The sequence below is a fragment of the Gouania willdenowi genome, chromosome 7 (assembly GCF_900634775.1).
Source record: "Gouania willdenowi chromosome 7, fGouWil2.1, whole genome shotgun sequence".
NCBI classification, from domain to species: domain Eukaryota; kingdom Metazoa; phylum Chordata; class Actinopteri; order Blenniiformes; family Gobiesocidae; genus Gouania; species Gouania willdenowi.
Genome location: NC_041050.1, coordinates 3,725,376 through 3,786,323, shown reverse-complemented (window position 1 = coordinate 3,786,323; position 60,948 = coordinate 3,725,376). Strand labels below are relative to the sequence as shown.

The following is a 60,948-nucleotide window of genomic DNA, read 5'->3' as shown; positions in this document are numbered from 1 at the left end:
ATGAGTTGGACCCATTCATCTCGTCAGACCAGGGATCTTCCAGTAGTGATTGGCATGGATCACCAGGAGCATGTGGTAGGGTCAAAGCCAGGGCTCAGCACCCCAGGACTTCCTCCCAGGACTTGGTTATTCGTCAGAGCAACGGAAGAAAATGACTTTGGTCAAACATTAGAACAACGCAAAAAGGATCAGTTAAATATCAGAATGGGGAAAAAAAGACGGGTTAAACAGCTAAACAATTGGGGAAAAAGGACTTTGGTTAAACAATGGAAGAATGCAAAAAGAACCAGGGTTAAATATCAGAATAATGGGGAAAAAAGACTGGTTAAACAGATAAACAATTGGGGGAAAAAGGACTTTGGTTAAACAATGGAAGAATGCAAAAAGAACCAGGGTTAAATATCAGAATAATGGGGAAAAAAGACTTGGGTTAAACAGATAAACAATTGGGGGAAAAAGGACCTTGGTTAAGTTTTGGAACAATGCAAAAAGAACCAAGGTTAAATATCAGAATAATGGGGAAAAAAGACTTGGGTTAAACAGATAAACAATTGGGGAAAAAGGACTTCGGTTACACAATGGAACAATGCTCCTATCAGGAGCACATGGTAGGGTCCAAGCCAGGGCTCAGGACCCCAAAACTTCTTCCTAAAGTTATTCTCTCGGCGATGCCACCTGGGTTAATACCACGTAGGAAGGTCTTAACCTGCTAGCAAATACCAGCAAATAGAATGCACTCAGTGGGGAAAGTCAAGAGCATAATCTAAAAAAACCTGCAAACAATGCAACAAAGGGGGAGAAAAGGATGTGGGTTATATATTAGAACAATGGAACAAAAATATTTGGGTTAAACAACTGAACAATTGGGGGGAAAAGGATTTTGGTTAAACATTGGAACAATGCAAAAAGGTTTTGGGTTAAAAACCTTAATATTGGGGGAAAAAAAGACTTGGTTTAAACAGCTGAAAAAAAAGGGAAAATGACTGGTCAAACATTGTGACATTGACATGGGTTAATTATCAGAACAAAGAAGAAAATACTGATTACACATCAGAACAATTGGGGGGGAAAAGGACATTTGTTATACATCAGCTCAATGCAAAAAAAAAAAAAAATCAGAGGAAGAGTCAATAACAAAACCAACAGGTCCAGGACCTGTTTCAGGTTTAGCAAAGGAGTCTTAGTCAAGTCAGAGTTTATGTAAGCTCAAGTTCAGCTGAAAAAAAACCCTGTGGGAGTGTCAGGGTTTAAAGTGGTGCACCTGTAAAGAAATGGAGGTAACGCCAAGACAAAGGGTTAGGGGTCATCTGCTCGAGCAGAAAGAAAAAACGCATGAGGGACACGCAAGATCGAAGGGGAATAACCGACAAGCTCTCAAGACGCGGAGAGAGCCTTTTCAAGACGCGCAGAAAGACATCGCAACCCAACAAACATACAACAGAACACACATTTCTATAAAGTATAAAGGAGCAAAACTAGGATTACAACATAGAAAAAAGTTTTAAAAAAAATAAATTAATCAGTCATCTCCCTAAAGTTGATCCTTAGAATGGAAACTGTAGAACCAAAAGAGGTATTTTGTTCATCATGCTCCTTCCATTAGAAGACAAAGCTATTGGTAGCTGGACAACATTGGTAATTTTGAACCTAAAGACTTTTTTTCTGGCCCTTGGCATCTTGAAAGGAGTTTCTTGCCGTCATGTTGCCAAATATGACCAAGTCTTCAGGAGGACTTTCTGATCTGATGGGTGATATTTGATCCCTGCGTCCATTTGATGTTTGTTTCCAGTTCACACTGTTAATGGTCACTCCAAGGTTATTGGTTTTTAATTCTCCTCAGACAGTGAATTTTGTGTTTTTCCCTCTTCCAATGTTATTCAGGAGCTTCCATCCATCTTAATTCCACATTATGCCTTGTAGGATGGACTTTCTTTTGAATTCCATTGGCTTGTGGAAGAGGTCATGAATCACTCTGAATCATCCAATCCATTCGTGTTACTTTGGTGATGTTTCTAAGGTAGCTTACTGTAACAAAACCTGACTCAATTCAGCAGTGTCCACTTAGTCAAAGTTCCCACACTTAAAGCATATTGCCACTTGAAACCTATTGAACTGATTTAACAGCTCCAATCATCCATCTTTGGCAGGGCTGTACAAGTTCTTGTGGTATACCTTTATCTCATCCATACCCAGATTTACAAAGAGTATTGCGTATTTGTTTGGCTTTCAGGATGAAAGTTTAATGGGCAATAAATAGAGATCACTGTAGATAATGTACCTACAGTTACCACCAGGACTTAAATATTCAGTTGCAAATTTAGGGCTACGTTTTGATCAGTAAGCGGATTGAGCAGCTGCTTAGGGACCCACGGCCACCAGTCCCCCCCCACGATGGCTGTCCATCACACAGTGAACTGTTACCTACTTGTCAACACCCCCCATTCTTCAAGAAACACCGTCAACGTCACTATCAGCATCAACCATGACGTTGAAGGCAGATTTCCTATGATGACATAAAAGACTTTGCTTCTCAATAACAAGAAAAACAGTCTTTAGCATGAAGAAAGAAAATAAGTGGTTGGAGATAATCTGTAATGTTCTTCTTTTAAGTTTACTTTATAAATATTATTTATATGTATTTTGTTGAAATTATTATTTTTTTTTTCTATTTATATATTCATTATTATTTAACATTACTTGTTTATTATTAAATTACAGAAAAATTTATTTTTGCAGTTATTACCTTGTTCATTGTGTTTTTGCTAAATAGAATAGTTCAGAGTTGGAAGTTTAGTTGAAAGAATCCCTTATGCAAACAAATTATTATTGGCTCATTGAAAATGATCATTTATAAATAAAATTTAAATCAGGCGTCAGCATTTTGATGTATTTATCATCCATTAGAGTGTCTTCACATTTATTTTATTTTACATTCAAGGTTAAAGTGGTTCATGTCCATAGAGGGAAAATGTAATTCATTTGGATTATAATAGAACATGGTATCTGCTTTTGTGTTCGTTAACTGTCCATGATTGACAGTGTGGGGCCCCCAAAAGGTATCCTGCTTAGGGCTCCAAGATGTCTAGGGCTGGCCTGGGTTTTGATTGTATGAGTTACAATGGGTCCAAGTTTGGAGTTTGGCTTACTTTTAGTTTTATTGTTTTTATTCTACTTTGGAGTCCTGGCTACAGTTGCCACGAGGACTTACATTTGCAGTTGCAAATTGCTTTAGGTACCACCATGATACAGGAGGTCCTTGTGAAAGATAAACAGTCTTACAGGTGAACCTACATTTCAACAAATGAGAATGCACCGCTTTAAGAAAATACATTCATTTAAAGCTATGCTATTGTTTTTATATAATCTCTATTGTGGCAAGTTTTGACTCTGAGTTAGATTGGGGCCAAGCTTGGAATTTTGTTACCTACCGAATTATTTTTCCAACTTATTTTTGTTATAGGTCCTTTGTGGTCTTGGATCTTTTGCGTTCGATTTTTCCAACCTTGGCACAAGAGTTGTGCGTTTGTGCATGTGTATATTTCAACCTTGGCACAATCGACTTGTGCATGTGTATTATTCAATCTTGGCACAATCGACTTGTGTGTCAACCTTAGCACAATCGACTTGTGCATATGTGTATATTTCAACCGTGGCACAATCAACTTGTGCATTTATGTATGTCAACCGTGGCACAATCGACTTGTGCATATTTCAATAGTAGCACAATCGACTTGTGCGTTTGTGTATGTCAATCCTGGCACAATCGACTTGTGCATATTTCAATAGTAGCACAATCGACTTGTGCGTTTGTGTATGTCAATCCTGGCACAATCGACTTGTGCCTTTGTGTATGTCAACCATGGCACAATCGAATTGTGCCTTTGTGTATGTCAACCATGGCACAATGGACTTCTGCATATTTCAATCGTAGCACAATCGACTTGTGAATTTGTGTATGTCAATCATGGCACAATCAACTTGTGCATGTGTATATTTCAATTGTGGCACAATCAACTAATGCATTTGTGTATGCCAACCGTGGCACAATCGACTTGTGCATATTTCAATCGTAGCACAATTGACTTGTGCGTTTGTGTATGTCAACCGCGGCACAATCGACTTGTGCATTTGTGTATGTCAATCTTGGCAGTATCGACTTGTGCATTTGTGTATGTCAATCCTGGCACAATCGACTTGTGCCTTTGTGTATGTCAACCGTGGCACAATCAACTTGTGCATGTGTATATTTCAATTGTGGCACAATCAACTTGTGCGTTTGTGTATGTCAATCCTGGCACAATCGACTTGTGCATTTGTGTATGTCAATCTTGGCAGTATCGACTTGTGCATTTGTGTATGTCAATCCTGGCACAATCGACTTGTGCCTTTGTGTATGTCAATCCTGGCACAATCAACTTGTGCATGTGTATATTTCAATAGTGGCACAATCAACTTGTGCATTTGTGTATCTCAATCCTGGCACAATCAACTTGTGCATTTGTGTATGTCAATCTTGGCAGAATCGACTTGTGCATTTGTGTGAGTGTTTGTTATAGGACCTTAACCACATACCTGGCTGTGGTACTTCAACACTTCTTCAACTTGAGCCTGAAGGTGATGAGGGTGATGAGGTCTCAGTGCTTCGGAGAGCGTCAAGCCTGCTACCACCGCCAAAGACGACCAGCTGCTCGTAGCTTGAGACGTGTGTGTTTATAGGATAATCTTCGCACGTGAGGTGTGCGTGTTTATATGATAATCTTAGCACACTAAACTTACGTGTGTACGTATAGAATCTTGATTCATGTATGTGCTTATAATGATCTTGGCACACAAGACGTGTGCGTATAATAATCTTGGCACACGAGACTTACGTGTGTGCGTACAATAATAAGTTTGGCACACGAGACTTTCGTGTGTGGGTACAATAATAAGTTTGGCACACAAGACTTACATGTGTGCGTGTATAGTATAATAATAATCATGGCACACATGACTTACATGTGTGCGTGTATAGTATAATAATAATCTTGGCACACAAGCCTTACATGTGTGCGTGTACAATAACAATAATCTTGGCACACAAGCCTTACATGTGTGCGTGTACAATAACAATAATCTTGGCACACAAGCCTTACATGTGTGCGTGTACAATAATAATAATCTTGGCACACAAGACTTACATGTGTGTATAGTATAATAATCTTGGCACACAAGACTTACATGAGTGTACAATAATAATAATCTTGGCACACAAGATTTGCATGTGTGTATAGTATAATAATAATCTTGGCACACAAGATTTGCATGCGTGTATAGTATAATAATCTTGGCACACAAGACTTACATGTGTGTATAGTATAATAATCTTGGCACACAAGACTTACATGTGTGTACAATAATAATAATCTTGGCACACAAGATTTGCATGTGTGTATAATAATAATAATCTTGGCACACAAGACTTACATGTGTGTACAATAATAATAATCTTGGCACACAAGATTTGCATGTGTGTACAATAATAATAATCTTGGCACACAAGATTTGCATGCGTGTACAATAATAATAATCTTGGCACACAAGATTTGCATGCGTGTATAATAATAATCTTGGCACACAAGATTTGCATGCGTGTATAATAATAATTTTGGCACACAAGACTTACATGTGTGTGTGTGTACAATAATAATAATCTTGGCACACAAGACTTACATGTGTGTGTGTACAATAATAATAATCTTGGCACACAAGACTTACATGTGTGTGTGTGTACAATAATAATAATCTTGGCACACAAGATTTGCATGTGTGTATAATAATAATAATCTTGGCACACAAGATTTGCATGTGTGTATAGTATAATAATCTTGGCACACAAGACTTACATGTGTGTACAATAATAATAATCTTGGCACACAAGACTTACATGTGTGTACAATAATAATAATCTTGGCACACAAGACTTACATGTGTGTACAATAATAATAATCTTGGCACACAAGATTTGCATGTGTGTATAATAATAATAATCTTGGCACACAAGATTTGCATGTGTGTATAGTATAATAATCTTGGCACACAAGACTTACATGTGTGTACAATAATAATAATCTTGGCACACAAGACTTACATGTGTGTACAATAATAATAATCTTGGCACACAAGATTTGCATGTGTGTATAATAATAATCTTGGCACACAAGATTTACATGTGTGTGTGTGTACAATAATAATAATCTTGGCACACAAGACTTACATGCGTGTGTGTGTACAATAATAATAATCTTGGCACACAAGATTTGCATGTGTGTACAATAATAATAATCTTGGCACACAAGATTTGCATGTGTGTATAGTATAATAATCTTGGCACACAAGACTTACATGTGTGTACAATAATAATAATCTTGGCACACAAGACTTACATGTGTGTACAATAATAATAATCTTGGCACACAAGATTTGCATGTGTGTATAATAATAATCTTGGCACACAAGACTTGCATGTGTGCGTGTACAATAATAATAATCTTGGCACACAAGACTTACGTGTGCGTGTACAATAATAATAATCTTGGCACACAAGACTTACGTGTGCGTGTACAATAATAATAATCTTGGCACACAAGACTTACGTGTGTGCGTGTACAATAATAATAATCTTGGCACACAAGACTTACGTGTGTGCGTGTACAATAATAATAATCTTGGCACACAAGACTTACGTGTGTGCGTGTACAATAATAATAATCTTGGCACACAAGACTTACGTGTGTGCGTGTACAATAATAATAATCTTGGCACACAAGACTTACGTGTGTGCGTGTACAATAATAATAATCTTGGCACACAAGACTTACATGTGTGCGTGTACAATAATCATAATCTTGGCACACAAGACTTACATGTGTGCGTGTACAATAATCATAATCTTGGCACACAAGACTTACATGTGTGCGTGTACAATAATCATAATCTTGGCACACAAGACTTACATGTGTGCGTGTACAATAATCATAATCTTGGCACACAAGACTTACATGTGTGCGTGTACAATAATAATAATCTTGGCACACAAGACTTACATGTGTGCGTGTACAATAATAATAATCTTGGCACACAAGACTTACATGTGTGTATAGTATAATAATCTTGGCACACAAGACTTACATGTGTGTATAATAATAATCTTGGCACACAAGACTTACATGTGTGTACAATAATAATAATCTTGGCACACAAGACTTACATGTGTGTAAAATAATAATAATCTTGGCACACAAGACTTACATGTGTGTACAATAATAATAATCTTGGCACACAAGACTTACATGTGTGTATAATAATAATCTTGGCACACAAGACTTACATGTGTGTACAATAATAATAATCTTGGCACACAAGACTTACATGTGTGTACAATAATAATAATAATCTTGGCACACAAGACTTACATGTGTGTATAATAATAATCTTGGCACACAAGACTTGCATGTGTGTATAATAATAATCTTGGCACACAAGAGTTGCATGTGTGTATAATAATCTTGGCACACAAGACTTACATGTGTGTACAAAAATAATAATCTTGGCACACAAGACTTGCATGTGTGTATAATAATCTTGGCACACAAGACTTGCATGTGTGTATAATAATCTTGGCACACAAGAGTTGCATGTGTGTACAAAAATAATAATCTTGGCACACAAGACTTACATGTGCATAATAATCTGGCACACAAGACTTACATGTGCATAATAATCTGGCACACAAGACTTACATGTGCATAATAATCTGGCACACAAGATTTACGTGTATGCGTGTAATCTTTGCACACGAGATTTAAATGTGTGTTTGTAATACTAATCTTAGCACACAAGATTTATGCGTGTGTATGATAATCTTAGCACTCAAGAGTTGCGTGTGCATATATAATTTTAGCACACAAGACTTGCTTAAGCATATGAGATTTGTGTATATATTATGTATAAATATATAATAATCTTAACAAATGGACTTATGTGTGTGTATTATAACCTTAGCAAATACAAATTATGCTTGTGTATAATAATCTTAGCAAATTAGATTTATGTGTGCATATTAACCTTAAGGATAAAATAGTTATATATCTTTAAAATGTACAGGTATAAATGTAATTAGTTCTCTGGTTTTAACCCATCCTTGAGGATCAGTTAATGTTAAGGGACTTGCTCAAGGTCCAACAGTGATGGTTCAGTACCCATCAAGGTAAATTCCTATTAATTAGCCAATAATCCACCACTGCTCCAATTAGCACTAATATATATATATATAATAACTAATACAACAACGTGCACCTACCAGAAAGGTCCAGTCTGGGTTTGGGTGGAGCCACATCCAGAAATTCAAAGTACGACCGACCCAGTTCTTTAATAGAAATGTTTCTTTTTCTTCTTCATCAGTAGAAATGTTTCTTTTTCTTCAGTAGGAATGTTGTTTCTCTTTCTTCATCAGTAGGAGAGCTGTTTCTTCTAAATTCTTGCAGTACTCCAGGACCGAAATTGTTTCTCATGTTTCGCGCAATATCGGGCGTTTAAGTTATTCAACTTTTGTATTTGTATTAAATTTACCTATCCACATTTACTGATGAACAGTAGTATTGATAGTGGGTCAGTTGTATTATTTAACTGCCCTCCATGTTATTTAGACTTACCTTGCTGGAGGCATCACTGCTACATCAATGCAAATGTGTTTTTTTTTTTTTTTGTTTTTTTAACTTTCCTGCTGCATCATAGAAAATAAATTACAATAAAAAGAGGTATTTATTTTATTTACAATAAAAGAGGTCTGTTTTATTCACAATAAAAAAAATGAATTTTTTTTATTTACAATAGAAAAGGTATTTGTTTTATTTACAATAAAAACATTTTTTATTTGTTTTATTTACATTGACTGAAATGTAAAGAATTACCGTAGAATTTGAACGTTTTACGGGTCTTGAAGTGCGCGCTAATGTTTAGAAACCATCCTCATGGATGTTTTTAAATGTATTAATTAATTTATTTTGTGTGGCGTAATCACTTCACCATATCATTTATTTAGTTTAATCAACACGAGTTTAGCGGGAATCCAAAAATTGTGCAGGTGGGTAAATTGGTAGGTTGTTATTGGTAAAATTCGTCAGCATAATGAAACTATGACTATGCAAAAATACAAGGGGGGATGGGAAAAAATGTGTGTGCTGTGGTATGTGGAACTATGGCAACTTTGTAGCTCATAAAACTATGACAAAGCAATTAAACTATGACAAAGCAGCTATATAGCCAATTAAACTATGACAAGGCAGTTATATAGCCCATTAAACCATGACAAGGCAGTTATATAGCCCATTAAACCATGACAAGACAGTTATATAGCCCATTAAACCATGACAAGGCAGTTATATAGCCCATTAAACCATGACAAGGCAGTTATATAGCCCATTAAACTATGACAAGGCAGCCATATAGCCAATTAAACCATGACAAGGCAGTTATATAGCCCATTAAACCATGACAAGGCAGTTATATAGCCCATTAAACTATGACAAGGCAGCCATATAGCCAATTAAACTATGACAAAGCTGCTATATAGCCGATTAAACTATGACTCAGCAACAATACTAAACGCGTGACACCGCAGAAACACTCGGTCGGGCTGTGGTGTCTGAACCACAAACAGCTTATGGTTGGGTCACGTAGAAGAGTCATAGTTTAAACACAAAGCATGACTCTACAAAAATTTTGAGAAAGGCTGTGGTAGTGAAACCATCACTAGGCAAAACTAAGGCAGACTGTGGCGATTACACCATGAGTCAGCACAGCAACACAAATTAAAGCATTAATTGGCAATTAATGCTCAGGCAGGCTGTAGTGCTCAAACCATGACTCAACACACAACATTGTATGGCTAAACTATGGTGTGTGTGAATTAGACTTTAAACATGTAGATGTAGCTAAACCAGGAGTGTCAAACATCTGAACACATACATATGTAGCTAGGTTTTCTTTACATATTGTAAAGGAAAAGTTCAATTAACTTGTCTGCACTGAAAAAAAACATTTGGAGTTCTATTTTTTAAAGATTATTTTGTGTGTCCAAGATGCACAGTGTGTGTAAATCAGTTTGACACCCCCGGTCATATCATAAAGATCCACTTAGTGTAGTCCGATGTGGAGACGATTCGACGCGATGAGAAGTCCGACGTGAAGACGATTCGACGCGATGAGAAGTCCGATGTGTCGAGGAGTCGATGAGGTGAGAAATCCGCCGAGTAACGGCTGTTGGAGCTGAAAGAGAAACTGAAACAGAGAGACTGAAGCAGCCACAGCTTAAATAAAGTGGCCTCATCAAGGTAATGAGCTTCACCTGTGGCAGGAGAGCAGGCTGAAAGGGGAGGGGCTATGAATGCGGTAGTATCCAGATAAACTGGTGACTGACCATCCACTGTGACAGGGGTTCTCAACCTTGGGGTCAGGACCCCATTTGGGAGTGGGTTGCCAGATGCCTTCAAGAAACTAAGAATATTTTTTGAACAATTTGAGGACATTTTTTGCTTATTGTTCTGCAACTACACCAAACTTACCATATTTTCATCACTTTTTTTTGCCATATTTTTGCTCCTTTTACATTACCCCCATTTATTTCAATGTCTTTTCTGCACATTTTCTGCACTTATAAAAACTTTCCACTTTGTGTCACATACGTTGACCCACTATTGTCACTTTTAACCCGTTTTCATGCTTATTTTTTTGCCAATTTAACCACATTCACGATTTGTCATGCCTATTATTTGCCAGATTCAATTAACTGTTCCTATCTTTTTAAATTTCATTACCCCAACTTCTGCCCATTTTTAAGCCAATATTGACACTTTTAACCCTTTTTCTGCCCATTTTTGACCACTATCAACCGATATCTGTGGTAATAACTCCAGTAAGTTCATTTTGTCTTACTTTCTTTTAAATAAATATTAAGGTTTTGTTTATTCAGACAAGGTTTTTCAAGCATCAGAAAATGCATTCCTTATGAGATAACTTGTAGGCATATCATTACTGAGGAAGACTAGCAGTTGACAGTCAAAACATGTCAGGAGATAAAAAAAACCTAAAAAAAAACCTTGTCTGAATAAACAAAATCTAAACTACATAAAGTTTTTAAAATCCCATTTCACCACCTTTTCCACTATTTTTTACATGCACTCGAGTAGTTATTAGAGCAAAATTCAAAATGCTGTAAAAACAAAGTTTTTGAGATAAAACTCTAAAAATTTTCCAAATATCTACCATGCCTCCAAAACTTTGTAATTCATTAAAAAAGTAATTAGCAAGAATTTGCAACAGGCTTAAATTTACAAAATTTAAAGTTGTTGAAGCTACATTTTGGAGAAAGTTGCAAATCTGTTTCACATATGGTTGATTTGTTTTGAATTTTCAAAACGTAAACTTGTAATTATTGTACTTGAAAAAATAAAAAAACTAGGAACAAAATGTGAGTCCTCATTAGTTGATAGAAATATTTATTGTTCACTAGTATTTTTTAACTTTTTTTTTGTCACATTCATTCATAACTTCAAAAAATTGTGACTGCAGCAGCTTTGATGCTCAAATCCCTCCACCTTTATACAAATTACCTGCAGGAATAACCTGGAGTAAACCAAAATGTGTGCAAGCTCACACCTTCAAAGATAAAAACTATGGAGTTTCAGAAATTAATAAATCAGTCACTGTTTTATAGCCGACATATTTTGAACATTTAGCCAATTTTTCTTTTATTTGAGACAGAAATTCATGTAAAACCGCATGTTTTATATCATTGTTAAAAATCTGTACACAAACATGAAAAATAAATCTAAATGTAAATGTTAAATCTAAATCATTAAGATTTTCCATTTAGATTCACATTTAACGTGTAGACATTTTTAACAATGATATAATACATGCCGTTTTACTTTATTTTTTGTCTCTAATGAAAGAAAAATGAGCTAAATGTTCAAAATATGTCGGCTACAAAATAGTGACTCTTACATTCGGCACCCCACAAAAAACCTGACAAATAAATACATTATGCAAACAAAGGCATGTGTGTGTGTGTTGCTGCTTGAGTGTGAGTTTCCTTCTAAGATCTGACACGCGTTGCCTTTTCTCATATATTAATCTCTTCTCATCCAACATTTTTGGTGAAAAACAAATTGCTCATACACATTTGTGGGACAACTTAAAAAGTTTAACTTAACGCTATTCAACCATCAGTTTCCTGCTAACAGGCACAAAGGAAGTCCCACATTTCTACTGGTTTTCTAATGTAATGATTGCGTAAGTAACAGTGTTGATGATAGAATAACATCTTTTAGCATCATTAGCAGGTTTGCAGCTGTTTTGCCCATATTTACACATTGTACGGACGAGCTAAAATTCCTCATATACACACACTTCACGATAAAAACAAAACTTCAAGAGTCGAACACAGTGCTTCAAATGGAAGGGGATTTTTTTTTTAAAGTCATGTTTATCTGATGGCACACAGAAGGCAGCTCCTGCTAGCTTGGATGGTAATAGTGATAGCGATGCTACGCAGCAGGTAAAAAGGACCAATCACGGCTCAGATCAGAACTCCTCGTGTACGTTCCGGGCGTAATCCATCAGCTTGCTGCCGGTGAAGTATTCGCTGTACTTCAGGATCTCCTCCAGCTCCAGATTGTGGTTCTGGTTCTCGTCGGCGACGGCGATCATCTGTCGGGCTTCGTTCAGAGCGTTGTGCTCGTTCATGGGGTCCATGTATTCCTACGTAGAGAAACAGAAAGACAGTCATCAACACCCCCTGCCAGATTGGTTCTCATTATAACACAACATTTTCCTAAATGTCCTAAATCTACCATAGATGTATACATAAGAAAATATTATCACATCAGAATATAAAATTACTAACTTAAACATTTTCTAAGAAGAGCTGTCCCCTTTGAAGATACCTTGAACAGAGTAAAAAACGGCACAAGGGCAATAACTCCAGAACAAAAAATTGTGCACTTCTCATTTTCAAACTCCATCAAGGTATCGATAGCCTGAAGCCACACACCAAATGTGGTTATCATATCTTAAACAGTTTCTGAGAAAAGCTGTCCCCTTTAACTCAGACGGACAGAGCTCAGACCTACAGTATATCTCCTCTTCCACGACGGACGCACGGAGCTCAAACCTATAAAGATCTTGACTAAACTTATGTAAGTGTAGTACAGGCTGGCCGATTCAGGATTATTGGGGCCAACGCTGATATTCGGGGGCTTAAAAATCAGAAAAATCAGCCGATAGCGATTAATAAGACGATAACCAATAAATGGGCTGATATATTAAATGAAAAAACACTTTTTATAAAGATACGTACTGCAGATTAAGACAAATTCTTATAATATTCAAAATAATATTGAAGACAAAGAAGCAGAACACGACTACGTTTAAATGAAGTTGTCAACATAAGGACTGTAAACACACGGATCAATAAGAACAACAATGAACAGGTGCACCGTCTACACACAAAATAAATACATTAGCTGGAACCTTTATCAGAGTAATTGAATGAAGACATTAACTTGTGACTTTATCAGCAGTCCAGCAGCGTGTGGGTGGGGGGAACTAGTGCTGTGTATTAAAAGAACAGGAAAATGTTTGCGCTAAAACATCAGTTACTTTTAACAGATCTTGATTAATCTCTGACATGACAAATCAGCACCTAACATGTAGAGCCTCCAATTTTCCGTTTCATCATCGCTCCCTGTTTAGAAGACTTTACTGACTAATAAACTTCCTGAAATCGTACCAAACATGCTAAATAGGATTAATAGTGTTGATGTTTTCCCGTTTGTCAAACTTTCTAGCAATTCAATTAACCGTTTTCCGGTAAAAACAGCAGTAACTGACATTTTCCCAAAACATGCACGTGAGGCCTCTTTGTTTCATGTTGGAGCCTAAATTTTAAATAAATCGAGAAAAAAAAACCCAGATCAGATATTTTTCCATTTCAGAACATTAATTCAGTTTTTCCGTCCGTCTTCTACAATCACAGAAATTCAGAAGGCCTAAAAATAATGCTTAAAGCTGCAGAAGCTCATTTACAGATGAGTCACTCAGTTGACAGAGTGGTAAAACTAAAGCCCAACTACTCACTTCCAGCTCCTCCATGGTGACAATTCCATCACGGTTTCCATCAATCACCTCCTCAAACTCCTTCTTCCTCTCTCGGACCCAGTCGTCGTCAATGTCCTGAGCCTGCTGGTTCTCCACGGTGCCCACGGGCAGAGAGATGAACTCGGACAGGGTCAGCTTCTTATCTCCATCCTGGTCTGCACCACCACACAAAGGAAACAAAGAATTACAAACACTTACATCCAATAATGATTTTTAAAAAGTTTAAACCAGTGATCGCAGCTCGTACCGAGGTCACGCACTATTTCCTTCACCATGTATCGCAGCATTCCTTTGCTGTGCTCAGGATGAAGGAAGGACAGGAACTCCTCTTCAGTCAACAGCTGGTCGGCTGGAGGGTTGTCGGCTTGAAACCAGCGATCCTTCAGGCTTTCTAAAACCTCCTGAGCTGTGGAGAGAAGAAGAAAAATGCTCTAAGGTTAAACTATCTAATCTTATTAAAGGAATCCTCCATTGTTTTTATAAATGTTCCCGATTTTTGTGTAATTTAGAGGAATTGTTTGTGAGAAAATGCAAGATTTATCAAAAAATTGAGAGTTCTTTCCACAATTTGCAATTAAAATGACCGCATTCATGTAATGTAAACAAAGGAAAAATGAAAGCCCCTAAAAATTATGTGGAGTTGCTAAATTTGAGATGTCTACAACTGGATTATTTGGTATTTACACAATAATTTATGTTTTCTCTGTCATTTCTACTTTCTCGTGAGGGCCGAATTGGATGTTCTTGACGACTGGATTTGGCCCCCGGGCCTTGAGTTTGATGAATGTGCTCTAAATAATCAGGAAAAGTTAAAAGATACCGATGTAAACCTCTTTTGTTTACAGAAAGAGTATAAAAACAGTTGTGACCTGAAAAAAATCTGTGACCACAAGTTCTAACTCTGTGAATTTGTAGTAGACATTCAAGCAGAGAAGAAGAGCTCTCCTAAGGGGCTCACTTGAGGCCAAACTGGTCCATATTTGGCCCCTGACCAACAATGAGTTTGACACCCCTGATATAGAGCAACCAAAAGCACTACATGTTGTCATTTTGACTGAAAAAGATGATAAATGATCTAAAAAACAGGCTGAATGTTTAATTCCAATAAAAAAACAGTAGGATGTTTACAGGCAGTGGGGCCGTGTGACATCATCAATCATGTGATTGCAAGATGGAGGAACACAGGCTCTAAAACTGTAAAGTAGTCCTATTTTTAAAAGGCAATTAAATAAATATGGTGCAAAATATTGTGTTTTATTTGGCATAAATCTAATAAGTACATTTCAAAGGTTTTAGAACACATTTGTAAAAACAGTGGAGGTTCCCTTTAAGACTGATCAAGGACATGTTTACAGTTCAAATATCAACGTGTTTACTTACTTTCTTCGTCCAGTTTCAGATCCTCATTGTTCTTTATCTTCTCTCTGACCTCTATCTCATTCAAACCTTTGCTGGCGAGAAATTTTACTCTGTATTCGTCCCACGTCACATGACCTGGAAACAAAGCCGGTGTACAGACGCTCCTTTTATGTCTGTTTATCTCTGGAGGACAGACCGTGTGTGTGTGTGTGTGTGTCCCTCACCGTCACCATCTGGATCCACGGCTCTGAAGCTGTTCTTGTTCTCCTTCATGGCCTCCTCAAAGTGCTCCTCCGTCTTCTCCATGATCCAACGCTGCATCTCTTTGGCGCTCACGCTCTTGTCTTGGTTGAAGTCGACTCTGTGACGGGAATGAGTGACGTAAGTTCAGCTTGGAATGCTCCAGATAAAAGATTCCCAGTGTGAACAATGAATGTGTCACTGTGTACTTGAAGAATATATTTATCATTTTATTGACCCCAGCATTGGAGAAGGAAAGGGGTGTAAGGATTCACTCAACCAACGATTCAAATACCAAATAAAAAAATTCTAATCAAAAACTGTGATGCAACGATGCACTTACCTACTTTCAATTTGAATACATAGAGATCATATTTTGGAAAAAAAATACAGATTCTTATTTTTATTTACTGCTTTAGTGTGCTTGTGTGTACTTTCTTTCATTTCGATTAATTATTTCTGTTGTATGTGTTTATAATGCACTATATATTGGTTAATATTTTTTTTCTTGTATGCTGCTGGTTCCGAGAAACAAATTTCGTTTTTATGGTAACACAAAAATAACAAATCCTTGAACCGTGACTTAAATTGTTAAGATTTTTTTTACTAATATATTTTCTTATTATAATCTTCTTATGAACTGTTTGAACTAAAAACAAATTAACTGCACATTTTTTCATTCATCTCCATGTAAAATTAAACCAAAATAATATATTTTAAAAACATAAAATAAAAATGTAGAAAAAGTTTGCTTATGTTCCTGGCTTGAAATTTACATATTTTTCTTAAAGTGTGTGTGTGCACGCGGGTCGTGTGGGACATTGCACGGTAGGGTTGGGGTGAATTACATTTTTCAGTTAAAATTACATTTTCAATTCTTTATGTTCAATAACAATTAATTACGATTACAGTGACCAGCATTTTTTTTCCAATTACAACTAAATTACAATGATTTTTTCATCCTCGAGAGTCAATTACAATTACGTTCTCAATTACTACAGTTCAATTACAACACTAAAAACTAATATCTATCATATCATTCATTTCCTATCTATTGGTTACTGTGTTAGGTTTCCTAATCAATGAAAATAAAGGTTTTACTATTTTTGGTGTGGACATCTGAGCCTTTTTTGTATTAGTATAGCCCTAGATTTAAATATATATATATATATATATATTTTTAAATGTTAAAATCCAAATTTAATTCAATCCCTCTCATTTGCAATGATTTTTAGCCAATCTAGTATATATCCTTCCATCCCTAGAGACCGCTGTGAAAATTGAATGTTGCGATCACAGAACACAAACTAAAGTCTTACTTTGTAAATATCTCGATCAGCTTCTTCCTGTTCCGTCTGGGCTCCGAGTCCTCGTCGAACTCCTCCATCTCCTTCCCCAGGAACACCTCCTTATGGAAACCTTTGTTGAGGTGGCCGTCGATCTCCATCTTCACCCCATTCAGGTGGTCCGGAGGCAGGATCTCGTTCTCGTCCTTGCCCGTTTGAGGCTTGTCTTTGAAGGCGGACATGTTGGCGGGACGAGCGTGGGCCACGTGGAGAAGCAGCCACATGGTCAGCAGGTTTCTCCACAAAGCCATGACTGAACAAAAGGAGAAGGACTGTGTCAAAGTTATACGTTTCAGATGAATTCTTGAGAGGAACTTTCTTTAACGTGATGAACACTTTGAAGGTTTTTTGTTTTGTTTTCACAACAGTTTTAAAATAACAAAGATTATTTGGTCATGGGCATTATTAAAACTCTTTATTTAGGACAGTGTGTACAGTGGAAGAATGTGTCCAAGATTAAATGCACAACCCTGAGAAAGATGCAACGATACTAGACAATGGCAACTGGTGGCAACTTTATGCAGCCTCCAAAACAAATAGACAAAATTACAAGAAACAAACATAAAAGGACAAAAAAAAACAACAAATCATTACTAAAACACACAAAATGTACTCCTGAAATAACCAAAACCTTTTTAAAAATGAAAACAAAAACTCACTAAATGAACATACATATCATAAAATAACTAGAAAACAACAAAAATACACAAAAGGACAAAAAAAAAAAAAAAAAAAAAACAGAAAAACACATAAAATGACAAAATAACACAAAAGGACAACAAAAACCTCCTAAAAAAACAAAAGCTCAACAAAAAGGACAACTCGCAGAATGACAAAAAAAAAATACAATTTTTTTTATAAATACATAAATAACAAAAATACATAAAACCACAACAAAAATTAACAAATGATTTCAAATAGACACAATTGCAAACAATGAAAATACAAAAAAAAAAAAAAAGACATTAAGAACACAAAATGACTCCAAAGACAAAAAATGTCAACAATAACAAAATCACACAAAATGACTCCCACACACACGGTTTTTTGTCAGTGTTTGTTTCTACTGTAATATTTAACAGATCATTTGTTAAAGGTTCTTGGTGGGAAAATTGGGTCAGATCTGACCCGTCAATATTAACACATTTTCATTTAATAAGTAATATTTGTTCCTGGAGGCTCTGCTAATCAATTGATTAACATTCCAATATTAAAATGCTAGATTCAGTCATCTGTGTGAATATTTGTTCTTTAAGATTAATAATGAATGATCGTTCTAATGTGGCCCGTTTAATAAAAGATGAGGTCAATTAACTGTATCATTAGTTTAATGAAGAACTAAACGTGATGATAAACAATTCAGTCACTTTCCTTTTAACTCAACACTTCATCTAAAATCAGATATGTCTTAAATGTCTCGTTTTGTGTCTTTATCTTCCTTGCATTAGCCCACAATTGTTTAATTGGAGACATTTTTAACAGAAGTATGTATTAATGCTAAGTGCTAGCTAGCTAGCTATCTATCACAACTAGCTAAATCACACATTACTGCTATTATCAGGTGATTAAAGACTGTAAATAGCATTAATTAAATAAAATGTTAATGTATAGATCATTAGACTTCCTAAAGGCTTGTAAAACATGAGATAAAACGTGTAGTTGTGTCGTTACGTAGGCTACAAAGCTACCTGTGGAGTTAGCAGCTAGCTTAGCTCAATGAGAGCCGTTACTTCCTGTTTCCGACTGACCTGCGCTGGTTTCCACTCTGTCCGCAATTTGGTCCTGGTCCACTAAGGGTCCCTGTCCGCGTTTCTCTTCCACGAAAACTTCACCACAGCCAGAGGACGCGGACCAGTCCTGAAGGACACTCTGGAACCGCTCAAGTTCAGTGTAAAGCCCACAGCTTGAGAACCACTTCACCTAAATGGACACAAACTATCAGCTGGGCTCGATCCGATCCGCTTAATAGAAACATTAACGCTCGACTATGCAGCTTCCTGTATCAAATTTCAAAGTAAAACCCCTAAGTGAAAATTGTTTTGAAACACTAACTATAAATATACTATATGACGCTTTATTTTTATTCAATTCATTCAGAGAATAGTTTAATAAGTTTTAGTTCAAAATATTTTTGATTTTTAAAAAAATACATTATTGGTTATTAAAAGCTATACAATGTGGCCTTGGCTGTTTTTACCTGTAATTCTTTTATTTTATTTTATTATTATTATTGAATTTGATCATTTTAGTGAGTATTCGTTTTTTTGTTTGTTTATTAATTATTGATTTAATTTTATGATAATGTCTGTGGACATGAAAAATATTAAGTTTGGTTTAAAAATGAAGAATAAAAAAACATTTTTTTTTGCATGACTCAGTTGTATATTGGCAAAATTTATATATTTAAAAATAGGGCCACTTTTTCTTAAAGTATTTTTTATGGGTCAAAAAGATTAAGATTGATATTGTGCAATCAAAACCTGCCGATAAGACTTCCCAAATTATTGGAAATTTATTTTGGATTTTAGTTTCATTTTCTAATTAGTTCTTGTCAATGTTGTATATTGTGTTTTAAAGCAACAAAAAACAAAAATCTCCTCCTTAAATGTATTTTTTTTTTTTTTAGTTTGAAAGCTCCTATTAATTATTTCCGGTCATTTAGAAAGTGTTTTTTTTTTTTTCAGCACACTCGTTTATCAGCTTCCTGTTACATCAAACAAAACGACGTGTTGCAGGAAAAGCTGTGTCACACATTGGACGCCATGTTGGAAAGGTGAGAATACATACGTAATAACCTCTAATGCCTCTAGATGGCGCTGTAGTAAAATATAATTTTAAACTTGCAGAATAGCTGGAGGAAAGAGTTAAATGCAACACGTTATCAGCTCAATACGATTATAGAGCTTGACCCAAAATATAAAGAATTCCAAATCAAAATTCTAAACATTTATCCATGAAATTATTTTATTAATAAAATATCTAAACTGGATGTGAACAATTCTTACTCATGCAAAACAAATTTAGAATCAACAAAACATTTATTTTATGAGTGTGAAATAGTCAAATCTATATTGAAATCTCTATGATTTGCTGTTTTCAGATCATGTAAATATTGATAGCAGGTCATTTCAAAATATTCAATTTGGCACCTTCTTTAAAAAAAATAAAATTTATATATATATATATATATATATATATATAAAATTTAGTTATAATTACAAAATATTATTTACACAAATGCAGATTTGCTAAATGCCCTCTCATGATCTGCTTTAAAATTAGAGATTTTATTGTTTCAAAGAATATTAGATACAATTGAAAATGTCCATGCCAGAAAATTATTTAATTTGAAACATAAATAAATTTATTAAAAAATAAATAAATAAATAAAAATTCTCATCTCCTGTCGTTTTGGTTGTTTTATTGTATTTGGTTGTGTATTCAGTTCATGTTTGCAAATGCTGTCTGTTGATGTATAACTGAGGAAGTTGTTGCATGTTATCTTGTTTGTTAATAATAATTAAAAAAAAAAAAAAAAAAGTATTATTGAGCTATGTAGGGCAGTTGTGCAGTTTGTGTCAACTGCTTTTTAAATTAGCTTCAGGTTTTCATTCAGAAGCAACAAATAGAAAAAAAATACAAACACATTTTTTACTAATTTTATTTACAATATCCTTTTTTTAATTTTTGTTTTAACAAATGAAAACTACATTAACAGATTGAATCACAACACAATAGATAGAAAAAGTAAACAGAAATAATAATAATAATAATAATAATAATAATAATAATAATAATAATAATAATAATAATAATAATAATAATAATAATTCAGTGATCATTTAATATACGTTTCCCCAAAAATTTGGAAAAAATGGAAAAATATGGCTTTGTATTCCAATATCTACACTTAAAAAAAAAAAAAAAAAAAAAAAAAAAAAAAAAATGGAGTTATGCAAGAACATCTTTTCTTTTATTCTTTATTTTCAAGCCAAAACTAATTTGAGAAAACTCACAAAATGGAAAACCAGAATTCTGACCAAAACTCCAATCCTGTATTGGAAATCCAAAGCATTTTTTGAGAATGAACAAAGTCAGTGGATACATATTATTATCTGAAGGAGAGAAAAAGCAACAAGTTTGGTGTTCAATAACTGTATTGCTCAGCAGCAATTTTAGGTGAGATTAAAAAATAATTAATCACACTTTTTTTATTCTTTTGACTGCACTAATTTGAGGATAATAGGAGGGTGAAAGAGTGATGTTGGGTCCCAATGACGGACCAGTTTAGAACCAGTGCAGCAGACAGAGAGAGAGAATGGGAGAGAGGGAGACAGGATGAGGGTTGGAGGTGGGAGGGCTGATGGGAGATGATAAAAGTCCACAGTCTGACAGCAGAGTGAAGGCAGAGCAACAGAGCGGGCGAAAGAACAAGAAGAAGAAGAAGAAGAAGAAAGCAACTTCACATCTCCACACATGTACGCATCTCAAGTGTTTGCAGCACCTTAGGGTTTTTACACCTGGGAAACATCACCTCTGGATCTCACCAACCTCCTCTCTACTTTTGTTGGGTATTTTTGTTGCATCACTGCTGTTGCCATTGTCGTGCCAGCGTTCTAAAGCTTGGATCCACAACCAGGAGAAAACAGAGACTACCCCCCCCACAAGGCACAGGCTCAGGCCCCTCCTCTCCTCTCCTCTACTCTCTGCCACCACCCGACAAACCCCCCCCCCCCACACACCCCAACCCAGCCCCTCCACAATCACACCCCCCAACAGAGCAGAGAGCGTGAAAAATCTCACTAATGGGTTTATTTGCTGTCAGATCTGCACTGATCTGTCATTTCCTTGGAGCATTGTGCCTGACACATTTCATAGTTGAGTAACCCTCCCTGGCTTTCTGGCTGGACTTCAGTGCCCCCTCAACGCTGGGCTGGCTGGGAACTCATCATCATCATCAACAGGCAGCAGCAGTCAGACTGACAGTCTCTTCTGGAGCTGCATTCCTCTCCTCTCTCCATTCCTTCCATCCTCAGCTCCTGGAACCTCCAGGTTACACCCTACCTGTGGGATTCTGGTGCGACTTGAGAAACAAGTGTGAAGAAGATGTGGTGTGCGGCTGGGCCTCTGGCCGTGCTGGCTGCTGTGTTTTTGATTCAGTGCTTTCTTCTTCTGGATGGAGCGGATGCTGCAAAGAAGGAGAGAAAAAGGCCAAAGGAGGCCACGCCGCAGCACACCGAGACCTACAACGCCAGCCTGTCCAACAGTGAAGAAGTCAGCGGAAACATTAAGGTAATAACTCTTGATTTAAAAATACCAGATTTTTGCATTGATTTGCAACTGGTTTGATGAGTGAGTGTTGGTTTCCTGGCTGGACTGCACAGGTCAAAGCACCAGACAGGTTGGATGGGAAGAAAATGTGTGAAAGTCTAACTGGATGATGTCCTCCAGAGGAATGTGAGGAATGTGGACATCTAAGGGCCGATCAATGCATCAATTAGTGAGCGCTGTGGGTGTCCGCCACTTCATTCTTATATAGTCCATGTCTTCCAGGGCAGCATCACTGCTGTGGTGGTGGTGCAACTATCAGTACTTCCATTACTTTCTCATCTATTGGTTTACAGCTGAGCGTACGGTGGATAGTGGTTAGCACAGTAAGAAGGTCCTGGTTTCTAGCCATGGGATGGACACTTGAGTCCTTTCCGTGTGAAGTTGGCATATTCTGAGAGAAAGCAAGCACGTGGGTTTTCTCCAGGTCCTACGGCTTCCTCACACTATCTAAAAACATGACTGTTAGGTTGATTAGATTCTCTAAATTTCCCGTAGCAGTGAATGTGAGTGTGAGTGGTTGGTTGTCCATCTGTGTGTTGCCCTGCGATGGACTGGTGCCCTGTCCAGGGTGTACCCCAGCTTAGCTACTAGTGTGAGCCGGAGATAGGAAACAGCAGACCCCTGAAATTGGACAGAGCGGGTCTGAAATGGATGGATGTATAGTTTACTGCTTGGCGCACGGTGGCTTAGTGGTTCGCACAGCAAGAAAGTCCTGGGTCAAGCCCTGGGGTTGACACTTGGATTCTTTCAGTGTGGAGTATGCATGTTCTCCCCGTGCTTGAGTGGGATTTCTCCAGGTACTCCAGCTTCCTCCCACTATCCAAAAACATGACTTTTAGGTTGATTCGAGTCTCTGAATTGCCCATTATGGTTGTTTGTCTATGTGTGTTTCCCTGTGATGGACTGGCGCCCTGTCCAGGGTGTACTCCTACCTAACGCCCAATGACAGCTAGTGATAGGCACCAGTAGACCCCCCGCGACCCTGAAAAAGGAACCATCGGGTCAGAAAATGGATGGATGGATGGATGGATAGATGGTTTATAGCTGTCTCATGTTTGTTTGCCTTCAGCCCACCCATTACGTTGGCATTCCCTCTGCCCTATATACTCTCTTTCCCGTCCATCCCACCACCCTGTGTTGCCGTAACCTTCACCGTCTCCCACCAAACCAAACCACACCATGGGGTCTCCTTTGGTGGTGGTCGAACACTGTGTGGTGTTTACTTGACTGTAAAACCAGCAGCTATGGAAGGATGACCTCAAGTCAACCCTGAGGGCTGCTGGAGTTTGTGTATCACTCCTCCGTCCAGTCCCGTAGAGCAGCGGTTCTCAACCTTGGGCTCATTTGTCATAAGACACTGAGAGGGGGTCGCCAGATGCCTGTAGGAAACTAAGAATATTTTTAGAACAATTTGTACCAGTTTTTACCTATTTTTTAACCTTTTTCGGCAATGACACCAAACTTGCCATATTTTAACCTATTTTCATCACTTTTTCTTACCATTATTTTTGCTTATTTTAATGTATTTTGACTTCCATTTCTGCCACTTCTCCATCCAATTTCAATGCTTTTTATGCAATTTTCTTTTTCTACTTTCTAGACATTTTCGGCACTTATAAACTTTTTCCACCACTTTTCCACCTAATGTCCCATCATTGTCACTTTTAACCTCTTTTCACCATATTTTATGCATTTTTTGCCAATTTAGCCCTATTCACGATTTGTGATGCCCATTATTTGCCAGTTTAAACTAATTGTTTTTACTTTTTTCTGCCGCTTTTAAGCCAATATTGACACTTTGAATCCCTTTTTGCCATTTCCCTGTCCGTTTTTGACCACTCTTATTTTCAACTTTCAACTAATTTCTGTGGTTTTTAAAATTCCATTTCACCACCTTTTCCACCATTTAACTTCTGATTAAAACAAGGATTTACATCTTTAAGATGACTATGGCACAAATAATATTAAACATCCTGGATAACAGTGGATATTATTTAGATGAAAAAATAAATGTGGTTATCACAGATTCGCCACATGACTGTTCTTCAATGTTCATGTCTGTGTTCAACCACCTTCAGGTACAGTGGGGGTCCCCAGTCTCTGGAACCTTTATTTTGGTGGTCGGGGGCTGAAAAGATTGAGAACCACTGCCACAGAGAGCAGAATGTCTTCACAAACACCACCCCCCATCACCCCACCCTCTTCCTCTGTGCTGCCTTATGAGCTTGTGATGTAACTCATGGGAAAGTTAGGTGGATAGATATTTAAAAAGCTGTGCGGGCGGTGGAGTTCCCAGCCCCATTGATTCTGTCATTCTCAGGCCCGGGGGCCGACTCCGCCGTGTCTGGGGACATCCGATAGGGGCGATGTGGCTCTGAAAAACCCATGGCAGCATGTCGTATAAGCCCCTCACAAAGCTTCATAGAAAGGGTCCTGAAAGGGAACACCTCAGTGGGGATTATCTCCCTCTCTCACATTCCTTTCATCCCCATCACCAACAATTGGACCGTAATGACATAATCAAGTCTTAAGGTGCAGTCCCTTTGCCACAAAGCGTCTCTGAAAAAACATTGTCACCTTCTAAAAGAACCGGAGATTGATCTTGGTGTTTGTGTAAGTGCTTGGTCATCGTAGTCATTGGTCGGTGCCGCTCTTCGTCTCTGGGTTTGTGTTCCGGGAAAAGCAGCGAGAGCAAGATGCCACACACGCTGAAAACTGGCAGAGTTGCTTTTCTTGGGCAGTTTGTAGGTTTATCCTGTTACACATCTGCGAGGTCTTGGAGAAAACAACACGTCCATTGGAGCCGTCTTGGCAAGAAATTTGTATTTTCACACAAGCCAAACATTTACACTCCACATTTACATTTTTTCCCCTTGTGCCCAATGGAAACAGTTGGTTTTAAATGGCGTTCTATCTGACCAGTCTCATGTGTGGGCTGCTGCTGGCAAGCGAGCAGCACCGACCCTGCATTCCTCTGGAGATTTTCCATTTTAAAGTGATCACAACAGTGATGTGTGGAGTTGTGCCGCTGCCGCTGGTAGAATTTCTTTCTTTCTTTCTTATTTTATAAATGAGATGACAAACTTTTCAAACAACTGTGATCTCTCGGCGTGCAGTTTCGGAGCAGCACGTATACGTTTGTTGCCCTCCACCCCAAGGACGAGAGGAATCTGTCACTGTGGTGGATCTGTGATGGCTGTAATGGAGGGAGTCAAGTCAAACATCACGCCTGGTGTGTTGAGTAATGGCTGGCTCTAGCCCCAGGCCAGGGTTTTTGTTTCCTCTCTCTCATCTTGAGTGATGATTAATGTGTGGGACCCTCTGAATCAACCCACGCAGAATAAAGTCCCACAGGAATCAGACGAAGTAGTCACCAGGGTTAATTACAGGGTTAATTACATTTTTTAAATTACAATTACATTCTCAATTATCCATTTCAATTGGAATTCAGTTACGATCAGAAAGTCAATTACAATTAAGTTTTCAATTACTAAATTTCAATTACTATTAATCACAATTGCTGAGCCTGAAATGAATAACCTGATAAAAGTTCACTTTCCTCTTCCCCCTTGTGTTCAATTACAATTAAATTACAATTACTGAGCCTTTGATGAATAAACCTATAAATCTTGTGTTAGCTTTATGTTAGCATATCTTATGCTAACAGGTCAGTTTTGACCCATGTTTTAAATGGGTAAAATACACAAAAAAAATATAATCTATCATCTCATTAGTTTCTCATTTCTTGGTTACCTTGTTAGGCTTCGTAATCAATGAAAATATTGATTTTAATGTTTTTGGTGGAGGTGTTTGAGCCTTTTTTCTGTCACTATACCACTAGATTTTAATTTTTTTTTAAATGCTATATTGATCCTTAAGAGAACTGACAGCTAAACATATTTTGGTAATTGTTACTACACATGTGCAAGCGTTTATTTAAATTATGACAGTTTTTATATAATTTCCACAGCAATTACAATTACAAAGTCAATTATCTGAACTCAACTACAGTTCAATTCTGATTACAACAGCAACAGAATTTTCCAGTTACGATCACAATTATAATTAGGTCATCATTTTAATTAATGAGAAATTGCGCTATTACAATCATAATTGACCCCAACCCTGCCTACAATCCACATCAGGCCTTAAAGTAGAAAAAAAACAATTACACTTTTATAACGTCTGTGGTCCAGAACCTGGAGTGAGTCAGAGAAAAACATGAGTATCTAATGACAGGCTGCATTAAGTCTGAGCCACAGTCACACTGTGTGGCGCTCGTACCTGAGACACCAGCTCCTTTTTACCCACCGCAGGGAAAACAAGCTTTCACTTTGTCTTCAAAGCTATAATTTGTACACGTAACAGCATATGTGACACGGCCATCAAAGTTAATTCAGTTAATATTTAAGGTTATTTTTATTTTTTATGTATAATATCACAAGGAAACGGTTAAATAAACACTAATCTTTTCAGTTTCTTTCACTAAGACACAGAAACTTGTTTGAACCAGAGTAATTACGGCTTGGAACACAAAAAAAAAAAAAAAAGTTGAATTTATGCTTCAGGTTGTGTTTCATTACCTTTGCAACTTTGCCAACATTATTTGGTTTTCAGCATTAAATCCTGATGTAAACCTTGAGTGTGGTGGGTGGATTCATGCATGTCATCAGGATCTCCTCATTCCTCACAGCCTGGGAATCCCTCCCAGGATGGCATTTGTCCTTTTCCACCCACTCATGCACGACTACACAGAGAGCATTGTGAAAAACAGGGATTACAGGACACCTCTTCTTCTGTAAATCTACATGCACATTTACCACCATCTAAAAACCAAGCTATGGGGTGCTTAATGTAAAAACTTAGTCACTGAGCTGATATATTTTGAACATTTTGCTAATTTTTCTTTCATTTGAGACAAATTCATTGAAAACAGCATGTTCTATATATAATTGTTCAAAATGTGCACACATGAAAATAAATCTAAATGTAAAAGTTAAATCTAAATGTTAAATGTAAAAGTTAAATGTAAATCTAAATACAAAAGTTAAATCTAAATATCAAATGTAAATGTAAATTCTGTAAAGTGTCCAAAAAAAGCACTATTCAAAATGAATTATTATTCAAATATAAATGTTTAGTGTAAATGTTAATATTAAATATAAAAATAAATGTTAAATCAGTCGCCAAGTGTAAAGCTAAATGTTTAGAAATTATACAAAGTGGGCAGGTCAGCGCCTGTCAATCACGAGGCCCCGCCCACACCCCATACACCTCACCCTCCAAGGTCCTCTGTTTTAACATTTAGATTTAACATGTATATTTAGATTCAACATTTAGATTTCTTTTAGTTTTAATGTTTACATTTATTTTTCATGTGTACACACCTTTAACACTGATATACAGTAGAACATGCTGTTTTTCATGCATTTTTGTCTCAACTGAAAGAAAAATCAGCTAAATGTTCAAAATAGTTTTTACATTCAGCACCCCACCCTAAGGTTCCATGAATAAGATCATAGTTAAAGTGAGTGCTGAGCTGTATTAGTACCGTACCTGGCTGCAGCCCCAGAGGCATGTTTTAACAGTTGTGTTTGTGTTTTTGGTGTTACGCTGCCCCAGGGAAATATTTCCCATTTTATTACCTCGAATAAATTCAACATGATTTTCCTCAAACTCTACACGATAAACACATGATCTGAAGCGTTGCAGGTAGAGACAGTGACTCTGGCAGAGTAAAGAAGATCATAACTCACAGGTTCATAAATCAGTTGTTGAACATTAAAGCTGAAGCAGCAGCGAAAGACGATGATGTCTCTGATGAAAGTCACTGATCAGGAATTACATTAGAACTCTGTGAAGGTCTACCTGATCTGTTCAAGTTTCACCTGTAGACCTCAAAAGATCTTCAATTTGTTCAACCAGTTTGTTTTGAATGAGGTTTTACTCAAAATGTGTGATGTGGATTTGGAAATTTTGAAGGAAACAGTTGGAACAAATTATTGGATTTAAGCTGCTGTAAACGATGATATTTTCCATCAAATAAAGACAAAGTGTTGAGACTTAAAGTAGCTTGATTTTGTGACCATTTTTTCTTTTTATGTGACAAAGTCTTGTGGAAAAACTTAAGAAGAAATTGCAGGATTTCGAAAAAAAGAGAATTCTTCAACAATTTCGTATTAAAAATGACATCATGTGGTATAAGTAATGGAAAACTGTGATCCCTGCAAACATTGTGTTTTAATGAATTTGGGTATTTGGAGGAAATGAGATTATTTACAACTGAATATATTGGTAATTTAAACAAGGACTGTTTACGCTGTCTCTTTTGCTTTGTGGGCCGAAGTGAATGCTCTAAAGGGCCAGATTTGTCCCTCGGGCCTTGTGTTTGACACGTGTGCTCTAGTGTGTGTGTATAAATTTGGCAGTATTGTGTAGGGATGTTTTGATCTGATATTTACCTCCGCCAAGTGCAGAAGCGGCGCTTACCTCCGCTATGTTTTACCCTCCGTTCATCTGTAGTCTGACTTTTAGCAAGATAACTTGAAAAGTTATGAACAGATTTGGATGAAATTTTCAGGAAAATTGATAAATGGGACAAGGAACGGGTGATACAATTTTGGTGATGTTCTGGCTACCAAAAGAAAAAAAAAAATATATATATACTGTATATATATCCCATTTATTTTTCCATCCATGCTGTGGAACTTCTTGTTGATGATGTCATAGGTTCTCTCAGTCAACATCTCAATGTTGACAGGTAGTCATGGTAATCCTGAGTTTACTATGTTACCGTGGCCGGAGCATGTTGGCTCAGCTTGAGCTGCTTGGCGATGGTCTGCGCTCTCCGAGTGCTTTTCTAGTTACATCTGAAATTGATCCGATTTCAGGAAAAAAAAAAAAGATGATCGAATTATCAGATGGATATCAGCATTGGCCCTTACTCAAGAGTGCAATAAATCGGTATTGGAGCACTCTTACTAATGTGTGCTCTGTTACAAGTTCTGGTTCTGATTCCTTCTCTTCGATCATTTCCTGACGCAACCCTTATTTATCATCATTACAGAAAGAACGACATCTTGGACACAAGGATTAACATGAGGTTCCTTTTTAAAGCAGACGACCTGTGTTGAATCTATAGGCGGAGTTTGAAATTCTTACCGGGGGGGCAAAAGAAAAAATAGAATTAATTATATAGACCGCCTCGAGATTCGAGCCAACCAAAATGTGTGTGACATATACAATGCAAAAACAATTAGTGACATAATCGATAATGTTGGCTACAAAAATGTGCGTCAACGTGTCATTTAAAACCCCTTAACTTCCACCAAAAATGCATGTTCTCACTCACGCGCGTAAGGGAATAAATGCTTCTTAAATACTGCATCACATCACAAGTATCATATACTGTCTGAAAGCTTAGAATCTTCAGGTTTTAACCATATAAACCATTCTAAGACACAATCATCACAGCAAACATTCAAACAGTCAATTATTTTGTTAAACTTGGAAAAAAAATGGCGACATAAACAAGCCTCGCCTTTATTTTGATGGAATCCATATATTCCATCAAAATGAATCCCCAAAATCTTCTCAAGACATTCAAAAATCCAATGAATCCCAGCATTTAGTCTGGACTAAAGTAGAACTGCTGTAAAAAAAATAATAAAATGTAATGTCTTATAAGAAGAAAGCAGCTCCGCCCTGATTTCTTCTAACTTTTTTATTTCTGTGAGGCTGAACCATGTCATTAAAAATCTTTATTTTTAGTTTAATGTTGTAAACTCATTATAAAATCAGGCTGGCGGCCACTTTCTCCTTCATTTTTTCTGCAGTACCATACATGAACTGCTGGGTGCAGTGTTGCTTCACATTTACATTGTGAAGAAGAATTGGGCAACAGAAAAATTGGTATTTTTTCAAATTAATTTGGGAAAACTAATGAAAACTTTTGACCACTGGGGGGGCAATTCTCCCCCTGCTCCCGCAAACGCTGCGTATAACCAGTTTAGGGGAATCTGCATGATGGCTCCTCACTTTTATTTAAGTTTTGACTTGGTAGAAAGATCAGATTTCTTGTGGGAGGAGCTTGAATAACTTGCATTGTACCCAGAGGTGTGAAGATAGATGTTACAAGTAATTTACAGACAGAAGAAAACATACAGTTTGACACATTCTCTCACCTGTGAACAAAAAGGCAACACAAGAACGACTTTGCAAGGGGAAGAATGTTTGTCCAGGTATTTTTCTCTCACTTATGAACACAATGGCTGCTATTATTCAACGTTCACCGCCGTAATGTGCATCAACAGGGATTAGCAGCGTCCCAAAGACTAACCATTTCTCACCTTTAGACGCTAAACCCCGACACATTCCCTCCGCCCGTGCTCAGAAGGCGTGAACACATACCTGCTGACAGACGGGGCCACTTTGAGGCCCTGGCACTTCAGCGTGTGATTAAAAGCTCTGCTGTTTATTCGTCAACCCTTAAAGACTGATACCTGGGGCCACTCCCTCCTCCTCACTTAGTTCACGGCTTATTCTGCGTGCCAACGCGGAGCTATGTGAGAGCCTCCGTTTATTTTATGTCACAGCAGATCGCTGCGAGTGAAGGAGCCAACACCTCTCTGAGATGTTTCTGTGACTCATCCAGCACATCGTATACGTGGAGTCTTTGAAGCTTCACGCCGCAGACAGAGATGACACCTGTGTACAATGGAGCAGACAGATTTTGGCATGTTATGCGGGGCCAATCCGAACCGTCAGCAGTGCATGCAATGCTCTGACAGTCCACACAGACACTGAGAAGAAAACCCTGTGTATTTAAGCCGTAGCGAGCAGGCATTCCTCAGGCTGATGACTCAATTATTTACACAGGGATTTACTGTTATTTCTCAGCACAGAAAAATAAATGAAAGTAATAATTACTCTGGTCTTGGCATTTATTCAAGGAGCAGAGAAAATCCTGCAGGGCAAAAGATTTAATAGTTTAATTACAAAGGTGTGTGTTAAAGATGGTAGAAGGCTTTTAGTGTGGTTGGGCTTACTGGCAAGGATAGGATTCCTTTTTTCAACATAGGAAATGAGTAATATCTTTGATTATATATGTAAACCTAATTATAACTTTATGTATTTTCAATTTGTATAAAGCATTCATTGAAATAAGGATGATCTCAAAACCTCTGTAAATCATGAATGTATAGAAGACCAACTGTTTAACATAAAGTTTTGACTTTGACTGTATTTACACAAGCTTTTTTTAAGGTCTTACTTTACCCTTATGATTTAAAACTGCAAAAATGTTTTTAGTATGCTAAAGTTACAGTATGAGAGTTTTTAGTGCTAGAATGAAGGACAAAAACAGAACCTTGAAAACCATCCCCTCAGACAAACTTTTATGTTGTAAAAAATGTAGTCAGGTGTGTCGTGGGAAATTATACAAATACACTAAAATGATCTTTAATTACGCTATCATTTGCGTCATTAGTGAAATTCCTTATACCCTTACCCTTCGTTACCCTAACCCCTAAGCCTAAACTGAAAGGTCCACCTTACTCCTACCTAACCTCACTAGATCCCTCCACCTGACCTAACAATTACCAACAAAGCTCCATAATTTAGCAAACAACACTTAATGACAGCTTTCATGACACCTTATTCATGCAAAAGACAGATATTGACAGCGTAATGTATAAAACTTAAAGTGAAGTGTTACCTAATAATCGCCACAAAAGCTGAAGATCTACAGGTCAGGACGGAGTGGATTTCTTTCTGCTCATCTCCAAGAAAACAATGAACCGTTTGTATGGCTTTGTGGTTGTCTTTGTGTTCACTACAACTCGCTAATTCACGTGCAATTACGTGAATTAGTGTTGGCCGTACGGGCGCACTTCCGATTTTTTGTCATATTCGCGCATTCGCTCGAGTTGAAAATATTGAACTCCTGCGACTGTTTCGCATGAAGAAAGTCAGAGTCTTTGTTGACGATGATGTCAGGCCGTCAACACGGACAACGGAACGTTCGTGTAGCAGACGCGTCCGATGCCGTAGAAGACGCATTCGGTGTGAACGCAGCATTAGAGTGACAGTGAATCCCCTCTGTGAAAGACAGAGCGTGGAGTCAGTGTTGCTCGGTGATGAAGCTAAACCTTCCATTAGGTTGTCAGATTTGCTGTGATCACCGAAAACAGACGGACTAAACAGAATTGACTTCCTAAAATGAAATGACAATTTTTTATTTCAACCAAATCAAGCTGAATTTAAAATATGACATGGAATGTACCCTCACTTCAAACCTTGAGCAACATCTTGCATGATCTCAGCACGTTGTGCATTTGGCGGACAGATAATAAAGAAATGTGACATTAATAACAATAGTTTACTCAATTAACTGTATATAAAGCATGTTCAAGCTTGTGGGGGCGTGGTTTTGGGCGGAGTTGTGACAGGGGCATCCAGGATTGGGAGGAGGAGGGGGTGGAGCTTTGAGGAGATCTTTGCAACATTGCAGACTGCACATTTAAACATGTTTTGCATTATTTCGGAAGGTTTAAAAGCCAGTCATGACATTAAATTAGGGAAAGACTATAAAACGGAAACCAAATGATCTTTTGTGTATTTTTCTGTTATTTTTGTTTATTTTGGTAGTCAGTTTGTGCATTTTTCTTTAATTCTGTATGCTTTTCAGAGGTATTTTATGCATTTTTGTTGGTGTTTTGTGTAATTTTCTGATATTTTTGGACTCATTTTGTGTATTTTTACTATCCTTGTGTGTTTTCTATATACAGTATATACTGTATATATATCATTTTTTTTGTGTATTTTTCTTAATGTAATTGTGTATGTTTTGTTGTTGTTTTGGAAGTAATTTTGTGTATTTGAATTATTTTGCACAAAACTAGACCATCTGTGGTCACTAGCTGTTGAAATAATTTTTGTTTGAGAGAACATCGATGGAATGAAAAAACAGAACCGGATATTTTTCTGTTGCTACCAAACGTTTAGCATCCAGGGTTAATTATACATTTGATTTTTAAATCAACTGAGAATCATTGTTTGCAGATACAACTTCTATGATCTGTGTGAGAATAAATAGGACCGTGTGTGTGTACTAGCCCCTGGATTAAAAAAGCTCTCAAGGATTTTACTGATCTGACAAAATTAATGACGTTTAGCCGATTAAAATAAATACCGGTAATTAAATTCTTAAATAAACCACGATAAACACACTAATCATCAGCTTTAATAACTTTAATTAATACTTCGCTGTCTGTAAATATTGAAACCATTAAATGTTATCAGAGCATGTTGTGTATATAATTGTGATCAAATAAAAGGCAAAGTGTTTACTCTTCAATTGTCATTTGAACGCAGTATTAAGTTGAATAGATGAATTCTTCTTTATCTGTTTCCAAGCCCCAGAAATCATAACAAAAACACAATCCGACAGGCAGCCAGGACAGCGTCTGTTAACTTGTTTATTTTGTCTGCTGTCAGTGAGAGACAGAGCGAGGCGGAGGGAGTGGGGGCCAATCTCCAAACAGGAGAAAACAGAGTTTTTTATTCCTGTGCATGAAAAGACAAACAAGGAGTTACTTTGTTGCGGTGGAACAAGAGACGAGTCTCTCACAGTGAAGACAGGCGCATGTTGGTTTAGCAGATAAGTGATCCGTGTCCCGCTGCCAAACCTAAAACAAATTCCATTTCAGACAGCTCACCTCCACGGCTCGTCTTTATCTCCTCTTCTATCTTAACTGAAGGCTCTTGACATCTTGGGGAGGGGTTGGAGGAAGACCGGAGCCGCTTGCTGTAATTGGAATTCATTCAGTCCAAAATGGAACCCTGCCAGTTGGAGCTCCAAGGAACATTTTGCACTATCTCCCTAACAGATCCCAGACCACTAATATTTATTCTAAATGAGCTTTTCCAGAGCATAAACATGAGCAGAAAACACCCTCACGATGTAAAAAATAATCTCCTTCCCATGCAAACACGTCAGGGGTGGATTGGCCATTTGGCATACCAGTGTTTGTGGTAGTAAATAAATGGGCGCCATCTAAAAACGGGGGAAATTAACCCGTTCGCCTCCTGTGTGTCCAATGACAAAAACATATTTATTTCAGTAAAGGAGTGATTTGTATCCCAGTATGGCATGCAACTATCAAGAAACACTACAGAAGAGGCCAGGGGACAATATAAGGCTAAGTTATCACTCCCAGTCAATACTTGGATGAACAATCCAAAACATTGACCCAATTTCATCTACCCAGATTTTTACAATTACCTCATAAATGAACCCCGTGAGTAAAGGCGGACATATACTGTGCAATTTTTGGCCCATTTTGAGGCGATTTTTCACTCGTGCGTCTATTTTTGGGATTGGCCCGAGTCTCGGCTAAATCGTGTGTTGTGCATCGTGTAGTATACATGGGGTCAGAGGAAGAGATTAACACCTCACGACCAGCTCCTGATCAGCAATCGCATGGTTGTAAGAAAATCAAACATGTTTGAAATCCTGGTCACTCCTCGTGAGGGTATCACACAATGCTGCGGACCAGTTCACGCCATAGGACCGCTGTAGAATTGACAGACTGTACTGCCCACGTCTGTCCAGCCAGTTCCTGGTCCATCACATTGCCGCCTTTTCTTTTTTGAAGCTCTTTTTGCGAGTGTCTCTCCACTTCCGAGTTCTTCTTCTTCTTCTGTTTTAATGGCAACGCTTCAGAGTTCGTCTTATTCTTCTAATATGTATTGTGGCAGCCATGGGGAGGAAGCGGCTGCAAGGGATTGGGGACGTGCACAGTGGTGTTCTGTTTAGCACTTTAAACTGGAATTGTACACTTTGTTTGCCCATGTTCTGAAGTGGCTGTTAAATAGAAGTTGTGCCTTCATTTTGTGTAATGAAGAAGGTAAAGATGGTTGTGATCGTTGTGTTTGCACCGTGAGTCAGGTCTGTGGTCGCAGCAGTGACGCTGCGCGCTGTGCATGTGAAGGGTAGTTATTAAAAATAGCACCACCTGCAGATTTGGGTGTGTGTGAAAAGTCACCCGTCCTCATTGCCTCGTGCTTCCGCATCTATCGCCACAGTACGTTGCATTTCTGCAACATGTCGTGTATGGATGTACAGTGTGAGAACAGGAATCGTGAGCTGTGAATATTCGGACTCTGTGATTGAGTCGTACAATTTGAGCTGGAGCTGATTACAATTACAAAAATCACTCAGTGTCTTCCTGCCTTAACCCACACGGTAAAAACCCTGCTGTAAAAACCTCACACGCCATTAATCAGAGTGTACTTTATAACGGAGCAACAACGGATATGAATACAACATATTGCCATCTAGAATGAAAACTAAAGCCACCGAGATGCCCCTAAAATCCTCATTTCATCGTAACTGTTCACTTACTGGTTATGAAATGTTGAGAGCACACGTAGGAAATAATGGGAATTAGTTTACTTTTTACCCATCTGTCCTATGATATCAAAATATATATATCTGTATTATTTTTTACATTGAACGAACAGCCAAACACACAACATCTCTTCAGCATGGTGAAACCTTTTCAGTCATAACGGGAGTCAATAAGATTATGTCACAACTTACAGAGAAGCCAGACTTCCCGAATCGTCCCAGTATGCCGGTCCGGTCCGCTACGATTTGGTTTTTTTGACGAGCGAGTGGAGGCAGACATAGTAACATGTGGCCAAAAATGACAAAAACGTGGCAAGAAAAGAGTAAAAAAGTGACTAAAATGGGTCAAAAGCAGTCGAGTGGCCAAAAATGGGCAAATAAAGAGGAACCAGGCAGGTGGTATGTAATGGCAAAGGGTAGCTTTAATGAGCAAAATGTGGCAAAATGAAAAAGGGCAAACATGGAACAAAAAGAGGTAAAATGTAAAGAAAAAAAGGAAACAAGTAGTATTAATTGGGAAAAAGTTAGCTTATTTGGATGAAAAGTGACTATAGACAATTAAAGAAAGGACAAAAATTGAATAAAAACTTGCAAAAATGGACAAAAAATAGGAAAAACAGGATATTTATTGGAAAAAGGTAGGTAAAGTCTGATAAAAGTGTCAAAACTTTTTGAAAAATGCAAAAAATGGGACAAAGGAAGTTGAAAAATGGCCAAAGAAAATAGGTAAAAAGGGGTTAAAAAGTTTTCCCCTTTTAAGGTTTTCTGGGGAAATAATGATTAAAATCATGACATAAAGACCCACATATTGAGCATCACTGACTTAATAACAGCTTCTAATGATCATGTAATGGACTGGTCTGGACAGAAAATGCCAAGGCTGAATTTTTGTCCCAGTTCACCCTGATACACTTTCTTTGGGAAAACTAATGAGGGAAAACACTGCGATGTGTTTGGATTTGGAAGAACAGTGTTGGCCACACGTCACATGTTAACAGTTTTAAGTGTTGGTGCTCATGGAAATGTTCATGTGCTAAAAAAATGAATCACTTGACAAAACCTGTTTTGAGCGCGTTGGGGAAACGTATTCCCAGATGTGGCACATTAGCGAAATATCTGGGATAGCATATTAGACATGATGTTGCATTTTTTGGCAAAAGAACAGGCAAAGAGAGAGAGAGAGAGAGAGAGAGGCAGACGTGTCGTTTATTGGTGTCTGCATCATTGCATTGTGTTATATAGAGTTTTCCAGCGATGGTGAGAAGGAAGAAATAATGACTCAGATTTAGTTTCATTGCTGTTTAAGCACAACGTCTCACTGGCAGGGGCTAAACTAAACCGTTTCACGGGGTGGGCAGACTCAGACAATTCCTCACACAAGTGTGGCACAGAATATGAGATGGTGGTTTTTTTTCTCTTGTGACACAAAACTTCAGTCTGGAGACGCTCTAGACATGCACAGAACTCTGAGTATGGGGCATGGAAATGCAGTAGGGTAACAGGATGCCTAAAGCCTACGATCCTCTATCACAGCGGGGCCACAGACATGTGACAGGATCTAATCTGAGGGTCACATGATCAATATTCATGTCAGCATTAGAATAATGACCAATTAGAGCATTGATACAGGGGGGGAAGGGTTTTGTCTTTATTTTTTGTATTTGTGGTTTTGATGTTTTGTCATTTCGTGTGTTTTTGTTATATTTTTGTGTTCTTGGTATGAAATTTGTGCATTTTCCTGTCATTTTGTGTGTGTTTTGCAGTCAGTCATTGTGTGTGTTTTTGTTATTTTTTGTGTTCTTAGTGTAATTGAGTGTATTTTTTCTGTAATTCTCTCTATTTTTTGAGTCATTATGTTTGTGTTTTTGTTATTTCTTGTGTCCTTGGTGTAATTTTGTGCATTTTTCTGTGGTTTTGTGTTTTCTTGTTGTCATTTTAGTGATCTTGGTGTAATTTTGTGTATTCTTCTGTCGTTCTCTGCACATTTGTTTTCATTATTTGTGTTTTTTTGTTGTTGCTATTTTTGTGTTTTTTGTGTAATTTTGTGTTTTTTACGGTCATTCCCTGCATTTTTGTTGTTGTGTGTATTTTTGTTATTTCCTGTGTTCTTGGTGTAATTTTGTGTATTTCTCTTACATTTTGTGTTTTTTGGAGTCATGTGTTTGTTTTTGTTATTTTTTGTGTTCTCGGTGTAATTTTGTGTATTTTTCTATAATTTCTTTTTGGTTATTGTGTTTTTTTTTATTTTTTTAGTTCTTAATGTCATTTATGTATTTTACTGTAATTTTGTGTTTTTTGGAGTCATTATGTGTGTGTCTTTGTAATTTTTGTGTTCTTGGTTGTAATTTTGTGTATTTTTCTGTCATTTTGTTTGTTTTTTGGAGTCATTATATGTATGTTTTTGTTGTTTTTTGTGTTCTTGGAGTTATTTTGTGTATTTTTGTTTGTCGATTTGTGCATTTCTTGGGTTCACTTTCTGTATTTTTTGTGGTTTCCTGTATTTTCCTGTCATTTTGTTGATGTGCGTCTTCGGAGCTATTCTGTAATGTGTTGTTTTGTGTTTTTGTCTTCATTTTGTTTTGTTTAAGAGGTTGTTGTCTGTCTTTGTTGTTATTTTATGTTTTATGAGTCATTTTGTGTATTTTTTGTGTACTTTGTGCATTTCTGTACTTTGTGTATTAAGTTGACCTTCATATTCCTTCCAACTTTGCTTTGGGGGCCGCACAAAATTAAACTGAGGGCCTCATGTGGCCCCCGGGCCGGCAGTTGCCCATGTCTGCTCTATTCATACCTGGCCGATATTAAGACATTGAGTGAAAGATGTAAACAAACGTTTCAAGGCAGAGACAGAATCATGTAGAACCTATAATTTGTATCTTCCAAAATGGCAACATGACACTTACATACATGATTTGGGACATCATGCAGTGACACAACTTTTTCTAACCCATAACAGGCAGCAAAGAGACGGGAAAAGTTAACGACCGCACACAAACTTGCTACAAAATCTTGCAAATTGCAATATGACATGGAATAAAACCTTACGACATGTTTGGAGACAATATCACTCATTTCCACATTATTTTTCCTTGTAAAACATATGTATGAATATTTAATCAGTGGAGCAAACAGACGGACATGTCCAGTGTCAAGTGTTTTAAAGTGAAACTAAAACCCCCAGGTTTTTGCTGACCTGCCACTAGGTGGTGATTCAAAAAATGCCTTGATTATGGGCTGGGCTCAATCTATGCTATGCTAACACCTACTCCATATAGTTCTCTATTCACAATGCTCTCAACTCAAGCTGTTTCACACAGATTGCAGAGTCCACAGATGCTAGTTTTTATAAGAGGGGCGGGGCTAACAGTGATGAAAGAAGCCACCATTCTCAGCCAATTGCAAAATTTGATTTTAGTAACTGGGTTTCAACCCATAGAGGGCAGTCACTCTTACATTTTTATTACAAAATACACCAAATTTAAATATTTGGACTAAAATCTCCAGCGTTGGACAAGATGAATCACAAAAACTATGTCATACTCAAATATATGTTTTTAGCACGACAAAAAAATTAATTTTGGGGTTTAGTTACTCATTCAAGATAATTGGCCATTTTTCTAGACCACTTTGTAAAAGAAATCAATCAAAACCAATCACACGAGGTTGGCAAATTCAAGAGTCTGGGAGTTTTTTGGAGTCTCCATTAACAGTTATCTCAAGTCAACCAACTCACCACAGATAGCAGATGCTAGTTATTCATAAAAGGGGCGGGGCCAACAGTGGTGGTTTGTAATGCAAGATGGTCCCAAAACGCTACAGAATCTCTTCTCAGCCAATGGTAAAATTCAATTGTAATCGCCAAGTTTCAACCCATAGAGGGCAGTTATTCTGACATTTTACAACAAAATATGCCAGTTTGAAATATTTTGACTAAAATGCTGAGAGTTGGACCAGGCTCAACCAATAGCAGTACTTAATACCCAAATGCATTTTTTGGGGTTTAGTTACTCTTAAAAGGACACTGGTAGACTGTAGTGTTGGTGGTTGGTTCTGCCACTTGCTCGAAGTGTGTTGAAATTCAAATGTGTTAATGAAAAGCATCAATTGAAAAGTTCCCTTCTAAAAACTGATATAGCGTAAACAAGGACTTAACCATGTTTTGCTAAAAAGCATTGTGTTAAAGATGAGTTTATGTTGTCATTAGTCGCTCACCTGTTGAGCAGAACAGTCTCAAGTGCAACAAAACTAAGCTTTGAACATTGTAAAGAAATACAAATTTCTGACCCACTTGCATAATCTTTGCAGATTTCGGATCATCAGAGGGTGGATCCACTCGGGTCATGGATGGACTTTGTAAAACGACCAGTGGGAAACTTTCCTGGAAAGTGTCGCAAACGGAAACGACCCTTGGTAACGCCCTGTGAGACACGTTTGATTCAGGTTCATAAAGCCCCAAATTTAATGCTTAACCTCTTCTCTCTGTATGTCTTCCAATAGCCGGGCCCACCAGGCCCACCAGGTCCTCCGGGGCCCCAGGGACCCCCTGGCTTCCCGGGGGCAGAAGTGACTCAGGACGTTCTCCTTCTGGAATTCAAAGAAATGATTAAAGGTAAAAAAAAAAAAAAAAAAAAACGTCAATTTTCCATCACTGTCACAGCTCACCTCCTCTCTGTGGTAGAAGTTGTTGAAAGAAGAACATTTTAGTTTGTAAATTGCTGTGTAACAAAAAAAAATGAAACCTTTTCTGTTAGAGGCAACAGAGAGGAGAGCAGTGGCCCTTGAAAGACAAGCAAACCCTAGCCAGATACCCACAACTCTGCTCAACCTGGAGGGGGTGACCTCCCATCGCAGGATAGAAGAAGCTTTCCACTGCAAGCTCAAGGGACCTGTGGTGGTGGACAAAAAGACTCTGGTGGAGCTCCAGAACTTTCAGACGGTAAGTTTGTTTGATGAGTCGGTCCAGCATTGTTTCTTGCTTGTGTCTAAATAAATAACTGTCCTAACTCTGTGAGTGTGTGAGTGAGTGTTTGGTAACGGTTGGTTGGTTTGTATGTGGCCATTATGTGAGGATGATCCTCTCGCTGGTTACTGGCGTTGGCAAATCCAGCAGACGCCCTCTGTGCTCAGAAAAACCTCTTCACATCACTCGTTGGGTGGCACACAAAAGACACTCTGTCTCTGGCTTGGAATAAAGTGTGGAGAGGACAGAAATAGACACTGTTTGAAAGTGCATGCTGTATTGGAAGAAAAAAAAAGGGCTGACAAAGCTAAAGGAGTGAGGGTTACACTTTGGTATTAGCTCAAGATGTGAACACAGTTTGTGAATGTGGAAAACTTTGTTTGTTAAAATTTTCTTAGATTAAAAAAAAAAAAAAAAAATGGCGAAGACAAAATAAATGAATCACATTTTGAAAGTGCAGTCCTTGATTTTCAGCCCCCTGCAAAAGGAGCCTTCATCAGAGGGTCAGGAATGGACCAATCAACTGGGAGGTTCACGGCTCCCGTTACTGGTATCTACCACTTCTCTGCAAATGTCCATATTGGTAAGTTATTATTTTTCATCTGTGTTGTTTCACCACAAAACCATTTGGTGAGTCCATTTTTAGGACTTAAGTTGTGCCACTTAATGCCTAAAACCTTGTTTGATAGATTCCTAACGGTGCGTTTACACCCAACGACTGTAGTTGGTTCAACATAGTCGTGCTTTTTGCTCGCTCCATTGCTACATCGACCTTGCCAATTTCAAAGCCCGTCATTTTCACATAAAACATGGCTGATCTGATGGTAATCTTTGAGTATACACTATACTTCTGCTAAAATGAAGTCAAAAATGAACCAAAAGTTATTTTGTGGAGTTTATTCCAGAGCTCTGGCATGAACAAAAAGGTACAGATGAAGAGGTCTCTCTCATGGAAAAGAAAAAGTGACAATCACAACACAGATTTCTTATATGAATAAAAAAGGAAAGCTGCTAATGGCTAATCACATAACTGAGGGGAGAGGACATCTGCAAGAACTTTGTTATGAGATTGTTTGACACTGAGAGAGAATCTCTTGTGAGAACGAGACATGTTTTGTGAACTTGTCTGAGGAAAACACAACACTGGAGAAACAGAGCTCTGAGCGTGCAGGGAAGGAGAAATATAAAGTTATTTTGAATGTATTCTAGTCCATGACCATAGGTGAGGGTAGGAACGTTCCTACCCTCACCTATGGTCATGAGATTTGGGTAATGATCGAAAGGACAAAATCACGGATGAAGGCGGTTGAAATGAGTTTCCTTCACAGGGTGGCTGGGCGCACCCTTCGCGATAGGATGAGAAGCTCAGTCACTCGGGCGGAGCTCGGAGTAGAGTTGCTGCTCCTTCACGTCGAAAGGAGCCAGCTGAGGTGGCTTGGGCATCTGTTTCGGATGCCTCCTGGTCGCCTCCCTCGGGAGGTGTTTCAGGCATGTCCTATTGGGAAGAGGCCTCATGGAAGGCCCAGGACACGCTGGAGGGACTATGTCTCTGAGCTGGCCTGGTGTCGCCTCGGGGTCCCCCCAGAACGGCTGGAGGAGGTGTTCGTGGATCGGGAGGTCCATCCACCCATGCCCCCTGGATGGATGGATGGATGGGTGGATGTATTCTACTCACCAGAGTAGCAGAAGTCACTTTCAGTGTGAACGCACCTTTAAACATCAAATCTATAGAAATGTTATTACGTTATCAGTGATTGAGCTGGACACACTTCAGTCTATGTGGCTACAAGAGGAATGACATCAGCAGATCATAATCATAGAATTAGCAGAGGTGAAAGTAACAGATTACAAGTACTCACGTTGCTTTTATGGGTACTTGTACTTATTTGAGTATATTTCTGAATCAAGAAATTATTTCTTATATTTCCACACCTGTTACCAGCTAAATTATAGTATTGTTTTTGGTTTCAAAATGATCAACGGACATTGTGAAACTACAAAAAATGAAATGACCAGATAACAATCGAATGTATCACATCATAGTCGACCAATCAGATTAAACATAATGCACGGAAGAAGTTTAAATTTGTTAATTGACCAATAATACCCTGTTAGATAGATTTGCATACAAGCATTCAAACTTTATATAGATGCATAAATACAAAGTGGTCTTTCACAGGTAAACAAAAAACAATAAAAACATTATTTCACCTAAAAAAGCATTAGCAACCCCTGAAAACATCCTTTGAAACATCATCAATATCCAAAATAAATAACACAAAAGGCCAGGCTATGAATAAATTGTGTTTCTATTGAGGTTGTAGATTCTGGTCAGACATTCCAGAGTCTCCAGCCACAAAAAAAGATAAGATTCACAGCAGTTTGTCAGGGGAGGCAGTCGAGGCCGAGCCTCTGACGTCTTGAAGGCTGAAAAACAAATGATAAGATGAAATAAATGCTTTTTGGAACAAAACTCTCCTGATTCTGTTTATTTCAACTATTTTCAGACACAGAGGGAAGGAAGGTTACAGGGTTGCTTTGTTGAGCGGATACTTCTAATGCACCGGTGTTAAACCCATGGCCCGGGGGCCATTTGGGGCAGAATACAGTAAAAATCATAGAGAAAACACATTATCGTGTATATTACCAAATAATTCAGTTGTAGATATCTCAAATTCACAAATTAAATTAAAACTCCACAATATTTTTAGGGGCTCAAAGTTTTCCCACGCTTATATAACATGAATGCAGTCATTTTTTTTAAAAAATTGTTTTTATCACAAATTGGAAAGAAATCTTGCAATTTCTCTAAAATATTTCCACAAAATTACACAAAATTGGTCACAAAATCAAAATCAAATCAATACTGAAAACTTGAGCACAATAATGTTAAAATTGGTCTCTCCCCTAAAATCTGTGGTCCACTTGAGCTCAAACTGGTCCTTATTTGGCCACTGAACTAAAATGAGTTTTAGTCCACAAGGGGGCTTTTCTGCCCCCTTGTGGACACTTTTGAGTGTCCCCCTGTAGAGGGCAATGTTAAATATATCATGAATGTAGTTAAATTGGCACAAATAAGCGTGAAATATGGTGAAAATGACAATAATGGGTCATCATATGCAACAATAAGTGGGAAAGTGATGGAAAGGGTTTATCAGTAGAAAAATGTACAGAAAAGGCATTTGACATTTGATGGAGAAGTGTCAGAAATGGGAGTAATGTAGCAAAAAATGCATTAAAAGGAGCAAAACTATGGCAAGAAAGAATGATGAAAATAGGCTGAAATATGGCTTTTCTTGCTCCGACAGATATAAGAGATGTATTTGAACTACAGTATTTCAAACGACTTGTTTAACATACATGTCTACCAACACAACATGTGGCTGTGGTGCCAAAAATAGTGGTTTTTTTTTAATTTTTATTTAATCAAAAACAGACGAATAAATCACACAGCTTCATAATTAAGTTTTAAATGTTGTTCTACTATGATTTAGATCCTTTTGAAGATATATACACACTCTTTTCACCATATTTCATGCCTATTTGTGCCAATTTAACTACAATCACAATTTGTCCCATTTTTTGCTGGTTTAAACTAACTGTGCCTAATAATTGTTCCAATATTGACACTTTGAACCCTTCTCTAAATTGCAACTTTTAACAAATTTCTGTGTTTTTTTAAAAATCCCATTTCATCACTTTTAACCAATTTTATTCCTGATTAAAACAAGGATTTACATCTTTAAGATGACTATATACTATGGCGAAAATTATGAACTTCCTGGAAAACAGTGGATGTTTTTCAGATAGATAAATAAATAAATAAATAAATAAATAAATGTGGTTATCACAGATAGAACAATGGACCATCATTTTACTGACTTTATGGATGGACCCCAAAAATCTCTCCCCTTTATTCCCCCTTATAGATGGTCCTGTCTCCACATGACTGTTCTTCAATGTTCATGTCTGTGTTCAACCACCTTCAGATACAGTGAGGGTTCCTGGTTTCTGGAACCTTTATTTTGGGGGTCACAGGCTCTATAGGTTGAAAACCACTGTTTTTGAAGCACACAGCACACTTTGAAAGCTCTTTGCTGGACGGGAAACCAGTCTGACTTCAAGCCGAATATTTAAAACCAAAAAAAATGAAACCTATGGTGTGCTTTGGCTCTGTGCCTGTGATCACACCTAATCACTCTGGTTCTTTTCACTCCCTTGTAGATCACAACGAGGTGAAGAGGAGCAAGAGTCAGCTGAAGGCCAGAGACAACGTCCGCGTCCTGATCTGCATCGAGTCGCTCTGCCACAGATACACGTAGGTTGATGATGAGCCTCCTGGGATCTCCTCCCTTTTAATCTAAATAACGTGTAACTATACCTGACGCCGCGCTCACCATATGGTTCGGATTTGTCCCGACACGCTGCTGAGCTCAAACCCCCGCACCAATCGCCAGCTACAGTTCATAAAAATGATAGCGAGAAGTCATTAATCTGACAACAACGGCCGCGCTGTGCATTGCTCACATTCTTGTTTAGTGGGTTTGTTTATCTTCCCCCTTTATAACAGCAGTACTTCATTACTGTTTAATGCTGGTGGAACTTTCACCCAAAATTTACAGGCTGTTAAAAGTGTTGTCTGTTACTCTTTGTATGGAACCAGATTGGCATTTCCTGTATTAAAAGCAGAGCTGGTCGTTACTGGAAATGTCCTTTTGGTTTGGAGCCGTCGTCCCTGTCGCCCCAACTAATCTTTATGGACTCACCTTTGACACCCCGGGCAGCCTGTTAGCAGAACAGCAGCGGCCTTGTTCGGGGCGTGGGAGACAGATAATGAAGTGATCTGAGATGCTCGGCCTGAGAACCAGAACGTATCAGAGTTTATCAAAATTCAAAGCAGAGCTCTGTGCGGTAATAAAGGGAAATATATTAATAATACGAGAGGTTAGTGAACCCAAACGTGTGCTCAGCTTTACTTCTACACACTCTCATCCTCCTACACGTGAACGTGCATGAATATGAGTTGAGGGACGCCGTGTTAGTCGTTAGCTGTTCGAGCAAAGACTAACGTGATGGATGTGCCATAAAAAAAAAGGTACAACCTTCCTCTCAACATGAGCCTGGAGGGGTTTAAAGGCTGAAGCCGTGTTTTAACGCAGAAAACTTTCTCAGAAATTGGCATCAGCGTTGAAAGACAAAATCAAATCATTAGCCCATCATAGGAGGAGCTAGGGTTGGTGATGGTCCATTGTTCTCTGAATCTGTGATAACCACATTTTTTTATTTATCTGAATAATATCAACTGTTATCCAGGAAGTGCATTATTATATGCACCATAGTATATAGTCATATTAAAGATGTAAATAAAGAAATAAAATGGGTTAATAGTGACAAAAAGAAATAGTATTTTAAAAATGGACAGAAAAGTGGTAAAAAGTGTTTAAAGTGTCGATATTGGTTTAAAAGTTTTTAAAAAAAAAGGGGTGGGGTAATGTAATTTAATAAGTAACAATTTGTTTGAACTGGCAAATAATGGGTAGAACAAATTGTGAACATGGTTAAATTGTCAAAAATAAGCATGAAATGTGGTGTAAAGAGGTTAAAAGTGACAATAATGGGTAAACATATGCGACATTAGGTGGCAAATGTAATGGAAAGGGTTTATAAGTGCTGATCATGTGTTGAAAGTGGAAAAATTGTGCAGAAAAGGCAATGACAGTGGAAGAAATGGGACTAATGTAGCAAAAATGCATAAAAAGTAGCAAAAATATTGCAAGAAAAAGTCAAAAATTGGTTAAAATATGGCAAGTTTGGTGTTTCTTGAAGGCATCTATCGACCCCCTCCCAGTGTCTCACGACTGCAAATGGGGTCCTCATCCCAAGGTTGAGAAGCCCTTATTTACACAGTAATTCATGTTTTCTCTGTCATTTTTACTTTCTCCTGTGGCGCAACTTGGAGCCGGATTCAATTGTAAATTACAGTTTTTATAGAATTTCCATGTCAATTACAATTAAAAAGTAAGCTATCTGAATTTAATTAAGTTAATTTTTTTTCCCAACTTCCATTTTTAAATACATCATAAATGTAATTATCAATTACGCGATGACAATTGTAATTGACCTCAACCCTGATAAAAACACAAAAGAACTCATATTTACATACTACGTGTGTTCTGCAGTTCATTGGAGATGATTGTTGGACTGGAAAGTAACAGCAAGATATTCACAGTGGGAGTGCAGGGACTCCTGGAGCTTCAGGTGAGCCAAGAAACATTGCAAAACCAAGGTAATGGACATGTTGAACCTTTTAACGTTGACTAATCTGTTCGTTTCTTACAGGCCGGTCAGTACACCTCCATATTCGTGGATAACGCGGCCGGCGGCTCCGTCACAATACAGAACGGTTCAGACTTTATGGGCATGCTCCTGGGCTTATAGCCTCACACACACACACACACACACACACACACACACACACACACACACACACACACACACACACACACACACACACACACACACGCACACACACACACACACACACACACACACACACACACACACACACACACACACACACACACACACACACACACTACACAGTGTGGATAGACGGTCAGATTGTCACATGGTGAAAGGACAGTGTGAAGAACTGGAGGACTGAGTTGGTTTTTCACAGCACGCCGCCACTTTCCCCATGGAGGAACTCATCACCTGTAAAAATAACCCAAACATGAAAGACAGAGATGTTTGTTACACAACATTCTTTATTGTTCATGAAGACCTTTTTTTTTTACCTTAAAAAAAGAGTATTTAAAATTAAAGGTCTCCATAGTTGATGAATGAGCTTAGGATCACAAATAGTACGTTTTTGTGCATTTAATGTGTAATGATGTCAATTTTATTTTCTGCTATATCTATTTTGTACACTTATCTTATGGATTAAAGTTCACTTTTTCTATTTTGTTGTATTGTAAAAGGACTCTGTGAGTACACTGGACAACTGCAATAAGCTTCCTAGACAGGCGGATATATATATATATGTATATCTAATTAGAATTGTACGTTTAGCATAGACTGCTATGCACTGCTATTAAAAGGATGGCCATTTATTTTGGCATTTTTTATTATGTGTTTTATTACATTTCTTCACGCTGTGATCAAGTTTTTGGGTTTGATCAACTTCTACTTCAACTGCCGTGCAAATAATCATGAATAAATTATCACTAAAGTTGTGATTTATGACTTGGGGAAGTTTGTTTTTAGCAATGTTTGTTGAATTTAAAAGAAGTCAGAAAAGGCTTGATGTGTCATGATTTTATTGTTGATGATTTTGTTTCAAAGCCTGTTATTGATTTGACTCCACAGCTGTTATTACAGATACAAAGCACGGTAAGTCTTTCCTGCTGCAGTGTTACAGCTTACATTTTTACAAGAGAAAAACAACAGTGTAGGACTCTTAATAATTTTAAATTATTTGCTTGTAAAAGGTAGAAATTGCCGCTCAAAAGTTTGTTTTCATCTCTACTGTAAACACACCGACCACCAAAATAAAGGTTCCAGAGAGCGGGGACCCCCACTGTAGCTGAAGGTGGTTGAACATTGAAGAACAGTCATGTGGAGACAGGACCATCTATAAGGGGGAATAAAGGGGAGAGATTTTTGGGGTCCATCCATGAAGTCAATAAAATGATGGTCCATTGTTCTATGAATCTGTGATAACGTTTATTTATTTATATGAATAATATCCACTGTTATTCAGAAAGTTTATTATTATTTGCCCCGTAGTATATAGTCATTTTAAACATGTAAATCCTTGTTTTAATCAGAAATAAAATGGGTTAATAGTGACCAAAAATTGTAGAAAAACCACACTTCCCACAGACCTGTTATGCCTCTACCTCCCACAATGCACCATTGCCGAGCAACAAAAATGCGTCATATCCTGTCCAAAATGGCGACTCTCCATAGTTTATGCCAGAAGGTATAAAATTGTTCTAAATAGTCCTTTTAATGTGTTTTTTTAATAAAAAGGTAACCATATTTTGTTTAATGGTAATACATTAAACAATGTTTTTTTGTTATTTACATTTACATATACTGAATGTTGAACAGAGCGTTGCACCCAAATATGTATGGTGTACATTTTAGAAAGTGTTTATTTGTTCGGTTGCCGTACGGTCAACCCCCGGTGCTATTGGTACGGTTACCACAGTACACGTACTTAGCGTCTTAGGGATAGGGTTAGGTTATAACCCTATGTCACAACAATTTTTAGGGTTAGGGTAAGGTTTAGTCTTAGTCACGTGACCTAAACTGACCAATGACTGACCTATCATGTGACCTAAACTGACCAATGACTGACCTATCATGTGACCTAAACTGGCCAAATAGAGGCGGATATGATAGAATGTCAGTATATTGATACGGCAACCATAAGGATAGCCACTGTCTTCATTTTAGGATGTAGCAGGTATCAGGAAAACAACTGTCATTTATCAGACCAAACGGACCCATGACTCAGAAAAACCTGAGGCTGACGACTTTTATTGTTCAACATGAGTACGTTTGGTTTGACAAGTGAGGCCTTTTCATCTGACGGAGGTTTTGCTGAGTCATGAGTCCGTTTGGTAGGATAAATGACTCTGAGACCTGCGGATCTCTTAAAACGTGATGACACGTTTGTGCATAAAATAAAAAATAAAAAAATCAATTCATTTCTACGTTTGCATGTTCATAAAGTGTGTTTTTCTGCATGATGAATGTAAATATCCCAGGCAGAGTTCAAAGAATGAAAACGTGTTTTTTTTTTTTCACGAGCTCCAGTCTTTCAACGCGTTTAACAGTCCAGGTCTGACAGGCGGTAAAATACTCATCGTTTCTATTGCTCGAGGACCAGGAGAATGACACACTCATGTGTTCTGATTGTCTTATGCTTTCTAATTTATACTTTTTTTTTTAAATGTGTTTAATGACAGCTATGCGAGCGTGCCGTAACGCATCCGCCGCCCTGCAGTGGAACACGCAGTTTAGCTGCCAAAGCGGTTGCGAAAGCGTCCCGCGCTGCGGCTCTGACAGGAATTTCCCATCGGCCCATTATCAGCATCAGACAAGCTGAGTGATTGCAATTACATCTGCCCAAATGCTAAGAGCAAACGTTATTCTCTCTTTTCCCCCAGCAAAGCCAGGTATTATGAAAGGGCCCATTGTGAATCCCCGAGGTCTCCGTCTGCCCTGTAAACCCACATAGTCAGGCTGTGTAGCTTTAATGAGGCCTTAATTATCAGATTCCTCCACCTTAGTGACTGACTCATTGGGCGACAGCTTTAAGTAAATCCTTCTGCGCTCCTTTTTTAGACAAAACAAGACCACGACCTTATTATGGATTACAAACAGAAACAAAACAAAGAATAAAAACTGCTTTATACTAAACATTTAGATGTATTTATTCATTTACATTTAAAAAGTAACCATTGTCATCTGCAATTATTAGATACATTTTTTATTTTGTGAGAAATTTCATCAATACATCATGATTTTCCCCCAAAATCTAATTTCTCTGTGATAAAATAACTAATTTTACATTTGTTTTTTGTGTGTGTATTTTTGTCATCATCTTGTGTGGTTTTGGAGTCATTATGTGCATTTCTTATTGTTCTGTCCTGTGCTTTTCTATAATTTTGTCTTTTTCCCATTGTTCTTTTATGTTTTTCTGCCATTTTGTGTTGTTGTTCTTTTGTGTATTTATATACTGTATAGTGTGTTTTTGTCAACTCGTGTATTTATGCTGTTCTTTTGTGTATTTTCTTGTCATTTTGTGTTTTTCTGTGACATTTTGTGTATCTTCCATTGTTCTTTTGTGTATTTTCTAGAAATCTTGTGTTTTTGGAGTCATTTTGAGAATTTTGTTATGATATTGTGATGTTCTTTTCTGTTGTGGATATACTAAGTCATTTTGTGTATCGTTGTCCTTTTTTGCATTTTTATGTTCATTCATGATGTTTGTCATCCTTTAGCGTAGTTTTGTTGTCATTTTGTGAGTTTTGTCATGTTTGTTGTTTTTATTGCTGTTTTGTATGGTTTTTTGGAGGCATTTTGGAAATGTTTTTGTCGTTTGCATTTGTAATATTCTTTCTGATAATTTTTGTATATTTTGTTTTGTGCGTTTTTGTTGCAATTGTGTATTTTATGCTATTCTCATGTATCTATTTTGATTTTTTTTTGTCATTTTGTGTATTATCTATTGTTTTTTGTGTATTTTCCAGAAATGGTGTGTTAGGGTTCTTTTCTTTTGTGTATTTACCGAGTCATTTTGTGTGTTTTTGCTGTCATTTTGTGAATCGTTGCCCTTTTTTGTATTTTTACGTTCATTCATGGTGTTTTTGTCATCCTTTAGTGTAGTTTTGTCGTCATGTTTGAGTGATTTTGTGTTTTGTCGTCATATTTGTATATTTTTGTTAGTTTTATTGCCGTTTTGTTTGGTTTTGGAGTCATTTTGTATATTTTCTGTTCTTTTGTGTATTTTTCTGTAATTTTGTGTGTTTTTGGAGAAATTTTGTTAAATTCTCTTTTCTTTTTGTATTTGCAAAGTAATTTTGTGTGTTTTTGCTGTAATTATTTAGATGTTTTTAGTGTTTTTGTCATTCTTTAGTGTAGTTTTGTTTTTTTGGAGTCATTTTGAAAACGTCATCACGTTAGTATATTTTTTTTTATTGTTTTGTGAGTTTTTCTTGTCGTTTTAAAATCATTTGTGTAATTTTTGTTGTTCTTTTGCCTATTTTTCTGTAATTACTTGTGTTCTTGGAGGCCTTTTGGCCACCAGTTGTTCATGTCTGATGTAGATGTGACTTTATAATGTATCACACACCCTCAGGTTCTTCCTAATCACATGACACTAAGTGACCCTTAGTGAAACTGACCATAATTGGAGTACAGCTATGAGGGAGGTGTGACATGTTGGCGAGTTGCCTGCCACCAGCGCTCGCCGCATGCTTTTTGTCTTTCTCCTGTGTTTGTCAGCACTACCAAACATGGCTACCTGCGGAGAGCCACAGACACTCAGACTCTGTCTTAGGGATGCCAGACTCCTGTATATTATGTTTTTAGCATGCCTTGGATTTTTTCACAGCAGCCTAAGTTACTCTGAGCGGAGCCGGGCAGTCCGAGCCCTGCTGATACCCAGACACGTGTTGCTGTGAAACGGTAGAAAACAGCCTGGGTGACATCACATGTGGATATGATGAATAGATAAATCTCACAGTGTTCTTTTAGGAACATTATTAACTCCAAGGAGAAAAAATAGAATTAAATATGTAGACCGTCTCGAGATTCGCTCCAATTAAAATGTGTGTAACATATACAATAATACAAAAATGATTCGTAACATAATTGATAAAATTAACGACAAAAATTTGCGTTGATGCGTCGTTTAATGTTGTCAATTCATGAACTGCTGAGTGCAGTGTCACTTCACTATTTACAATGTGAAGAAGAATTGCGGAACAGAAGAAGAACCAACCTAAAGTCTCAAATGTTTGCGACCATTTCACTGCAAAGTTATACAACACACCTTGTATTTTTAAAAAAACAACAAATGAATTCATAAATATTTTGTACAGTCACTGTGTTTCATGGCACTTAAAATATTTGTATATTATGTTGTACATTGTATGAAGAATTTTTTCGAAAAAATTTGGGAAAACTGAAATGAAAACGTTTGACCACTAGGGGGATAATGCTCTCCCTTCCCCCAAGTGTTCAATAGTTGTAGTGTGGTTATTTACTTGTGACGTAACTTTAAAGTGTAAGTACACACCCAGTTTTCTTCTCTATTTTTGCTGCAGTACCATACATAAACTGCTGGGTGCAGTGTCGCTTCACTATTTACATTGTGAAGAAAAATTGCACAACAGAAGAAGAACCAACCTAAAGTCTCAAAGGTTTGGGACCATTTCAATGAAAACGTATACTCAACACCTGAGGTAGAACTAACATCTGTGACATGAATAATTCTACACCCTTGGATTGAAACACATACTGTACACACGGATCAAGGTACAGGCATTCGGATTGTACTACGCACACACACAGTTTTGTTACAATAATGGCCCCATAAATGCCTGTTTTGCACCGTTGCCGGCTCTCCTGACCACCCACAATGCTGTACATCAGGGGTCACCAATATGGTGTCCACGGGCACCAGGTAGCCCCAGTGGCGGACCTGGCTAGTTTTGTGCCCTGGGCGAACGCCCACCTCAGCGAACTCTGAAAAGATGAACCAAAAGGGGAGTGGTGGCCTACCTAGTGTAATCAGAGGGTTCCCGGTTCAAGCCCCACCTGGGCCATCACTGTGGGATATTGAGCAAGTCCCTTAACCCTGAACTGCTCTCCAGGCGCAGCAAAATGGCTGCCGACTGCCCCTCAGGGATGGGTAAAATTGCAGAGGACAAATTTATGTGTGTAACAACATATATACCCATAAAGGCTTAAAGCCCCAATTTAGCTACTGGGAATTTTTCCTCCACTAATCAATGTTTTCTTGAAACACTGGTGATGGCAACTCCTTTCATCACCGGAAAACAAAGTCAGGCGGCACTTCACTTGGTCCTCTGCAAACCAGCAGAGTGTGAACTCTGTCAGTCAGAATTGAAGGCCAATTAGCGATTTGGTAGAGAGAGGCTCATCTTCAGGAGTAGGATTTGGTAGGAATTCAGTTCCAGGCATTTCTAATGAAGAGACGAGTGCATTGTAATTAGTATACCTATGGTATTCACAGCATTTAGTGGTATATCACCATCACTCAAATACAGTAGTATACGATAATCTTATATTTACCAAAGTGAAATGGATGAACGCGCACGCACACACATGCACACATACAATGGAGACTCCAGTACCATTTCTAGAGAGGTCTGTGTGGCTAATGATGTAGATGACTCCTCATTCTGACTGGTGGCCAAGGGTGCCCCAAAATATTTCAGTTACATTAAAATACACTGAACATTCATCACTCAACCAATTAGAATAAACATAAACTCTTTATTGAACTTTCACAATACACAGCACAATAGTTAACACCCAATTACCAACGCATAACACACTTCAAATTATTCAAAAGGCTGTTACACAATTAGCAGAATGTATATTAGATGTTATTATATTGATAGGTACAGACCAAAACGCTATTTTTCATAATTAAAAATGTTTTAATGTAAACAGCTAATTCATAATGGCACTCTTAAAACAACACTATAATGTTTCTAGCAACATAACAACAGGATAATTACACTAATAATTCACTGAGTTATGGCTATCTGTGTCATTGCATACATAATCACCAGCTTGCATTAAGGATGACATGAAATCATTATGCATACTTCTCTCTTCTTGTTCTCTCCTTCAGTTTCTGAACTGGGCACCTGATTGTTTTTTTGACTTTTCATTTTTCATCCATCATATATCAGCACGCGCTTCTCAAATAATGGCGACCGGCCGCTCTGACAGTCCGTGCAGGTGGCAACTGACTTCAAGAGGTGTTGCCAGGTTGGAATTGTTTGCTCCCAATTATACTTCTTTGGATCACGTTGGGCTGGTAAATATAATCTGGCAGGTTGACCTGATTAATGTCCGGGTCAAATTACAGTTCTTCCCTACACCCACATGTGGGTACTAAAAAGCCATATCTGACACGATAAGGGTGGCCGAGGTAATTGTATTAGTTTTTCCCCCTCTTGTGCAAGATGCGCCCCCTCGTGGATTGCGCCCTGGACAACTGCCCACTTCGCCCATAGGAAAGTCCGCAACTGGGTAGCCCACATGGACCATAAGAAGTTCCCTCAGTCTTCTTCTAACATGGGAACCAGTTACCAATGAGCTTTGTCTAAAATCTGATTTCCATACCAGGCTTCAAACTCACAGAGATAAACACATGTGACAGAGATAGAAAACACAACGTTTTTGTTTTAAATTAACCATCTTTAAATATTTATTTTCACGAAGACATTGGGACAAATTTGTTTAAGAGTTGCAGATGGATTTTTTTTTTTCAAAGAAGCTACAGATTGTGATAAAATGTGGATTTTTGTGAAATATCACAAAATTGTTAAATTGTGCAAATGCTGCACGTTTATTAGTTTAAAAAGTTGCTAGTTAGTGGCTAGTAAAATAGGAACAAAGATTTCCTATGAAATGTAATGAAAATAAAACAATTCCATGAATTAAGAAAATAATTGTATTTAAGAAGTGTATTAAACCGGTAGCCCTTCGGATTATTCAGTAGGTCACAGTTTCAGAAAGGTTGGTGACCTCTGATCTACGTCATCACTGATACTTCCTGTGTTTTTGATTAGTTCAGAGAGAGGTTGTTGTCACGGCGCTCCTAATCGCTCTAGACTTTGGTTGGTAACGCTCCGACCAAATGAGGAGGACTATCAGAGTAAACCAATTCTAGAGCGTTTTAATAGCTCTAGGATGCATCGGTGTGAATGCACCCTGAGTCACTTTCACACACCGATGAAGCTGCCATGCAAGGCGCCAGCCCTCCATTAAAATAATTTGTACTTATTCATCCCTCCTATTATGTAAAGACACTTCCTCCTAACAAACACAGATTGTATCAGTCATCTGCAGCCTGTTGTTTGTCTTGTATCAAACCCATGTGCCTCCTCTGCAAAAACCACAAACTGCATTTGTGGGATCTTCTTGAGAAAGTTCTCTGAATTCGTGGCGCCTGAAGCAAAACCTGTTTCAAAACCCTGACAGCAGCTATGTGCACATTTCCAGCAATTTAGATCTCAAATTGCGACCGTCAGGTGTATTTTGTGGCTTTGCAATGTCGTGCACGGCCTCTAAAATTGTGTCTCAATGTCTCTATCATGTCTTAATCTCTGCATTTTTAAAGCTTCACTCAACAGCCTGTGGTGCAATTACACAGAAAGAAGTTATACAGGGACACGGGAACATTGGAAACACTAGTCCAGCTTGATATTTACACAGTAAAATGTGCTCACACGCACGTGCACACCCTTCTGACAGCATAAACAGTCTGCAGGAAAGCAGTCTGTTGTCGTTGTAGTGGAGACGCTGGGTTTTTAATGACACGCTGTCTTTCACAACGCCGTAATTATCCTCCGTCTGACGTGCATCTTTCATTGACATTGATTGTTTGTCCTGATGCCCACCTCCTCGTGGAGATACGCGTGCGATTTGGACGTGGGTGAGGAGGGGCTGAGGATGTTTGGATTCCCCTGAGCCGGACAGGTCGCATTCAAGGAGCCCATTGGAAGGGCCGAACTGGAGCCATTGGTGAGATTGGTATCGTATTAATGGCTCCCAAAGGCTCCAAGAGACATAGCAGAAAATATAAGATGCACTGGAATGTCGAGTTGGTTCTAATCATTGTCGTCATTAGAGACAATTGCACATGTGGACCCAGGACTCGTCGTGATGATTTGTCTCGTCTGACTATTTTTCTCGTATCTCTGCGTTCGTGTGACCCGAGACATCGTAAAAGAAATGTATTCAATCTCCTTATTTCATCTTCTGCTTTTTGTGGGACCAAACTGTGGTTTTCTGCTCTAATCCATGCTCGTATACACCAGGGGTTCTCAACCTTGGTGTCAGGACCCCATTTGGGGTCGTGAGACACTTTCTGTAACTACACCAAACCTGCCATATTTTAACCTATTTTCATCACTTTTTCTGGACATATTTTTGATCCCATTTACTCCCATTTCTGCCACTTCTCCATTAAATTTAAATGCTTTTCCTGCACATTTTTTTTTCACTTTCAGCACTTATAAACCCTTTCCACAACCTTTTCCACCTAATGTCACATATGTTGACCCATTACTGTCACTTTTAACCTCTTTTCAGCATATTTCATGCTTATTTTTCTCCAATTTAACTAAATTTACGGCCATTATTTGCCAGTTTCTACTCTTTAAATTACATTACCCCAAGCCGATCCCCCCATTTCTGCTACTTTCAAGCCAATATTGACACTTTGAACCTTTTTTTTTTACCATCTTTTCTGTTTGTTTTTGGCCAATCAAATTGTAGGTGTTTTGGCGTTACGCTGTATGTTTAAATGTATCTTGAAAACAAAAACTTTACATTTCATTGAAAATGGTTACTTCCTGTTGGATTTTGGGTAGAGGGTTGATATGGCAAATTTATTTGTCTTGTCATGATACACGTGTGTATGAAATTTCATAGCTGTACGTGAAACTAATTGTATTAACTCCACTAAAGGCTAATTTTCAAGGTGGCGCCATTGAGTCATTTTGCCATTCACATGTGCAATTCCCCCAAAATATCAAATTTAAATTTTCATGAGTTTTTGAATGTGTTTAGGCCCTCAAAAATACTATCACTTTTTTTGTAAATAAACTAAAAAAAACAAGGTGCATTACAATAGCATCCTACTCACCAATGATGCTCGGACCCTATGTATTTGCTCAAGCTGTTAAAAAAAAAAAGATGGATGTATTCATCCAAAGCAGGAATCATTGGATTAACTCTTCCTACCTTGGGCTCAGTTTTTCAGATTTTTTTTTATTTTTTATTTTTTATTTGTGATGAACATGTCAGAGATCTCCATGTGACAGATGATTAGACCTGAAATTGGCCTATTGACACTAATGAGGCCAAATATCCATCATTATCTTCTCCCTCGTCGATTACAGAGGAGGGAGTCTGGGATGCAGATTGTGAAATGGGAAGAAAAACACAAGTCCTGCTGGTCTGACGGCTGATATGAAGCACCATGTCTCAGGGTGGACAGCAGTTTTGTGGAGCTCATGCTGAAAAATACATTAAAAAAAAAATCACATGAAGACACAATTTAGCACACATGGATCAATAGATCAAAGATAATTTGCTCTGGAACAAGATGTAAAAAGTTGAAATTGACTCCAATGTCAGTTTTAATCTCGACTGTAAACACTCTCTCATTGAAATTGGAGGAATAGTTTGGTACATTGCATTGTGGGACGTGGAGTCCTGTATAGATGGATGCTTAGAAGTGGTTTTACTATACTTTACTTTTTTTGGTGATGTTTCTGTGAAGACACAAGGCTGTTCTCCATTCTGGGCTGTAATTAAACTAATCCAGATTATATATTGAAAAAGTGTTAAAGAACACCTGTTGCATAAAAATAAATGGGGTAAGAAGATGCTTGCACGCATGCAGATTGTGCTTATTTGAAAGAAATTCATACAACCTTTGATCTGTGATGAAAATATGAGTGTTTTGGAATTTTTTGAAAAGTTTAAAATTGTAAAAAGAAATATATTTAAATAATCTGTATATGACATAACTCATTTTACCCTGTATCCATAGGTGGAGTGTGAGATTATAAAAACTACTAAAAATAGAATTAAATATATTGACCGTCTGGAGATTCGCGCCAACCACAATGTGTGTAACATATGCAATAATGAAAAAATGTTTAGTAACATCAAAAAAATTAAAAATAAAACAAAAAAATAAATAAATAGTAACATCATTTCTAATGTTGACTACAAAAATTTGTATTAATGTGTCGTTTCATGTTGTAAAATGATGATAAAATCAGACTGGTGGTGGCTTTCTGCTTCGTTTTGGCTGCAGTACCAATAATTAACTGCTGGGAGCAGTGTCGCGTCACCATTTGAATTGTGAAGAAGAATTGTGCAAACAAAGAAGAACCAACCTAAAGTCTGAAAAGTTTGGGACCATTTCACTGAAAATCTATTCTACACACCTTGTACTTTTAAAAGAACACATGAATTCATATTTTGTACAGTTACTGTTTTATGGCACTTAAAATATTTGTATATTATGTACATTATATTAAGAGTTGTATCCAACGGTTAGTGATGTCACTGATCCAACAAGACGTCAACGATCTTGTTCTCAGCCAATAGCAAAATTCTATTGCAATAGCAGCGTTCAACCCACAGAGGGCAGTCTCTGTGACATCTTACAACTACGCTAAATTCAAATACTTAGACTAAAATGTGAAGATTTAGACAAGGATCATTAAACTACATTACTTCATATCTAATTATATATGGATTCAGCAGAAAAAATGGTTTAGGGAACAAAACACGTCTTTGTTGAGCTTCAGTAAAATCTCAGCCCTTTTTTTGACTCATACTTCACAAAGCAGCATTTACTGCCTTTTAACTTTCACACGTTGGTGAACCGCCAACATCCAACCTGGCCACGCCCTGCCAACCTCCTCCACAGCACCATGCATTCGCTCTTTAGCTTTACATAACATCTCTGAACCCTCAGCCTGGACATCATATCTGCCTCTGCAGGAGCGCCGCTGCATCTCAGTCAAATCACTCACATGATTGTGAGTTTCTGTCGGGAGCTGATCCTCATAAAAACCCCGGTGTCTGCCGTCTATTTGTTCACATGTGAGATCTCATATATCGCACTTGTCACTCTAAGGCGGCTGTAATCTCCTGAGGCTTTTAAAGGGAATCCTGCTGACAGTGTAATTTAAAAATCCATGTGATTGCTCCTGATGGGGTTTACACAGAAAGGGATGCAGAGAACCTGCACACAGGAGCCAGAAACAGTCTTTAAAACAGGGGTACCAAACTCATTTTAGTTCAAGGACAACATACAACCCAGTTTGACCTCAAGTGGGCCGGACCAGAAAAATCCATACTTTGGTGAAGGAAAAAAAAGCACAAATTCAAACAAAATCCTGAATGTTAAGCAATTGGTGAAAATTCCTTGACTTTGGAACCAGGGCTTTAAATTATCACCTGCCAATTGTGGGTAAAAAGTAATTTTGGCGGGTTAACATTGTAGCGTTACTAGCCATTTTGGCTGGTGAAGAACAAAACAAATACCACTGTGTCTGTTTGAATCATCAGGCTGCAGAGACGATGCCACAAGTCATTGTTGCCAAAATGAGCTGTTTTCCGCCAAGAAATTTGAGGGGTTTTTGTATGTATAGATTATAAAACATCATGTATATCTAGCAACACTGCTGGTTGTACTAATTCTACATTTCCCATGAACTTTATGTTGTGACGTGTCAAACAACAATTGGCTACGTGCTTAAGTAAGCGTGATTGTTATGGTTTGGTATCGGAGAAGACAAAAAACAACCAATAGGAGCTGAAATGAAGTTGTAAAATTAGTTAGAAAAAAAAAACAAACATGTGGAGATATTTATCGGGTGTTGAAAACCCTGAACAGCAAAAAAGCAAGGCTGCTGCTGACTCAGGGGAAAATGAAGATAAAAGAGGATCTGAAAAGAAGAAAAAATTGAGGAGTTTTATTACTAAATGGATGTTGGGTCGTGAGTGGCTTGTATTCCACCATTTGTTCACCTTTGAAATGTGCACTATACAGTTTGTGTGGAGTGGGATTTGTGTACATTTGAAGAGCATGCATGTTAGTAAAACATTTTTTCTCTACAGTACAAGTAATTCTTTGTACTGATTACTTCTATTCTTTCTAACTTTAAACAGCGTACCAGGGATCCAACTTTCCTCTGAGTTAAGCTTATTAAGTTATGAGAATATACTTTATATAAGGTTCACTTCTCCTACACACCCAAAGTTCCATATTGCACCTTTTAGGCATTGTTACAACATTGTTTTTAAATTAAATGTTTATATTTTTACCATTTATTGTATGTATTTCTGCAATCAACGAAAATAAAAACAATTTAAAGAAACATGAACACTTAATTCTATTCTGTGCCACTCATAATTTAGTTTATTTTCGCTGGATAAAAATTTGGCTGGTGGAAAATCTGGTTGGCTGGTAACTTTAAGAATCTACTAACTACATTTAAAGCCCTGTTTGCGACACATTTTCACAAAATATGCCAGAATTGTGTTGGATAATTTTCAAAGATTTTCCAGGTTTTTAAAAGCAATTACGATGTAAAACTTCTGTAAAACATTTAGTACTGCAATCCTCATCGTATTGTATCTATATATATCTTATATGGTAATTTAGTCCTGTTTTTGCTGTACTGTTTTTGCTTCTTTTGAGTCAGGGTTAGGATTACATGAGGATAACCTACAATATCCTAATTTTGGAACAGCTCTTTCACAGTTAAAGTGACAGAGGAGAATGTGTCTGA

At 37.7% G+C, this 60,948-nt stretch overlaps 2 protein-coding genes across 2 annotated transcripts; one reads left to right on the top strand and one right to left on the bottom strand.

The window, feature by feature from the left end:
- Nucleotides 1–11,614: 11,614 nt before the first annotated feature.
- On the bottom strand, nucleotides 11,615–19,124 carry sdf4 (stromal cell derived factor 4). The gene is made up of 7 exons (XM_028452305.1): nucleotides 18,893–19,124; nucleotides 17,118–17,397; nucleotides 15,783–15,919; nucleotides 15,580–15,693; nucleotides 14,447–14,605; nucleotides 14,179–14,354; nucleotides 11,615–12,801 (listed from the first exon to the last, which is right to left on the bottom strand). Exons 2-7 carry the CDS (start codon nucleotides 17,393–17,395, stop codon nucleotides 12,625–12,627), a joined length of 1,041 nt encoding a protein of 346 aa, XP_028308106.1. The 5' UTR covers nucleotides 17,396–17,397; nucleotides 18,893–19,124; the 3' UTR covers nucleotides 11,615–12,624.
- A 2,436-nt stretch (nucleotides 19,125–21,560) lies between these two features.
- Nucleotides 21,561–48,020, top strand: c1qtnf12 (C1q and TNF related 12). The gene is made up of 8 exons (XM_028452307.1): nucleotides 21,561–22,436; nucleotides 40,192–40,296; nucleotides 40,384–40,495; nucleotides 40,638–40,822; nucleotides 41,321–41,429; nucleotides 45,071–45,164; nucleotides 47,026–47,104; nucleotides 47,186–48,020. The coding sequence occupies exons 1-8, from the start codon at nucleotides 22,251–22,253 to the stop codon at nucleotides 47,282–47,284; spliced, it is 969 nt and encodes a 322-aa protein (XP_028308108.1). The 5' UTR covers nucleotides 21,561–22,250; the 3' UTR covers nucleotides 47,285–48,020.
- Nucleotides 48,021–60,948: the final 12,928 nt, after the last annotated feature.

Bases quoted from the DNA above. Each gene is read 5' to 3' on its own strand.
- sdf4 (XM_028452305.1), bottom strand. From the start codon at position 17,395: ATGGCTTTGTGGAGAAACCTGCTGACCATGTGGCTGCTTCTCCACGTG. The intron at 15,920-17,117 runs GTAAGACTTTAG...TTCCCGTCACAG, and splicing joins CTGATCGAGATATTTACAAA to AGTCGACTTCAACCAAGACA. The intron at 14,606-15,579 runs GTAAGTAAACAC...TTCTCTCCACAG, and splicing joins TCTGAAACTGGACGAAGAAA to CTCAGGAGGTTTTAGAAAGC.
- c1qtnf12 (XM_028452307.1), top strand. From the start codon at position 22,251: ATGTGGTGTGCGGCTGGGCCTCTGGCCGTGCTGGCTGCTGTGTTTTTG. The intron at 40,297-40,383 runs GTAACGCCCTGT...GTCTTCCAATAG, and splicing joins GCAAACGGAAACGACCCTTG to CCGGGCCCACCAGGCCCACC. The intron at 40,823-41,320 runs GTAAGTTTGTTT...CTTGATTTTCAG, and splicing joins AGCTCCAGAACTTTCAGACG to CCCCCTGCAAAAGGAGCCTT.